Here is a 67,000-nt window from a genome sequence, read left to right on the forward strand (position 1 = left end):
ATATAGATAGATAGATAGATAGATAGATAGATAGATAGATAGATAGATAGATAGATAGATAGATAGATAGATAGATAGATATTAATCAATACCTTAAAGGCGCCATACACCTATAAAGTTGTATTTTTCACTTCTTTAATCAGCAGAGCAACTAGGTTCAACTAGCATATTTTTTTCTCGTTAATAAGTAGCCTTTTAAAAATGTTGAACTTTATGTACCACAATGTGCCACTGCAATTTAAGATTGGTTGCTGTCATTGGGCCTCTCATTAGTATTATCTCTGTTTTATTTTGTGATATTGCATTTAATAGCAAAAGTGTTTTTCTTTTGAAAGCAGGCTGTTTCTCACACAGCCAAAATTTTCAGCTCTAGTATAAGGTGCTGTACTTTTCAGCTGTTGTACATTACATAAAATGAGCTGTGCATGTTAATAATTAACCTCTGAAGGTACCACAGACAGATACTTTTATCACTGGCATTTACAGATAGACTTGTTGGTTTTCAAGTTTCCAGTTATCTACTGAAAATTACTTGAGAAAAATGAGGAGACTGTTTGTTTGTTTGGTTTTTTGCTATATTTATAACTTTAAACTTCTGTTTTGTCATTTGTGTTAATGCAAATTATCTTACCAGCAATAATTTTGTCTCTCTCACTCTAGAGAGGATCACGGGGGTTATTCAATCCTTTTTCTATAAACCTCTCTCACTCAGTATTAAGTCCTCCACACTGCCAAAAATAGCCACGGGTTCTCCTTTGGGAACGACAGCAGAGCTTTGCTGTAATAATCTGTTTGTATATGTCTGTGTACATGCATGCGTGCTTGCATCTGTGTGTGCCTAGTTTCAAAAGCGTTTACAGAGACATCTTCCCCAGCACAGCATCATTTAAGATTGAGGAAGAATAGCTGTCAGCTGTGTTTTATTACATGCAGGGGAACTTTCACAGCTGAAACCAAAACCTATTAGGAAATAAATTCCTTTAGCTTTTCTAAATAAGTTATCTCTGAGCATGGCATTGAACTTGGTTGATGAGACTCCCTGTGTGTTGCTGGTTGTGCATGTGGTTGTGCATGTGCATGTCTGTGAGCATGAATAACTTGCACAGGACATAAATGTTGCTTGATCAGCACAAGCAGACAGAGGCCCTGACAGGAGAAAACAACTGCGACAGCAGAATCAGAGAAAGAAAAATATAGGACAAGAATTCCAAATGGCGGGGTGAAAGAGGCAGAACAGAAAGAGGGGGTCAAAATAACATAGCATTACTTCCCTGCAAACAGTGTGCAGAGATTCCTAAAATGGCTGAAAGTTGTCAGCAGGGGTGAAATGTTTAAAGAGACAGGAGCAAAATAAAGGAAACGAAAAGAAGATCTGAACACATAAAAACAGGTTATCTCTGCAGAAACATTCTTAAATTATGTTCCTGGTCACCTTTTTAGACTGTGAGACCACCAGCGGTTAACATAGAATACATTAAAATTACTTAAATAACATATTTTATGCTTTTATAGCTAACTTTAGCTTTGCTTGCATGCATAGATATAATGTAATAATGACACCACCTACAGGTTACTCATCTGTTTTGAGTTAAAAATTATCAGGAAAACTGGTGAACCTAGCTCTACATTATAAAAGCTGGCATCAGCCAGCAGGTCTCCTGGGTTCAGTCAAACAAATTACACCCATTGTTTTTCTACTTCATCTTCCTTCAAGCTCTACTTGCACTGGGCTTTTTGAAAAGAATTTTGAAACAGGTTTTTCTTTTTTTAACATTCAAGGCTCATATTTTGACCACTACTTAGATGCATTTTACACAATTTCAAATCTTCTCGAGCAAAAAAGACTAAACACCCTTAATTTTGGTCTCGCCCACAGTTAAATCAGTGTGTTTGACATTGGTAGGTTTGTTACATTTAATCTTGAACCCAGTAACCTTGTCGCCTTGTTACTTTCCACTCCCCTGTGTTACAGGCTCACTCTTAGTGTTTTAAACATTGAGCACACCACTGAGGGAGGACAACAACACAACAGCAACTTATTGTTTTCAGTGAGGTCGCTCTGTAGTGAAACAAAGTTACAAATGTGATCTCGAGCGTTACCTTTGAAAAAGTAAAGAGCATTTAAACAGATGTTAAATGGTGCGGCTGGGATACCACATGCAGTGTAGGGACCTAAATACTTACTAAATGCTAGACTGAGAAAAGAAAAGCAGACAGACAGAGAGAGAGAATAGGCGGAGGTCAGTGTGGTCGCCAGCTGTTTGAGAAGAATAGACCGTTATATAGAACAGAGGGCGGCAGATGGCTAGTCAGCACTGACACACACACACACACACACACACACACACACTATTTACACATTCAAATGACAAAATATGAAAACTTGCCCACTGTCTGACTTATCACATATAATAACTTCTATATCATTTTAGATGTTTGAGGTCCCTTTCCTGTATTCCTCACACATTCAGCACAATGGAGGTCAGTTAGAATTATTATATTCTGTGAGAAAGTCCATTTTACTGACTCAACCATTACTATAATTGTGACTGCTTTGCTTGTTTGCATAAAATATCTACATTAAAATTCTAATATAACACAAAAATAGGGTAAACTAGACTCCAGTTTCTCTTATTCTGCTATATCTAAAAAGCAGTGGCACAGATCCACAACAGCTGGTTTTTATTATTCCCAGTATGATTTATGTTTTGCGTCTGGGGCAATCGTGGCTCAAGAGTTGGCAGTTCGTCTTGTAATCGGAAGGTTGCCGGTTCGAGCCCCGGCTCAGGCAGTCTCGATCGTTGTGTCCTTGGGCAAGACACTTACCCGTTACCTACTGGTGGTGGTCGGTAGCGGCAGTGTCCGGCAGCCTCGCCTCTGTCAGTGCGCCCCAGGACAGCTGTGGCTACAATGTAGCTGCCATCACCAGTGTGTGTGTGGATGACTGAACGTGTAAAGCACTGTACAAATTCAGGCCTTTAGATTTTCAGCTTTAATCTGCAGATGTTTCTTTGATGGTTTTATTGGGACTTATCTGTTCTTCCAGAGGCTTTTTGTTTGCCAAAAACTTTTATTTAAGTCACTATTGTTTATTTCACCTTCCAGTTTACTTAGTGTGTCTACATTTAAGTCCTTTTTGTGATCACGACATAAAACATGCAAGCAGCTTACAGTAAAAGTGCAACTCTAATGCATAAATTTGTTTCTGTGACCTGCTTTCTGTGACCTGCAGAAGAGTCTTCTTCAGAGTTATCCAAAGATGTTGCATTCCAAAAGGATATCTGATCATGTGGCCATAAATTATCCACATTTATAAGGAAAGGAATTCCTGTACAAGGTCGGGAATAAACTGACAAAAAGTAACATCGTGGTGTGGTTTACAGCCTATTGGCAGTGAGTGAGAAAATATTTCACAACTTTTTTTGAAGGTCATCAAAGCAATGAAAACTTGAATGAAAAACAAAGTGCAACAGTTTAGTTGACACTTTGCTGACTCCTGCTTGCTGATTTTGTGAGTTTTCAGTGAGTGCAGCTGCGGTTAAGATATCCATTGAGATAAAATCAAATCACATATAAATGTGTTCACAATAAACATCCTTAAATTCTCACACATACGCTCTGGTCAGGTCAGAGAAAAGTTTACAATAGCAGCCTACTAAGAGCACACTGTAAACACATTATGCAACATACTGTATTCAACAAACAAGTTTCACCTAAGCTAAATCATGTATTATACAACGCTTACCCCGATGATTCCTTTTGATGAATGTTTTCGTACTATCATCAATCAAACTTGAAAGGAAATGTGTTTCTTTTCTTTTCATATTGCAAGAAAAGGTGTCAAGGACAGGAGAGGTGTTATGAATGTTTCATTTATGAGTTTATATATCTGTAATATTAACTGTAGCCCATTTATTTAAAAAAAGGTACTGATCTTTAAAGTTTCCTGTGAGAATGACCTAAAAACAATAAAAAGAAAAGGTTTTCAAATCCTTGCCTGAAGATAACCGTATCATCTTGGTGACACAAATTAATCAAACATGGCAAGATGTAAAGTCTTTTCATGCCAGTAGGTCTAATTATATCCAGTTTAACTCCATATTATTACCATATAGTGTTAATAAAAGATCGCTGTCTTTTTGATGAAAGATTGAAGTGTCATTAGCACCAGATACCTCGTGATTAGTGCTAAGTAAAAGACTAATAAGATAAAGAAATGTCAGGATGGCTCACACCTTGCAACAGGCCGAGATAACCATCAGATAATCTCATTAAAAGGCTCCAAAAGAACAAAGACCACAAACACAGTTGAGATGTCCAGGTCAACGACTCACATTAGCGGAGGCGAGGCCTAACAGAGAGATACTGTCTACAGCTGCCTGTGTTTACACACACCAACCACACCATAAACCTAACTTAACCCTTAGCAAAATGTAAAAGTTAAAAAAAAATTGTAAATCAACCATCATAATGTTTTTTTTAAACCTTTTCTTGTTGCTTTTTTGGTGTCAGACTATAAACATGTCCTTCTCGTGACTAAAGTTGGGTGTTTTAACATAGAAGAAACCCTCAGTAGCCATACCAGAAACTACAGTTGTCCACTTTTCACTTGTCACTTTGTCACTATATGAAGTTAATGCTATATTTTTCCCATGCTTTTATTTCAAAGGTCAAGACTTAACTTTTCACACCCTTCAAAAGGGCGTTTGATATCATTTTAGAGATGATTAAACAAAGTATAAACAAGCTGTGAAGCCAATAAGCTTATTATAAGCTTCATCATAGCTGGATTTGTTGCAGAGATGTTATAATGGGAACCAAAAAATAGAACATTTTATAATTGTGTATGGATCTATTTGTACAGTTGGTCCCAAAAGCTGAAACACTTGTTTACCACTTGCTTAGAAATGCTTGCTTAGAAATAAAGCAGGACATAGGGCACATAACAGAATACAAATTAGTTTGGGTCATGACTTGTGAGAATACATTCTTTCAGATGGTTCCCAGAAAAAAAAAATCAAAAATCGGAAACCCAGTGGAACAACAACAACAGGCTCATTCAACAACTGCGAATATGTAGGTCGTCCCCAGTGGAGTGAAAGAGCTTCATTGCAGCTACATGGAAAATCATTATTCAGTGTGTGAGTTACTGGTCATGAGTTTATGCAATAAATCAACAAAGAGACAAAATAAAGGAAAACAATGCAGTTTGCATTTTTGTCGCTAAGATTTTGAGATATTTAATAGCAACTGATAATAGCCCACATGATCAAAAAACAACAACATACGCATATACACCTTACATACACACAAGAAAGCAGCTCAGTGACCACACTGTACTCAACACAAAATTTGTACGGTCACCCAAAGCTTACTTATGTGCCATCCTGGTGATTTTTTTTCTTTAGATCTTTAAATTACAATACAGAAAAGTTTATTTATTCCTTTGACTCTGTCATAGGTCATGGATTCAAAGCTGTGATCCTTTCTCGACCCTTTCTTGTGATTTAAAACCCCAGGTCCTCTTAGAACTTCTTGCCACATTAGAGCCAATTAAATCTGATGTATTACTTATCCAGTGAAGCACGGATTGACCTCGCAGCATATATAGTTCATTCTGAGCTGAGCTTGTGTCAGTTTCTGCTGTTGATGTGACCTGGTTGGATCCACAACACACAACTTGTTTAAAAAGGAAACAAACAGCAACGATTCTGAGATTTAATCTTAAATTATCTGCAGCTATGGATCTTTATATAAGTGTTGAAGTGTGGCAATGAAAATAAAAACAAACATGTTAAGTGAACTATTAACAAGTCATTAGTTGACAGATGAAAAGCCTCTTTGTTTATGATTATGAAACAGGAAAAAGGAAAGGGAAACAAAACTGTTCTAAAACTATCCAGTATAACTGACTCCACGTTAAATGATACTGTAAGTTTAAGAAATGTAAACTTAGTATCTGTGTCCTGTTCAGATTTAAAACATGCTTTAAGTGATAAATTATTCAAGCGTCTTCGCTGCTGTATTTATGCCCAGTAACCATTTCCAGTAGTCTCGGCGTCTTTATTGTTCTCATCCGTTGGCTAAGCAGTGACATCATTCCCCTTTCACCCAGTTCTCCGGCGGCTGCAGTGCGAGGTAACTTGCGGTCAAACCGCGATGCGTTCAAATGCCGTTCTTAACCTCCGAAAACCGTAAGAATAAAGATGGAAAAACAAATAGAAAAAGAAATATGTCTGTGACTTGTTGGGCCTTTAAAAAATATTTAAATGAATAACATACACAATAAATATGATAAATATACATATTGTAACACAAAAGTCAAACACAAAAAATATCACAGGGCACAGACTGCAGTAGAATAAAGTACCATTTTTTAATTTATTATTTTTTTTAAATAACTCCAGCCAGCCTCCTGCTTTAGGCAATGATTAAAGGCAATGACTTCCACACTGATGTTATATTCCATTAATGATGTCCACAGATAAATCGCTAGTACCTTCATCTAGATGTAGATACTAGCACACATCTTTAACGTGGGCTCATTTTTCCAGATAGGCTAAATATGTATGTCCGCTGACATCTGACAAATATGAATTTAAAGACTACGCTGATTGTGTTATGCATGTGTCTTTAGGACATTCTGCATTTTTCACTTCCTGAGAAGAGAGGAAGGTAAACTGCATTCTGTGGAGCACTTAAGGAACAGCGACACTTGCTGCCATAATCATAAATGATACTGCCCTACACGAATGCCAGACAATAAAACACAATAGTCCGGAATTTAGAACAAGTGGGGGAAAGAACCTCATTATTATGTTATGTTACTAATGTTTTTGTCAATCAAATTTCCCACAGCTCCTTAATGTTACATAAGATGTCTACGTTGCATGCAGGGAGTCGGTATAACAGAACTCCTGAATACGGGAGTCATTTTTGTAGCCTGCTGCACAGTTAGGAGAAAGGTGTCCTATTGTATTTAGACCAATTCAATGTTATCTGTGACAATCATTAGATAAATATATGCAAATATAAGAAAACAAATAAATAAACTCCCGTGTCGTGTTTATCTCGCCGCATTGCTTAGTGCAAAAGACCACGGGTGTAATGTGGCACTGACACGGTTTTAAAAACCATGCAGTTTTAGGGCAGTAATTTCTTTAAAGCACAGCAAACAGATGTGACACATTTTTGCGATGCGGAGTTAAATTTAGGTGATATGTACACCACCCCCTCCTACTCTGCTTTTCTCCATCATTCTCTGTGCCGAGGTTACTATCGGACAAACCTCCCTTCCTCCACTGCCGGGGTTACTATCGGACAAAATCATCCTCCTTCTCCTCCTGTTCTTCTTCATTTTCATCCTGACCTGTTTTATTCCTGTTTTTCTGGACCCGCATATTTTTCAAGCATAGGTACTCCTTAAAAATTACGATATGTTTCTCCAAGGACGACAATTTACGAGCTGCACGGCTGAAAGTGAAACATGTTGCATGTTAATTAAATCCTGCAAAAAGAGAGAGACCCGGGTTACTATCGGTCAACCCGAAAACGAGGAAGCTGAGACACATTTGGTCCCTTATTCAAAAACGAAACAAAGAAACTATTCATTAACTGAGACAAAGACACATTAAAATATTTACTCACAAAAATAGGAGATGAAAAAATCAGTAGATATGCTTTCAGTTGCATAAGCGAGAGAATCAACAAGCTGTATTTTAATGGAAACCCACATTCAGAAACCCAGAATAAAAACTGCCTGCAAGAAATTCTTGAGAAGTCCTTATCACTCAGGTCAACCTTGACATGGGAGCCTTGTTCCCCTGTTAAGTCCATGTCCTTCTCTTTGTGTTTTTCACATTTTAGACACAAGTAAGTGTCTCAGATAACAAGCTTTATATGATGATTGTGTTGTGTTTTTTGAAACAGCAAACTACACCAGTGACACTGATATGTTTTGTTTTCAAAGAAGGCTTTAGTCCTGTGTAATAATAACTATGGTCTTTCTCAATGGTTTCAAGGTTTTAACCAGTTAATTAAATTAATCATTTTCAATGCCTTTTTTAAAGAGACTGACTAGATGTGCACCATAACTGTGGACCCTTATTATTATCTCAGAGTTTCCATCACAGTATCTGTGCAAATTGCGCTTTAGCACAAACAAGGCTGCTAACATTGGCTTGATTTCTTAGTCACAATGAGTCACAATAAGAAAAAAGTATTTTCTGGCATATTTCCCTTCCATCACTTTTTCACATTTTCAGTGGGAAGTACAAAAATGCTATGACAATGACATTTAGGAAAAATAAGAAGTCACAGTGTCTGGTTTCAGAGTATTTTAAGACAGCAAGAATAAGAGGAATAAAACTGACTTAAAAATCACACAGCAAAATCTAAACGGTGCACACGAGTACAGCATTTTCAGCTCTGCCCAGTCCAGAGGGATAGTTGGAGATGCCTGTTTTCATTAGAGTGAGGTAGGAGGATCGAGAACTGTGTGATGTAAAGTTAGTTTCATGAAAACTGATCAGAATATCTATCGTTCCTGTGAAGTGTTCTTCACTTCATTTATTGCAATTATATGTAAAGGGTTGGTGTCTTTATTACCACTGACTGGAGAACAATAGTTTGCCATGGCTGGCACAGTGTGAGTTTGCTTACTTGATCACAATACTACAAGCTCTTGGGAAATTAATGTGCTGTTGGAATCTCTTCTAATTCAGACTTGTGACCACATGAAGATATGACCGTTGGCTTGGATCATTCAAATGTTCTTTATTGGTAAAAAAAATAGTTAGTTACCTTTGTACTGGTGATATATATACATTATTGGGTTGCCAGCTCACCAATGTATGCTATTGTACTTTCAAGACACATTCCTCTACAAATGCTGTATCATTAACTCTTACTTTTCTTGACAGTGCATTTATTAAACTGTTTTTGAACATTAGAAATTCATTAGTCTTTATGTGTGAGAATTCTGGTTTATTGATATGGAAAACAAACTTTGCAAGAAAATGGGGGGTGGGGGTTATCATTTTGGCCCCTCGGTGGGCTACAGAGTTCAACAAGGACCAATTTTGTCCCCAATAGTTTTTAATCTGCATGTTTATGAATTATCAAAGGCATTCAGAGCCTATAACACTAAGTGCATAGTTGGTAATATTATGTATGCAGATGATCTTATGGTATTTAGTCCTAGTAGTCTCTAATTCTTCACACGTTCTGCTTATGGTGTGGAAAACAGTATAGAAATACAGAGAAACAGACACAATGCCAGAACACTGCACAATGATTTGTAGAAACAAGGAGGACGAATATCAAAGATTTTCAAGTTTAAATAATCAGATAATAATCTTGCTGTCTGTAATAAGGTTAAATATCTTAGACGTCTTTCTGCAGATCAAATGACCAATAATGATGATATTTAAAAGCAATGTCGGATGATGTTTACACGAACAAACATCCTCTTACATAAATTTAATGCATGTACAGACTGAGTGAAGATCTGTCTAGAGAATATTGCTCTATATGGCTCATCTGTGAATGAATCATAGGAGAATGAGTTTACAGAAACTTCATGTAGCTTATGAAGTATGAAGAACTTTGAATGCTCAGGTAAATTGGAAAAGCACTATATAAGAACCAATCCGCTTACCATTTAGTTCATAATGAGGCTCATATTACTGAGGAAACCAGCTGACTCAGTGCATGTGAGACATTTGTAACTGCTGGAGTCAGTACATTTGAAGCATTATTAAGAATGAGATCAGTGTGGAGGTTAATGGATCTAAGGTTTGGCACCATATCAGTCTTCATTGTGGAAACACTGGTATAATTGTCTCTTTGTAGGAAGGTGATTTGGGTGTCTCAAACATTGTGGTGTATGATTTGTTTTGTTTCAATGGAATAAATAAAGATAGAAGATTATTGTTGGTTTCACTCAAGATTACTTTGGATAGCCAAAGAAAATGGACAATTATTGGAAATATCAGTTTTGAGAAAAACACTTGCTGTGGTTGGACTCTCGTTTTTAATGCAGACACATGTTTTTAAAAACTATGGAAACTTGAGCAAGGTTTTGCTATATTTTTTACATTCTTTTACACAACAGAACTGTGTCACAATGTGTCTCTTTATGGATAAAATAAGCTGTTTTCAATAAAGAGATTACACATCTTACATTTTATTTCAGTTCCCTTTGTTTCAAAGAGAAAAGAAACTACGATTTATCCAGAGAACTTAAAGTGTGCAGCTCAGTCAAAAGCTAACTGAAAGACTAATTACCTTAGTGTTTGTGTACGCTGCCTTCAGTTCAGCACTGACTGAGTTAACAAAATGTAAACACAGACTCTAATGAAACAATGAACTGTCCAGAGATGTTACAGTAAACTGAGAAGGAGACATGCATCTTAGGATCCACTTGGCTTTGTCAGACAAGCGTTTGTTTTGTCTTTAAGTACTCTGAGAGCTTTCATTTAGATCTCTGTAATGCCTGCTGGGTGAGTTCTGTAGCCCAGAAGCAGTTTAAATTGTCCCTAGTTAGTCCAAAGTCTTCAGATAAAATAAACAGCTAAACAGGTTATTGTATAACTCAGTCAATTAATTACTGTTTCTGCATGACCTAGATAACTGTGATCCATCTTCACCGATTCACAAAATTCTGGAGATTCTGTAACTGATTACTGTGACAGACAGGAGATGGTGCTTTAATTTCACCCCATGTTTAGAGAACAGTTATAGTTATATAGTTAGTTAAATAGAGGTGTATAATGTTTCTTTTATTTTTTAAAGCTGAGTAATATGAAGTTTGCAAGATCACAAAGGACGATAAGACTCTGGACAGATTCTGCAGTTCATTTAGTCAGAATTCATTGCAGTATATCAAAGGACATGTCATTGCCAGATGATTGTCATGTTCTTTGTACGTCAGAGAATCTGTGTACATCATGCACCCATCTTGCAGCTTTTCTCAAACATCAACAAAGGCTTACCAGTAAACAAATAGAATCAGTGTTGGAGGGGATTGCTGGTCTTTATCCCTTTGATACAGACCAGAGAGAGAGAGAGAGAGAGAGAGAGAGAGAGAGAGAGAGAGAGAGTCCAAACTTTTATCTTGCAAAAACTTGACAGTAGTGGTGCTTAATTTGTCAAAAGATGTTTTTTTTCTTACAGCAGAAGTTGTTGCAAATTGTCACTAACGTTGTGGACATGCAAAGGTTTTAGAGTTGTTCCTGAATGGAAGTTTGTTGGACAGCAGAGCTATCCAGTTATCCATATTTAACCACACTTAGCAAGTTGACAAAGGTTTTGGGGCTAGTGAGCAGGCAAAGTAATAGAGATAGTGTTCTCTCATTAGAATAGATTGTAACAATTTTTCTTGATTCTTGAAGGCATTGGTTATTAGCATTTCATTAAAGAGCCCGAGTTTACAGATTCTTACAGATTATGTTAAGATTAAACAGAATCTACAAGAATTTCTGTTTTTGCTTCTCTTTACATTCAAAGAAAAAGAACATTTAAAAAGTGATGATGTGAAAGTTGTTGTTTTTTGTAAACTTGGGCACAGTCATTGATCAAAGTGAAAGTGATGGCCAGATAGACGCATATGAATGACCAGCAGCAACTTGTAGCAGCTATAATTAAACTTTTGAGATTAGTCAAGTTACACAAGTTATTAAATATTAACATTGTTCAGTCAGTCAGTAAGTTATGAACAGGCCACATTAAACATATCTGACCACAGTGCAATACAAACCAAAAAATTACAAATAAAAGCTTCCTAGTTTCAGAGTTTGGTGAAAGACATCAAAACTCAAACTCATCTCGAAGGGGATTCTGCTGGATTGCATCCCTTTGAAGTGGATCTATTTACTTAGCCCAGCAATGTTATCCCAGCTGACTGTGATAGCACTGCTGCAGCTCTGAAAGAGGATAATCTCATTTCTTATCCAAATCACTACAGCACATAGTTGCTGTACAGCATCTACTGTTTATTGTGCATTACCACATCACTCCACGTGACCTGGAGTGGTCTTAGCCTGCCGTGATCTGAGTTTAGGTTTGAAGGATGAAAGCAGCAATTAGAAATGAAGCAATGACAAGCTAACATCCATGCGCTTTCTAAGCCGCTTATCCTTTTCAGGGTCACAGAGGGCCGGAGCCTATCTATGCACACATTGGCCAGGAGGCAGAATACACATATACAGATAGAGCCACATTAATACTCACCTATAGTATTGCTTTTCAGGAAGAATACAAGTGTACAGTTTGTTGACTGAACATCCAGTATTTTTGCAACTCCCTTGTTTATCTACAGGACCTTTTGAAATAGAAACTGTTCTGTGTTTGTATAGGCCTTTTAAACATTCATTCTCTAAATTATCAATATATCCATGCCCATTACCCACACAACATATGGATATGGAAATGTTATATTTACAGAATCGAATAGATGCATATATTGTGTTCTACATTTTTACGATTATGTTGTATACCTAATATCATTTTAAATTTCTTGAACTTAATTCACTGTGCATAATTTTACTTAAATTATCAAGAGAAAGAGATAATAACGCATTATTATTATTATTATTATTATTATTATTGTTGTTGTTGTTGTTGTTGTTGTTGTTATTATTATTATTATTGAATGGATATAGAACAATGGTCAGTAATCTGATTAAGTTTAAAAGAAGTGTTGTTGCTAATTGAATTTTTCCATGAATCATCCACTTATTGAAAAGCGGCACAGTGCACAGAGGCGCGCGAGTGTCGCTGGCCCTTTAAGACATGTTTTGCCTCCGCACGTGCTTTCCTTATATGGGAGCAGCAACAAACGGTGACCGTTAGTTACCTCTGCTGCTGCTCTTCTCTGCTCCGCATCGAGCTGCGCTATAAAACCCTGGCGGACAAGAAAAAAACATTTTGTCAGCCAGTGAGAGAGAGAGCAACGGTGCACCGTAACAACTGAGGAGAACATTTTATTCAACCTTTGAACGAAGGATTTCAATTTATGAGAAGGAGTGGATATAAACACCGTGCAGGATACAGGTCGGTGATTTGGAAGCGCAGTTTTGACTTTTGTGAGAAACTGTGCGTTTCTTTGTTTAACAAAGAGTGTGAGAATATCTCTTTTAGAGAAAAAAAAAATCCATATTACTATTTATGAAGACGTTGTCATCTTAATATTCTCAGTCCGCGTGAGTGAAAATGTAATTTTCTTCTTTGATGAAAATTTCTATTGTTTAATTATTGGCTAGTTATTAGTCGACGTTTTTGCATTAACGTCGCGGAGTTAACCAGTGACGTTAATGTGCCTGAATAGACACTTTAAGTTTAAGTCAGTACTGTTGGGGTTTTTTTTAAGTACAAGTGAATGCATTTTTTCTTTCCTTATTTTTTGCTCTTTTGTGGCGCAAGTGTCTTATGTGGTGTTAAAAAAAGCGATGTCAAGGTAGCTATAGTCAAGTACAGGACTTCCGGTGAGGTATACCAAAAATAAAAGGCAGTTTGTTGCAATGTCCTCTTTTGCAAACCCTTAAAGAAAAACTAAAGACGTAAAAACAAACAAACAAAAAATATCTACATTCTTCCTCAATTAACGCAAATCCACGACAGAGCGCTTTGCATGGTAACAGTTGTATGTATAGGTGGTCTTCGTTACATCTATATTTTGTCGTCCCATTTGTTGCCTCTTAATGCTGAAGGTTTGCTCACCCTACTTGTGCCTTCACTTTGGCTTACTTGATGCTGCTGCTGTGGGTCAGCGTCGCAAAGCTGATGACCGCCAGTAACCTCAGCTCAGTAACACAGTGAAACAGAAGCACAAAACTCTCTGTCAGACGATGATTTGAAGTCTGCTATATCGTTGTCATTTGGTTGTAGTGCAAAAGGTGGCCAATTTCAACTATGACTATTAACTATATGCTGCTTATAATTTCTTCCTTTGTTTTAGTTTTTTGTTGTCAGTGAAAAAAGTCTTTTTCTTTTAAATCTATGTGTATGTGCGCAGTGGTGACGAGAATGTAGGGTTTTTTATGTGTAGCTATGTACGCAGTGATGACGAGATGCATTACTGTAGGTTGTTTTTTTTCATTCGTGATTTAGGGAAGCATAAACGCGTCTTTCCAGTAAAGCATCGACGATTTTATATTTCTTTTTTTCTTAATATCGAAAACGCTCTCTTTAAAAACTCTGAGTGATTTGTCAGGTGTTTTACACAAAGCAAGACAATGAAGTCAAGGGGGGAAAATCATGTGTGAGAGTGATATAACACGTGAGCGAGGATTGATGGTAAACAAGTATTAAAAAAATAAAAAGAATTTGTGTGTCTACCACTAGAGGCGCATTGGCTCTGCACTGTACGGGCTTCTCATCACTAAGCAGAACCGCTCGTGTCTCTCCGTATGCGACGCATTTCCACCACGTCGTGTCTCAGAAACATACAAATCCCGGAGGGTGGACTGATCAATAATGATTTATCGGGATGTCATGTTGAGCTGGTTGTATTATTGGAGAAAATATAGATAGAATTAAAGGTAAATGAATGCAAAGGTTTGTAATTGGCAATAAGGACGCAAACGCGGGTTCAGTTGAGGGGAAGGGGGGGGGCAGTTACAGAACAATAAATTTTGCCAGTAAAAAGACAAAACATATGTTTTTCTTTTTAAATCCCATGTATTTAGTAGAAAAGAATAGTGACATCTATTCACTGTGTGTGTTAAATGACGAAATGCATAGAAAGAATGCATTGTATGCATAGTTCACCATCTGCTACAGCACCATTGCTGTCTCTGATATGGTAATAAACATGGTGTTCTCCGCATTCACCATCAGCTGTGATAAAACACAAGATCGTGCTGATGATGTTTTTTTGTCTTCGGGGTTTTCAGAATTCTCCCCCACATCCTCAGTGAATGGTCATCACAAATGGTCAACAGCGTTAAAATAATAACGAAAAATCAGAAAGCTGATGTTTTGCTTTTAGTTTAGTTTTTTGAGTGAAGAGGCTCTCAACATGTCAGTTCCAGGTATCTTACATTGTTTCTCTGAAACTGTTATATATGCCCCCGAGTTCTGTTATTAAAATAAGTGACTCATGGAGAAAACAGATGTAGGAGTACAGCTGAATAAGGACAGGGGTTAGAGTATTGTTTGCTGTTCCCAAAGTTCATGTTAGTTTTTATTGCGACATTTAATGCATTTAAGTGGATTTACTGATTACTTATAAATTCGCTGCAAAACACCTGAGAATGTGGTTAGATTGACTAAAATGTTATTTGCTTGAAATAGCAAAAATGCGGTGTAAAACCATAGAGAAGTGTATGAATGGCTTAATAAGGACAAGGTTTTTCAGCCCACAGGCAGATCAGTTAAGATCGTGTTTCAACATCACCCTGTCCTTGACATTGTTATTTTGTCATCCTGCTCTTTGTGAAATCCAGCCAGCTTTTCTCTGTATAAAGGACTTCTGCGTAATAAACAGCACAGCATTAATTCTCCCACCAAAAATAATCCAACTTCATCACCAATAAAACCATCAAATCTGAAAATACATAAAGTGCATTACTGTTAATAGTTTTTGAGCTCAGTGAAATGTTGAGATGTCAGGAATGAGCCCTTATACTATTTTTGATATGTCATGCTACAACGTCTTCCTCTCTAACTGCAGTTAACATCAAGTAAAATAGATTTCAGTGACCTTAATTAATAATTGTATCAGCCTTGAGCAGCAGTGACTCTTAAGTTCTTTATTAAAGAGTTTTTATGTTAACTTTTGATCACCAGGAGACCAAATTTACTGACTAATTCTTGATAATGCCGTGTTTCAGATTTCCAAGGCTTTCTTGTTTTAATTATTCACATTGATTAATTTTCTATCATCAGTTGTTCCTGGTGTTAAAAAAAAGAAACTGAAATAAAACTATAAGTGACTGTATAGGTAGTCTCATTAGATCGCGTTGCATAAAACACATCTGAGCAAATATCCAAGGACTTTTTGAGCTGCAGATAGAGCAAACAAATAGGCAGGGAAAGGTTTCCACCCACGCAGATTTTCACAAGCATTTGAAAGAAACTCTGATTAATCAGTGGATTATTTTGTTTTAAACAATAGGAATAAATGGGTTTACGGTGATAACTTTAACTTTTAAACGAGACGCAGTATTGTGTGCGATACTGAGTGTTAACAGGATTAATTTTATTTTGTGATTAAAGAAAAGAAGGGATTGGAGGGGCAGGGGGGTGGTAGCTAACAACTCGTACCAGATGACGAATTTGCCCCCCACCCACCCAGTCATTCTCCCAGAAGAAGCGTCACTTAACTTTGGTACAGACGGGGCTACATGAAGTGGACCTGAGTTTGCAGGGTTTAGCACCCTTCCTCAGTCAGTAGAGTTGGCTTCATTTGTCGACTGTAGCGATACTTTCGGCTTGGCTCTGAGTTTCAGATTGAAACAGTTTATTAAATAGGTGAATGTTTTTGCCATCATTATTATTTTTTGATTTCTTGTTTCTATGTTCATGGCCTACTGTCACATGACGAGGCCGAGTTTACAGCCATATTCGGTAGAAATGCGTGATCTTGGTAATCATGGTTTTGCTAATGTAACATGTAACAACTTTCTGTTCTGTTTTTTTTTTTTTTTTTTTTTTGTGCGTCAGTGGGGTATATTTTTTGTCATCCGTGTCTTTATCCACAGGGAATAGAGGTTTAGTTAGTCAGTTAGCTGACTTTGTTTAATTAGTGGACTTTTTACGCGGAGCAGATTGTTATTGATGAGTCCTTTATACAGTGTTTGATCCTCTTTCTTGTCTGTGTGGATTCACAGTGAGGAGCAGGAGCGTGCTCAGTGAGGTTGGGAAGACGGCAACATGGCAGTCTCCACTCAGCTGGGTTTACTGCTTTGGAAGAACTTCACCTACCGACGGAGACAGACTGTAAGTAGCAGTGTAGCTCAATTGACTGATTAATCCTGTATTTGGGTATTTGTTTTATCTGTTTGTCGTGACTCTTAAAATGTTTTCCTATTTATCAGTGTTTCACTAAACCAATTTTTTGGGGGGTTAAATACCTTTTATTCAGTACCCACAAGGAAATTGTGTACCTTTTATTTTTCTTCTTTCAGTTTGGTTTTATCGTTGCTATAATTTCCTACTATTGCCCATGGTATTGTTCGTCACAAAAAAGACAGATCCATCGTTTATGATTTCCCAGCAATGCTTTGTCTCACTTTTTAGTTGGTTTACTTTAAATGTAATCTTTGAATGTGATCTTCCAATGCCACATGCCTAGTCATAAAAGCATTGCAGAAGCTTGTTTATACGGGTTATTGCGTTGCATAGCCCAATGCAATGGCAACAGTGTAATTGTCCTTTGTGCCACTTGGAAAGAAAAGTGCTGCTGTTTACTGTGAATCAGTTGAAGACAGCTTGATGACACAATTATGTGTCAGATCCATTATCCAGTTACTCTTGTGTTGGTTGATGCCTACACACTCAAAGTTATGTAAATTAAATTCAGTTCCCAAGTGTTGAATAGTATTCCATTATAAATGGAGAGGCTTCTCTGTGTACAATTAAGCCATTTGTCCATCAAGTCGAAAATGCTGCTCAAAGTGACGGCTTAGCTGCGTGACTTTCGGTCCAATTATTTGCAACAATGGGATACAGTACATTTTCTGAGACGTTGGCTTTGTTCTTTATCCCTACATTGTATGTCTAGCATGCTGTTAAAGCCTGTGTCAAAAGCAGATGAAGCGAGGAAGCCATATGGAGCAGATGGACAAACCCACAGTCCTTAAATCCAGCAGATCTCTCTGTCTCACTCTGTCTCCTCTTATTAACCCATATACTTTACTTTAGAGTCATGCTGGGATTAATGTTTGAAGAGCAACAGCTGATAGCCCCTTTCCTCACGCACTTGATATTTTTCTGTCTTAAAGCAGTAGAAATACCCTTAGATGAACTGTAAATACACAAACACACAAAAGCAAGGTAAAAAATAGATTACCCATTGTTTTGGGATGATTAACTTATTTTTTCACATGAAGATTTTAAAGCCTGCTTTCTTTTCATTGATTAAGCTTTGTCATCATCCATTGTGTCTTAGATCCAGTTGCTGATTGAGATCGTCTGGCCCCTGTTCATCTTTTTCATCCTGATATCAGTCCGAATATATTATCCGCCCTATGAACAACATGAATGTAAGTGTTGTTAAAAGCATCATCTTAAAAATTTCTGCAAGTTTTTCCTACTTTTAAGTGAACTTGGTATCATCGGTCTGAACTTTCTAACAGTTGTTCTGCATTTTATAAAAAAAATTTCAGGAAAACTATGCCAAATGGGTTAGATCACTACTTTACTCATCCAGGGAATTTTTGTTTTATTCATAGAAGAATCTGTTGGACTTGCCAACATTTACTTGCACTGACTGAACATGTGATAAGACTCGGGGAATTACATTACTGGCTGTCAATACAGCTGATTTCACAACTTTGGCCCCATTTAAGTCAATAAGATTGCAACTCATTGATTGAAAGCACAAAATAATCCTGGTAGTATTCGTAAAGATTTTTTTTTTTCCACTTTTGAAAAGGAAAGTTGTCACCTCCAACAGAATTTCCTCAAATTTTCAATTCAGCTGCATCGCAATTAACCCAATAAACTCATGACAGAAAGTTAATCATGGCTTTCTGACAATGGTTTGCTTTCTCTTCTTATCTTTTGTATTATAATAACTGGTTCTACTCTGTCAGTTGTGGTTAAATCGGTAATGTTAGCTCATGAGAGTTCAAATTATGTTAAAGATAAAATCAGCACTCTTTAATACTGATGTTGCAATCATGTATATGTTCCCAGTTGGTAGTTTAATGCTATCAGGTTTTCTTCTGCAGTGTCTGTCATCTGTTTTATGACTTCATTTAACAAAAGCTGATATTATTACATCAAATTATATCTGAATTTGTATGTATATTTTTCAGGTCACTTCCCAAACAAGGCCATGCCTTCAGCAGGTACTCTGCCCTGGGTACAAGGTATCATCTGTAATGCCAACAACCCCTGCTTCCGTAATCCCACACCTGGAGAGAGTCCTGGGGTGGTGGGAAATTTTAATGATTCTATGTGAGTACTTTGGCTGTCAAATGTATTAATATTTAACAATTCATGCACTGATTCACAGAATTCAAACAACACATTTTTTTTGTTTCATCCAATTCTCATTCTTCTCTAAACACCAGAATCTCCCGTCTGTTCACTGATGCCAAGAAGATCCTGTTGTACACTCAGAATGATAAGAGCTATGAAGGCTACAAGGGACTGCTAAGAGCCCTCAGGAATCTTCAGAAAAACACTGCTCGTAAGTTTGTGCCTTTGATTATTTGGTATCTTTTGTGTTAGTAAGTGTTTGAGGATCAGGTGACTGATCATTGATCACCCTTTAACCCACTCCTCCTCCCTTTTTACTCTGAAAAAGACCCAAGAATATATTTCCAGGTACAAGTAAGAGCTGTAATGTCTTGTGATCTGCAGTGAGATAGACTTCAGTCGTTGCAGATCAATACACTGACAAAAATATGCTAAACGTAGATAAAGTGACTTAAGATCACGTTTGCAGTGTACCAGCTCGTGCAACTAATGGTACCCTGAGTACTCAGAGGCCCCTTATCTCAGTCCACCAGATGTCATGGGCCCGTTTTCTGAGCAGCTAGTGGGTGTTGCACTTCTCCACTTTTATGTGTCGCTGGTGGTAGCAAAGTCTAAACTGCCCTGACAATCACAGCATAATCATAATAAGGATTTTCTACTTTGTCTGGATTGGAGTATTGTTTCTTCCTGTCTGTTACCGATAAAGTTTGCACATTTAGGGGGGAAACATATAATGATGTTATGAAAAAAAACATTATTAAAGGATAAAAAGGAGGACCAGAAGGATGGCATTTCAGGACAGTGTATAACAACATTAAACAGCAGTGATGTAACTACTAACCTCCCTTAATTGGTGATGTGAAACGAGGAAGTCTAATTAATCTGGCTGCTCTTTTGTTTGACTCATTAGTGTTTCCTTGCTTTTATACTCACACAATAATAAGTACATTTATTTTCTGATATACTGAGAAGCTAAAGCAATTATAAATTATGCAATAAAACACGGCAATCAGTTTCTTGTTATTTTGGGTACCTTAGCTGACTTTGCTGTTTTGTTAGCCTGGAGATACAATTCATTATGCAATGATTCCTACAAAGCAAAGCATGGTTTGCAAACAAATCAGCTCACACAAAGAAAATATGGACTGGCAGTTTTCAATTGTAAAGATTTCTCAGTTTCCATGCCTTGTGTGGCGTGTGATATTGTATTCCTTTTTTCTGTCAGAATTTCTTTGGAATGCCTTAAAAACCAGTGATATATCTTATCTATCTGTGCGTTATTACGTTTTATTTTAAATGGAGTGAACAGGGAGCCATGGGGTTTCTTTTTAACACAGTTTCTCTGTATCTGTGCACTTCATCATAATTGCTTTGTGAAAGCGCAGCGGTCTGATAGTCGTCAATCCCATATTCCACTCAGTATCTCTTTTATTCCACAAAAGGAAATGAGCTGATATAGAGCAGAGACAGCGCTGTGTGATGCCAAAGAGGGCAAACAGAGCTGGTGCTGCTTCAGAGTGATGCTATAAGAATAACAGCCTAGATCAAAGAGCTGAGAGTGGAGCCTCTCACATGTTGGTTAATAATTCAGCACTTGTAGGGAGGTCATTTCAATAAGACCTTAACTGATAAAGGTGGATTGTGAAGTGTTGTGGACACGGATAAGCTTTTTGACTTTAGATAACAAGACAAGTGGATGACACTGTATGTTATTTTCATTGATAAGATCTAACAGATATCTGTGGTGTGAGATGACATGGACAATTACATCAAAGTAAACAATTCAGCAGTAATTTGCAATATCCAATATGCTGCATAGTGCCATTGCTATATATGCAATATGTTTTTGAAATGTGTTTAATATCATAAGAGTAGATGAGAGGTAAATATATTTTGATTTTGATTCCTAACCATATTGCTAATCTTCAGAGAAGTAAAGCTTAATTGCAATTGCATAGTGAATCTTCCACCGTCTTCAATCTGCCTGACTGCTTTAAAAGACTTTATTTGAGTGTTGTTTTGTTTTTTGAGCCCGAGCTTTTGAAGTAGAGACTTTAACAACAGTTTGCAAAGACACTGAAAAACTTTCAGAACAGTGATTATAGTTCTTATTATGTAACATCAATAATCAGTGAATGGAGAGTGATCTACAACACAAATAGGCTCACATGCCAACATACTCGTAGACAGTCCAGCAGGTTTTTTCCCCCCTTGAGGTTAATTTCACCTTAAGTCTGTTAGATGAGTTTTTGTGACAGATTTGGTATCACAGAAATGACAGCTTGATTTTGAACTAGTTTGACCAGTGATGCCACGGTCGCTAAGGTGTGTGATGTCAGTACTGTTTAATTACAAACAAGATTGATAGGTAATGCCAGGAACATGTACAGACTTGCAAATGTTAATATGGGACTTGCCCTCATATCAGGCTGGCACCAACGCAGGAAAAACACACATAAACAAATACTTCAAAAACTGTTCCTGTTCCTGATAAGTGATAAGTTGCTGACTGCACAAAGCACTGCTAGATTTTCCATTTCAACAAGGTTGCACCATCCACACTGGTGTGTCCCGAAGGGTCTTTGGATGCGGTGCACCATGGGAGCTTTGACTTCCTACTGGGGCGCTGATTAGACCTTATTAATACTCCCTAGCTGTTACCAGCTGGGACTTGAGGTCACACATAGACAAAAACACACAAAGGCACACAATTAGTTGTACATGCACAGGTCCATAAGGACTGGTAAGGGTATTTAGGACTTTAAAAGGATGTAGATATTAAAACTTTCACCCTTACAAACAATTCACCACTACGGCGCGTAGATATGCAGGCAGTAAAAAAAGTGACACCACACATGTGCCCTCAAACACACAGAAACACACTGTTCCCTTTCATTTCCTCTCGGGGGATGTTCAGTTCAGTCGAGACAAGTGTTTCCTGTCTGCATGAGTTTGTGTGCGTTTGCATCTGTGCTTGTTATAAAAACCAGAGAGCAGAAAAAGATTTACTTAAGATAATGGGAAAGGAATGGAAGATGAGAGGGGTTGTAAGAAGATGTTTTTTAAACAAGCATTCCTGATTTATAGTTGAGAACAGACTAGAGGAGAGCAGATAAAAACAGAATAGACGGCCAGTAATCAGGCAGGGTGGTAAAAGAATGCGTAAACCTTTTTTTAAAGGGAAAAAGTTGATATAAAAGTATGTCGTTCCACCAACAATCTATTCTTGCGAACTGAAGGAGTTCCTGTTCTTGCTACATGATTATTCTAGTTAGTAGTTTCATTCACGGCTAGTAAATAGATGGCTTTCAAATGGTCTAAAATATTAGTTAGAGGGCAGAACGCTGTGTGAAAGGAGAGATGGGAAAATCTGGGGAGATAAATCCTTATAGAGGAGAAGAAGACACAATATTTAGTCCAAAGTTGAATGCCCTGTAGTAACCCCGGCTGAGTTCCAAACCTGGAGCTGAGGAATAGAGAGAAGTCAGTGTGTGTGCGTGCATGTGTTTAACCACACAGCTTACTCAAGCCAGTTTCTGAAATGGTTTGACTTCACTGGAATGCAGTAAAGTACACCGAGTGCAGATGAGACATTGTGTTTCTGGGTAAAGCCATCATTGTTCATTTCCTTTATCTTTTTTTGGAATTAGCCAAAAAAACAAGGATTATCTGTGTGTGGAGGTCATTTATCATCGAATCACTGAATCTTTAATTAAAGCCTTTAAATTTTACAATTGTGAGATTGAATTTTGACAATATAAAAACAGTCTCTTTGCAGATATGTGCTTAGGTAGAGCTTATAACTTTTTGAAAGCAGTTTGTTTAAACCTCTTCTCCTGGGATATCTGCTATTTGTCTTTATGTCAGAATCAACCACTAGAAAGTGGTATTATTATTATTATTATTTTTAATCAGTGTATCTGGATTTTTTTCCTTTAGGTTTCAAGCTGAAAGACTTTTTGCGTGATGATGAAACCCTTTCTCACTTCCTGCATCACAATGCGTCACTTCCTCGTCACGCCCTGAAGCATATAGTGGAGGCTGATGTCAATCTTGAGAAGGTAAATGAAGACAGTTGTCTAGAATCATTATTATTTATTTTAAAATCTTTCTTCAGTAACATTCACCAATGGGTTAAATGTTTTCGTGCAGCTTCTCTTACCACCTGAGAACCACTACCAATACTTGTATCACTGTTTTTTTTTTTCTTTTTTATGAGATAATCATAACCACCCCTGGCCACAGTGTTTGTGAATAAATCCAATGACCTTGGCTTCATAGCGTCTATTGGGCCACTGTATTCTGCTGTGGCACAGCTAAGCCCTTAATACCCGAGAGAAAAATCAGAGTGGGTGAGGGGCAGATGGGTGAAGAGGTTGTCCCCTTATCATTAGTCTTTTTGTTCAGTTTGTTTTTTCTCTAAACCCAGTGTAATGGAAACAATTTAAATGAGGTCATGTATGCTTATATATATTGTTTTTTTCTTTTTTAAGTCAGTAATTTAATTATTTTCCATTATTTTTACATTCAAAACTCCCTTTTCTGTTGCTCCCTCCCTCACTTTTAAACGATTCCTCTCGTCTTGTGTTTAATTTTCCATAATTCAGAACATGCTCATGCGCAGGTCAACACACAGAACACTTCTTCTATGCAAACAAACTCCATAGAACATACATTGACTGATCTGCCTACCCTCAACAACAGCTCCCACCTCAGCACATCACATCATCCTTGCTTAGCAGTTGGAGGGCTGAAGTCACATGGCCGCTCCTCCTTCCCCACATTTCTCCTCACGTGCAGAGACCAAAGCTCAGAGACAAATTCCCACTCTGGGATCATGTTTTACCATCTGTTCATCTCATTCCTCTCTCCCGGACAGCTATTGATCAGATAGGGCGATGTCCTTTTCGTCAGAAATTTCATAAAGAGCATTATTGAAGGAAAGGAGAGAAAATTCAAGGAAGTATGTGTTGCCATATATTGCTGTGTCCTTTGTTGTATAAAGTGAGAGTGATTCCCAGTCCCTCGACCTGTCTGCTGTAAGCACTGATATTTTCCCAGTGAAAAGACTGGAAGTTGTGTCTGTCTGTGCAGTTTGTGAAGTCTAATCGACATGATGGCATAACAGAAAATGTTCAAGGACATTTACAAAACAAGACACTGACACAAATAAACACATTTCTACAGTCTTGAGGAAAAGGGGCCTTAATTGTGGCTGCATCTGCTTAATAAAATTTCTTTCTATCTTTGTGAGTTTTTAAAAGAGAAAAAGAGGGATAATTTTTTAAGGCTAAATGAATTTCTTGGAATTGAGTTTTGCTTGGAGTACTGGAGTACTTTTAACGTTTGTCCAGTTTGTTCTTGGCTTACCCAGCATCGCCATTCAGAACGTTTCTTACCTCATAATTGCTCAATAATATTTTTTCTGGGAACATTATTGTTTTGCTTACATGGTCAGCTTTCAGGAATTTATCAGTTTGTGCGTGTTTTTTGGATATTAGTCATATAAGAGCCAGTAACAGTCACCTAGGAAACTTTGTTATTCACCAAATTTTGATGCAGTTTTACTTGTAAATCCATCGTAGCTTAACTCAATATATAAAACACACACAGACATTAAAATTGTCCTGTAACATTATCTCACCTATCCATTCTTTTTCATTATTCTCTATATTATCTCAATCCTGTTTTGTCTTTTTTCCCTCCTCTCTTTTTAGGTCCTCACAAAAGGTTTCGGCTTCCATCTCAGAGATCTCTGCAACACCACACCACTGGAGGAGTTTGTCCACATTGCTGACCGCAACGTGTCCCGCATGACTCAAGAGATCATCTGTAAGAGTTCCAGTGATTGGCTGAACAAGGCCCAGAGCCACTTCCTGTCTAACTTGGACTTCCTAAAACCTGTTCGGGTAAGTTGAAATCCATGAAATGATAAGTTTAGAATGGATCTTAATTTTGACATCAAATGTAATATTGCTAATAATACCTATATAACGTCTTATTTTAGTATTTCTGGCATAAAATGAAACATAAGAAAACAGATGAAAAAAAGCAACAAATTTGTAACTCAATAGTGTGTCAGAGTACAGCACTCTAAATCTGCCATCTGTGTTTACATATTTGACCGGGATGTGGTATTTTGTGTACCTGCCCGGAACTAGGAAGACATGCCCTTCCTGTTTAAAATGGAAAATATGCATTATTGTCACGGAACTGTGACGCTTCGTGGTTATAGTAAAACTATTACTAGTGCTCATGTATTTATTCAGATATCCCCAAAGTGTTTTTCAGTCAAACAAAGTACTTTTTTTAGAAGTCCCTAGCTTTCTTTTGCAAGGAGAATCACAAATGTTCTTTATAAAAACACCTTTTGACCAGTCAGTGGTCAAAAGGAATTATAGTTATAACCACAATCTCTTATATTTTGTGCTCCCATGTCTATTTTTTGTTTGCTTTGGGTTTTTTTTTTTTCTTTTCAGCTTAACCTCCCTTCTCCCTGCATGTTTCCAAAATGCCTGCCCTTTCCCTCCAAACCCATGATAGAAATGTGAGTCATGATTGGAAGGATGGGAAGAGGTCAGCCAACATTATGCAGCACAGAATGTTCAAACAAGAAACAAACACAGGAGGAGAGAAATGGAGAATATCTCTGAATGTCATCATTGTCAGTAAAGTTAATAACCATTGCTGGTGTTGTCTTGCTCACTCGCGTGTAAATAAGGAACATTTCTGGCTCAGAGAAGCGTGATTTTATCAAGCCAAAAAATCATGTGTATGTCTTTTTAATTGAGTCTTTAAAACAATGATGCAAGACTGGGAAATTTTTCCAACAGGAAAAAATTTGAATTGCATAATATGAAGACCGGAACTTGCATAAGTCAGTTTCTCCCCATTTGTGCATGTGCATGTGCATGTGTATGTGCATGCGTGTGTGTGTAAAACAGAGGGACAGTGGAGAAATTGTTAAGGCAAGAGAAAGTCAGGCAGACGAGCGAGCAACTTAGAGAGAAAGAACTCACTAGAAAGTTAAATTGTCTTTCTCTCTTCTTAGAAAGCCATTCTGTCTTCAGAAGCACCTGTGCTTTATCGAATTTCAGACATTCCAGCAGCTGACAACTAAATGTGATATATGAGAACACTCTCACGCACTTGTATACTCACAGCAGTCTGACAAATGGAAACCTAGGTCAAACTAACATTGACCTGTTGTTCTTTCTTGGGTCCCTCTTCATTCACCTTTGACCCAAATGTTATTCCTCCTCTTTACCCCACAACTTTCTCACCTTTCTCTGCCTGTGTGATAAATCTTTTCCTGTGGTCATTAGTAGTATATTATGCAAGAACAAAAGCAATTAGAAAATAGCCAATCAATTTTTATTTGTGCAGGCTACCTTAAAAATCTCTACAGCACAGTAACTGTCCTCTTTGTATCTCACAGAGGGATGTGAGGTCTGATCCAAAAGACATTCAGGAAGTCTCAGCTGCAACCGACAATCTTCTGGAAAGCCTGGGATCACTGGCCGTTGAGGTAAACACACCGCCGATGTATACAGATAACGCAACCCCCCCCATGTTAACATAACACGAACAAACAAGGTTACTGAGGTATTTGTGTCCAAAGTTCAGTCCCCTATAAAATCAATGCTTACCAAGAACCAAATCTCACTAAAGATATTTAAAGTTAGGGTCGAGGTAGTAATAAGTAATAGAAAGCACACTGTGCACTTTGATTCGAAAAGGTTGTTCTTATATGAGTCTTTTATAACACCTCATATAAAATCAGATCTCCTCTACTGACACAGTGTGCTCTGATTTACTAGGGTCCCTCTGTTTTTAAGCGATTTTGCACCACAGATCACGTTTTTGTACAAACAGCAGAAAATAAATTATAGTCTAAAGCATAAAAAACTGCAGTAATGCATCTTGTTGAAGCTTAGATAAAAGTAAGCAGGCTGTGAAATATTCCTGTAAAAGCTTTGCTCAGCAGGCAACCAGGTGCACTGTCTTCGCTTGTCTCACATCATTGCAGACAAGCAGTATTGAATCACGTGCATGCACGCTCACTTCCACGTCTGAGCTAATGTATCTTAGCGTTGCTGGAGTGTAGTTAGAAACGAGAGAAGCTACAACAGAACCTTCTTTCTCTCAGGCCCCTGCTTGGTGAGTTGGCAAAACATAAAGATCCAGTCGTGAATGCAAGTGTGTGTATGTGTTGGTGTATGTTCCTCCTAAGCAGCTGCAAGAACACCAATGTACTTCTGTCTTCTCCTCTTCTTGGCAGCTGATGTTGCATTATTCCACTCTCTGTTCTGTGTAAATGATTGATAAGCATAATCTCATGAAAAACGTTTTTAAAAAAAAGAATTTCAACTGAAATCATTCTTGCACAACTTCCTCTGTGCTTTACCATGATTATATTCATTTTGGCCACAGCTGCTTGGAAACTTTTACACGTCACTAGAGACTTGGTTATGTTTTAGGTTGCTGAAATTGGGAATGAATTGCTATCATGCAGTGGCGTAATGACCAAAAAAAGACTATAATTCTTTTCAGTCTGTTACTTTGTTAGAAGCAAGATTATATGACATTGCTTAGCTGGCTGATAGATGAGGTATGCAGCTGCCAGAATGGAGACGTGCAATCATGTACCCTCTTGTTCCCAACCAAAAATCATTCACAGCCTATGTTTCAAGCCAAGGCATATCACTATTGAATGGCATAAAGAGCTTAATGCATTTTCAGAATTTTTCTTTAGGAGCAAAGAAAAAGCCCTTTTCCACATTACCAGCCCTGTGACAAACCTCATGAAAAAAAGTACAGATTATAATGTTTTTAATGTGTCAGGTTTATATTGTTGATTGTCATTTATGCTTAGAAATATCTACTCATATATGCTTAGAAGTATATAATCATTTGTAGATTGAAAGAATGTCTCATCCTAGGAGGTCTGTAACAACTCTGTGTAGCATGAAGAGGGGGGTGCGTTCACTCCTCTCCAGAGTGTTCTGGCATAGATCACACACCTCCTTGGAGAGGTCGTATCTTTTCTTGCTGATATATGGTATAGCAAACACATCTATATCTGTTTTACTCTAAGTGCCTTTTGTTTAGATGAACTGCTGGACTTCCAGACCAGCAGGTTTATACTTACACAACGCACATGCAAGGTACTCTTTGTGTGTATGTAGACGTCGTCAAAGGAGCTTGCAAAGAAAAGCGTCTGGACTTCTTTAAGTTGCTTGAAGACGTTTCACCTCTCATCCGAGAAGCTTCTTCAGTTCTAAGGTCAAACATCAACTCTCTGCCATCTATAATCCAGTTTTGAGATCCCTTCCCAGACGCCTTAACGCCCACTCACATCCTGGGCCATCTGACCTCAGGAATTCGCATGATAAGGTGGGGCCAGGTTTCACAATGAACTCACCCGAAACTCTGGCTGATTGGGACCCACACCCAGTTTCACACCTTGGCTCAGGCGATTAGAGGATCATCAGGGGGTCCTTTTGTCCCTCTGTGGGGGGAAACTCCCACTAGGTTTATATCTGGGACTCTCCACCATTTGACCTTAGAACTGAAGAAGCTTCTTGGATGAGAGGTGAAACGTCTTCAAGCAACTTAAAGAAGTCCAGACGCTTTTCTTTGCAAGCTCCTTTGACTACGATAACCTGGATGACTGAGAACCTTCACAGACATATGTAGACGTCATATGTTAATGAACCTATATATATTCATGTAACCTCAAAAAAAGAGCAGTGTTACGGTTTAGTGGACGAGAGCAACTGGGGTCAAGCGAAGGAACGGCGTTTGTCCAGTTCTCTCCCGTGCACGAGAAACATAAAGAACTTTGCCTACTCGTGTCTTGCTTTGCTGTGTAGTTAAAATGTCTTGAACATTCCAGTGAATAGGTTTAAGCTACAAACCTATCAAATGTTTGTTTGGTTTGTTTTTTTTTTCAAAAATTTCTACTTTTTAAAGTACACACAGCGTGCAAAATGCATGTGGTATGAATTGAATTGAATTGCATTGAAAACATAAATATTCACATAACTGGGCAAGGTGGGCAGGGTTTTAGCTACCTCGTGGCTTTTCATTAAACACTGGATAAGTAGTATGAGCGAGCCTGGCATTATGGAGCAATGAGATGTAACTATTCTTATCAACCAGCATCTCATAACTACATGGAAAATTATGCAAAAAGAAATGGTCCATGTCAGACTTACATAATGGTCGTTGTCTGAATCAGACATCGCTGCCTTTTTATTTCTCTGCTAGCCATGATGAGTTTAAATTTTTAATGTATTGTTAAACTAATTACTTAAGTACTTTATGTGAAGCCTTTTCTCAGTTTGTAAGTAGATTATTTTGGTTTTGCTGAGGAGGCAGGCATTTGTGCACTAATAATCTGGAATCCCCCCTTAGAATTTATACTAAAACCTTCATTATGATTGGTGGCAATTATTGAAAAGGGGGTCATGAATTGTCTTCTCTGGCAAGACTGGCAAATGCAGACTATTTGTGAAAAATTGATTTAAAACTCTTTTTAGAGTTTTTAAAGTCAGCTGAATCTCTTAACATGACCAGATGAACAAGAGAAAAGCTTATAACTTAACTTTTTTGACTCGTATAGTGTTCATTAGAATTTTTCACAAAGAAGCCCAGTTTACAGTGCATACAGCAACATTCTTAGCTTATTTACTCTTTCCTGCTTTATAATGATCAGTGTATTGTTATGTGTTTTTCTAATAGGTTTACGTTGTTAGAAAGAACAACTGTGTGCACCTGCAACTCCCATTCTATTGTTTTGTCTGAGAATTTGGATCTCTTTGGAAGTTATCTAAATGTATTTTATACTTGTGACTTGATGTTCACAATTATTTTAGGATTGCCCTCCGAGGGTCTGTTCTCGTCTAAATAGCTGTGTGCTTGAGCGGAAACTTGAACTTTAGTAACCTCGTGTAGACTCAGCTGTGGGGTTACTCTAGGATGATCTTTCTCTGCTGCCTCCATGTCTGTGTCGATGTGCGTGTGTGTATTTTTGTGCAAGTTCCTGCATGGATGTGTGTATTAGTCACCTAGTCACCCAAGATAACATGGGCAGTAACCCACTAGGGAAATGACACATTAATTTAGTCACACAAAAGCGTTTTCAGCACAAGGCAAGTACGCACTCATGCAGACCTATATATAAATTTTGCCTGGTGGCTACATGCAGTGTTAAATACAAACACACACATACACATATGCACAGCCTGATATTTTTTTAATGTACTTTGACAGCCACAAAACAAAACTTCCTAAAAGACTCTGATATGCACCCAGTCAGCACTACAGACAGACACATACTGGCAGAAATCATCACCCACAGTTCTTTGTACATGACAGAGCAGGAAAGCATGTGACCATTTGATGTGGCTGCAGGATCAGCTGCAAAGCGACCGCATACAAAACGAGCTCAGCGAGTGCAAATGTAGGACGCAACAGGTCTTTAAATTACGGCTCAGTTTCTCTTTGTTTGAAACTTACATTGAATATTTGTTTGCCTGGCAAATAGCGAATAAATAAATGAATGAAAATGACATGGAGCAGCTGATATTAAGTGACAAAGATGACAGAGAAAATTGCAGTTTTCAGTCTAAAGCAGGAATGCGTGGCATTTCAGAAAGGCATGTGCGTTTCTACTTCTCTGGCTTGAATGTGTTTATATGCGTTTGTGTGTGTGCATGTGTGTTTCTGTGTCAATGAGCATGTACTCAGTAACAGTTGTCAGAATAATAGGGCTGTACTTGTGGAGCCTGCGGATGTTTGCCAGTTACGAGAACGCCCGATAGTAACCTTTCTTTGTTCTTGTACCTTCCTCTGCTTTCTGTGCTCATTTCTACCTCCTGCTGCAGCCTCTCACACACTGTCTTGTTTGTTTGTTTGTTTGTCTTCAGTTTCTTTCTTGCTTTTTTTCTTTCACATTTTTATCTCATTTTTTCATGAAAGGGTCTGATTTCTTCATCCTCCATGCTTAAAGCACAAAGCTCAAAATTACCGTATGCCCTAGTACCCCCCTTCCTTTCACAAAAGTCCCCCTTTGAGTGGACTTGAAATGCTTGATTTTTTTTGTGCGTGTGTGACGCTGGAATTGCTGAAGTTATCGTCTGTTTTCTTTCTTTTTTACTTTAACAAAAGACATCCTTCTCTGTCACGAGTCGGTGACATAATTGCGTGTGTAGGTAGCTGATGACCAGTTTGGAAACTTAACAGTGAACTAGTGTGGACTTGTCTGATGACCTATAGTAACCTCAGTGTGAACCAGAATGAACTCCCTGCTTCCTTCACTTTGATGAAACAATGCAAATGTATGTTGACATCACAATAATTCCAGTTTTTCTGGAGATTAAAACTGGAAGGATATGCAAAAGAAGATAATCTTGGTCATTTTATATTTGTTACATTTTGTGCCAATGCCAGACAAATGTTTAACAGAATGATGAGTGAATGTCACAAAGTTTATCTAACTTAAAAGTCAATTTCCCTTTATCTGTGTGCACATTAAAAACACATGCATAAGCAGCAGAAAACTAGCAGAGATAACTGCTGTTGAAATGCAATGCAAGTTCTGTGTTATTTGTTACAAAACGTACACATGTGAGATGTACACTATGATAAATATCATCATCACAGCTGCTTTTTATGTAAGATGCTCAGCAGTAGCATGCAAGTCACGTGCAGAAATACGTGTTACATTTTATCTGACCTCTCCTCATGCACACACATACACAGACCAGGAACACCAGTTAAATTTATCTGAGGCAGGCAGACAGCTAAGTGTCTCCACCCCTCAGTGCAGCACTTGACTTCCACGTCCAGAATACCAACCATAGAGGAGATGATAACCTTCAATATCTTCACACCTCCTGCGTCACACACAGGCACTCAAACATTTTATATTACTGTTGTCACAAACGATCCCTTTTCAAATAAGGATGTGGGCATATTATTTTCATTTTGCTCGTTATCTGTTTAATCATTCAGGACATTTGAGAATACCTGAAGAAGAAATGTGTGCAGAGCAACTTTGAACACATATGGGATGACACTTGAAGTGATCAGTGGTGCATTAAACACACTCATGTTGTCATTCAGGATGAATTTCAACCATGTGGATCTGCATAATTAAAAAAAAATAAAAGTGACAGTCTTAAATATATGCAGTTACTTTACTGTAAAAAGGCAATATGGTAAAAAAAAAAAAAAAGCCTCCTGCCTGAAACATAAAAATTGTTCTAATATATTAAGATGATATTTTGTGTCTAAAATAGGTCTTTTCAGGAGCATTATCTCTATTTGTGTAGACAAACCAAAGATTGTCAACCGATTTTTTGAGGACATGAGAAGTAGATCTCTAATTTGACCTACTGCCACCTAGCAATCATCAATATGTTGACATTTCTATCTCCCTCTCTCTACTACAGCTTTCCAGCATGAAGAGTTGGAAGGATATGCGAAAGGAGATCCTGTATCTTACCGCAAATGCTACAGGGTCTCCAAATCAGATGTACCAGGCCGTGTCACGTATCGTCTGTGGACATCCTGAGGGAGGGGGCCTCAAAATCAAGTCTCTCAACTGGTATGAAGACAACAACTACAAGGCCCTTTTTGGAAACCACGGCAACGATAATGACAGTGAACCCGTTTCCACTTACGATAACTCCTCCAGTAAGTGTCCAGAGCTCACCTATCAATTTAGTTTCACAATAGTACAGTTTGTTAGTCAAATATTTTGTTGTTACTAATACAAGGTTCACCATTTAAATGTCTCTATTTTTATTTTTCAGCTCCTTATTGTAACAATTTGATGAAGAACCTGGAGTCCAGTCCCATTTCCAGAATGATCTGGCGAGCTCTGAAGCCCCTTCTCATGGGGAAGATCCTTTATACACCAGACACTCCAGCAACACAGAGGATCATCCACGAGGTATAGCTATCGCTTAACATATAAAATCCCCATTAGAGGTGTGTATGAACCATTAAATGAAATTATCTTTGGTGGGTCTTTCAGGTTAATAAGACCTTCCAGGAGCTGGGTGTGCTGAGGGACCTTGGAGGGATGTGGGAGGAGATGAAGCCCAAGATTTGGAACTTCATGGAGAATAGCGAGGAAATGGACATGGTCAGGGTGAGTGCGTGCAGGGGCATTTTCCTTTGGCACACATCAGCACTGTCTGCTTTGTGTGCTTCCTGTTTACATGAAAGGATCGCCTTTACTGAAATGTAATTATGTATAATTATATATCTGATGTGACCTCAATAGCAAAGAGTGTTTATGTTTTGGGATTTTTTTGATGAATTTATTTGAAGCTATCGAAATGAGAATTTGGCAGCTGAGGAAAAAAAGCTCGTAAACCAAAAATAAGAACTGATCTCATTTAGGCTACACTTGTTCTCGTTCAAATAAGAAAAGAGCCGGACCAACCACACATGTGCTTGGTTGACTACTTGTTCTGCCGAGATTAGTGAGCATCGTTCTGGATTCATCCTATTGGAGTCAGTTTACTTGTTATTATGTTCTCAAAAATACATCAGTGCATGGCTGTGCCTGAGAAATCTGTTCAGCATTTTCATGTGGGAATTACATAAAGCACCACCTGGTGGTGAAGGGTTGTAAAAATACTTTGATGTTACTGACTGATAATGAGCTGCATTTTGAGTTTAATGATAAGTTGCTGTCAGGGATAAACTGCCTGAACAAGCAAGAATGCATGCAGGAGTTTTTCACAGTTTGGCATTTTGCATCACAAAAAGAAGAAGGTTAAAAGACAATTTAAATGAAAAAAAAAAAAAAAGAACTTTCAGCTTTTCCAGCATCTTAAATATTTTTTTTTATCAAAATCAGCATTGTTACTTTGATTTTATTTGTTATTAAATGTTATTTTTTCTTTTTGCAGACCCTGCTCCAGAATAATGCCAGCGCTATGTTCCTTAACACCCAGCTTAGTGGGACTGAGTTGCGCGTGTCAGATATAGCAGCATTCCTCTCTAAGACCTCAGTTAACAAAAAACACGCAGGATCGGTCTACACCTGGAGAGACGTCTTCAATGAAACCAACCACGCCATACAGACCATTTCTCGTTTCATGGAGGTTAGTGTTAATAAAAGCATGTATTAGCAAAAAGTGCATAACAAACTGTCATGTGCTGCCATGTTTTTTGAGATTTTGGGATTAAAGCCATAATAACGTGAGTCTGAAGTTGTGTCTGTAGAATAGGTCTTCATGCATGCAGAAAAATAACCGCTAATTTCACATTTTTTTGGCATCACAGTACAAATCTGCCATCATCTTCCACTGTTCAGTGCATTTGAACTGCTTTCAGATCCTCACAGCTATTTACTTCCCATATATAGATAATTTTATTACTGTAATTGATCATTTTAGTGTGAATCTCATTGTGAATCTGACCTGGTTTTGTCTGACCTGTTGTCTCTAGCCACTGCGGATAATGTTATTAAATGCACAATTGCAATACAAATCACTTATATCAATTACATGTTCAGCAAAATCACAAACAACTCACTGACCTACTGACTGTTTCACCCTTTAAGATCATATGATGTGTGAAGCTTCTTGCACTGTGAACTGTGTCGAGGACAACCGTACACAGTCAAAAATGACATGCATATGTAGCATATGGTGTATTTTAATTGTTATCGTCCACCCAGATTTCATTATGCTTTCTAGCTTTCTGTTGGCATAGTAGAGACTTGCTGTGGGAGGATCTGGTACAAGTCTGCTTCTGTCAACTAAAAAAGTCTGAAGCTAATCTGTAGGAGCTCTCAACAAATCAGCTAAACAATCCTGGTGTGGTTACAAAAGCACCTGAGTTTATGCAATCAGGTGTAAAGTTCATTGCTGTTTTCCAGTTTAAATAAATGTAATTCTGAGAAACTGTGTGACTACTTGAGCTGAAACTTCTTTAGCATTCGTAAGAGCTGAGTAGTTTGTTTTGGAGCTGTTAAGGACTTAACACTTGAACTGGATGTCTGCAGGCTGATGGCGTCTTCAGTATGAACACTTTTCAGATAAAAGTTATTGCAAAAGTGCCTTTTTTCTAGTTAAACTGTAATTAAAACCATTCTTTATCAAAATCCTTCAGTGTGTGAACCTGGACAAGCTGGAGCCGGTGGCTAATGAGGAGCGATTGGTCAACAAGTCCATGGGTCTTCTTGATAACCAGAGGTTTTGGGCTGGAATCGTGTTTCCTGACATTGCCCACAACAACAGCACTGACCTGCCACCCAATGTCAATTACAAAATCCGTATGGACATCGATAATGTGGAGAGAACAAACAAGATTAAAGACGGGTAAGTGGCCGTGTTGACCAGACGGTTTTTATTTATTTTCCCTTTTCCTTTGACCCTCTTGATTTTCATCTTGTTTTGCAGATATTGGGACCCTGGTCCCAGGGCAGACCCCTTTGAGGACCTGCGGTATGTCTGGGGTGGGTTTTCCTACCTGCAGGATGTAATCGAACAAGGAATTATCAGAGCTGTCACCGGCACCAAGCAGAAGACAGGAATCTACATTCAGCAGATGCCCTACCCCTGCTACGTTGATGATATGTAAGTGAATGCTGTGGTTAAAAAAAGAATGTGTTTCAGTTCTACAGAGGATATGTGTGTAACATTCAATGCGCTTTTTCAGATTCCTGCGTGTGATGAGTCGGTCAATGCCTCTTTTCATGACCTTGGCATGGATGTACTCAGTAGCTATCATCATCAAGGGAGTGGTATACGAGAAAGAGGCACGTCTCAAAGAGACTATGAGAATCATGGGACTGAACAACGGCACCCTTTGGCTCAGCTGGTTCATCAGCAGTTTAATCCCCCTGCTGATCAGCGCTGGGTTGTTGGTGATGTTATTGAAGGTTGGTGCAGCCACAGGCACACACACGTATGCCCAATATGTCACCATGAAGGAATGTCAGCAAATTATAGAAAACAAGTGAACATGCTCGCACTGATCATTGCAGATATTCATACTCAGCACAATTAAGTCACTCTTTTTCCATGATGTCTCCAAATTTAATTAAAAGGTGGAAAACAACTGACATCATTCTTTTCTCTCCCTGTCTCTTTTGTCTGACGTCCTTCTCAGATGGGTAACCTGCTGCCTTACAGTGACTCCGGCGTTGTGTTTCTCTTCCTGGGATCGTTTGGCGTAGTTACCATCATGCAGTGCTTTCTCATCAGCACGCTGTTTTCTCGTGCCAACTTGGCAGCCGCCTGCGGTGGCATTATATACTTCACTCTCTACCTGCCCTACGTGCTTTGTGTTGCCTGGCAGGACTACGTGGGCTTTGGAGCAAAAATTGTTGTGGTGTGTTGAATAGATTTAATTACACACTTATGAATACAAACATGATTCTTTTGCATTTTGTACTCTTTCCTCGTGCCGTTGTCTTAAAATATTACTTCTATGTTTGAATATAGTGATTAAAAACAAGCTTGCTGTATGCAGGCATAATTTTCTGTCCTAAAATTTGAATGCTCTTTCATTTTCACAGAGTCTCCTTTCTCCTGTGGCTTTCGGTTTTGGATGTGAGTACTTTGCCCTCTTTGAGGAGCAAGGAGTGGGAATACAGTGGTCAAACCTACTTGCCAGCCCTCTAGAGGAAGACAGCTACAACCTGACCACCTCCATCTGCCTCATGCTGTTTGACGCTGTGTTGTACGGAATAATGACCTGGTACATTGAAGCTGTGTTCCCTGGTGAGTTGTGCAAAAACTTTGCAGTTTGGGTATTTTTCCCTTTAGCGGACAAATTGCACATGAGCAATATGAATTATTTGACAAGCAATACATTCTGTTACAGGTCAGTATGGGATCCCTAGGCCCTGGTATTTTCCCTTCACTAGGACATATTGGTGTGGAGAAAAAGAGAACAAGAACATCTCCACCCCTCTGTCAAAGAAGGGTAACGCTGATGGTACATATCATAATCATTATTATCATAATTTTTAGATATACAACACATCTTCACTTTAAACTACTTAAAGTTTGGATGGCATACCAGGATAAATTATGCTGTTTTTTTGTGTCTGATTTGCAGCTGTCTGCATTGAGGAAGAGCCAAGCCACATAGAGCCAGGTGTTTACATTGAGAATCTCGTGAAGATCTACAGCCATGGAAACAAACTGGCCGTGGACGGCCTGTCCCTGAGATTCTATGAGGGACAGATCACCTCCTTCCTCGGACACAATGGAGCTGGCAAAACCACAACTATGTAAGATAGTGCACATGTTGTCTACAGTACTCCCAAGTTTTGCTGAGCTGAGAGTTTGACACTTGATAAAGGATTTAAAAGTTTGCTCAGCTGAAGTGCTGACTGTATTTTTGTGTTTCCTTCTTGTTTCTGATCAAGGTCAATCCTGACAGGGCTGTTTCCACCCACCTCTGGCACAGCCTACATTCTCGGCAAAGACATTCGTTCTGAACTCAGCACAATCCGGCAGAATCTGGGTGTATGCCCTCAACACAACGTACTTTTCAGCATGTACGTATGCGTTACTGGGGGACAGACTTTTGTGGAAACTTTCAGTCTTTTGTGCTTTGGCTGTTAAGTGAACTGTTGCTTGCTGTAATGCAGGTTGACAGTCGAGGAACACATCTGGTTCTACGCCCGCCTGAAGGGTCTTTCAGAGGAGAAGGTGAAGGCGGAAATGGAACAAATTGTGAATGATGTTGGACTGCCTCACAAACGAAAGTCTCGCACAAGCACCCTGTCCGGTCAGTTTAAATTTGATTTATTTCAGTGGGCAGGTTGTGCAAAGGGATTTTCTGTTTAACGCTTCTACAGAAAGTCTTTCTCTGACTTTTATTTCTTGATGTCTTTTTAGGTGGGATGCAGAGGAAGCTGTCAGTGGCCTTGGCTTTTGTTGGTGGTTCAAAGGTTGTGATTCTGGATGAACCCACAGCTGGTGTTGATCCCTACGCACGCAGGGGCATCTGGGATCTCTTGCTCAAATACAGACAAGGTAACTAGATCTGATATTGTCTTAGCTTGTTATTTTTGTAGTTTTACATAGAATTTGAGTCAAGAAATCCACCCCCAAAAATGAAATGACAAATTCATTTTTTTCTATTCTTAGGCCGCACTATCATCCTGTCCACTCATCACATGGACGAGGCTGACATCCTGGGTGACCGCATTGCCATCATTTCGCACGGGAAGCTGTGTTGCGTAGGCTCCTCTCTTTTCCTGAAGACCCACTTGGGGACAGGCTACTACCTGACCCTGGTCAAGAGAGACTATGACTTGACACTACAGTCATGCAGGAATTCTGCCAGCACAGTCTCCTATAGCAAGAAAACAGAAAAGGTACAAGAAATGTAAAAAGCAATATTATGCTTTTTCAAATGAAGAAAAAAAAACTTTCTGTATCATTAATACAGAAATATACTCTACTATAGTAAAATAGAAAATATACATGCTGATTGCTAATGAAGGACAACTGATTTAGTCTTTTTCTTCCCTTTTAACATTGTCTTGTCTTTTAAACAGGAGGACAATGTATCAGAAAGCAGTTCAGATGCTGGTCTTGGCAGTGAACCAGAAAGTGAAACCACTACTATTGGTAAGAATCAATAACAAAGTGGCTGTCTTTCTTATAAAATTAAGCCCACGTTATCAGTTTGAGCTCCAAAAAGGAAAGCTGTAATGTAAAATGACCTCTGTCCGTTTACTAACTTCTCACTCTCTCTGCTTTTTCTTCCCCACAGATGTCTCCCTCATTTCCAATGTGATTTTCAAGCATGTCCCTGAGGCTCGCCTGGTGGAGGATCTCGGCCATGAACTCGCCTATGTCTTGCCCTACCAGGCTGCAAAAGATGGCGCCTTTGTGGAGCTCTTTCATGAGCTTGATGACCGACTGACTGACTTGGGAATCTCAAGTTATGGAATATCTGATACCACCCTAGAAGAAGTAAGATACTACATTTTCATTTGGTTGGAGTTAACTTTTTTACATATTTATATGTCATTTGCATTATTTTTTGCAGTCTGTTTTCACCTTAGTCAGTATTTTAATTTATTTCCCTCTAACTCTTCAGATTTTCTTGAAAGTGGCTGAGGACAGTGGAGTGGATTCAGTTGAGCTCTCAGGTAAATCTGGGATATTTATTCCAACATTTCCACACCTAACGTCTCCTATGCAATCTACATTATAACACCATTTGTTGGTAAACATTAGATGAAATAATTAGAAATTAAATGCTGTGTACACTGAGTCTTAAATAAGAAGCATCAGGGAACATAGAGAAGACAAAACAATGGAATTTAAATAGTTTAGCTCAGCTCACTGATTCTCATGTGGCTGCAGATGGAGTCGTGCCCACCAGAACCCGTCGTCGTCATGCGTTCGGAGATCACCAGAGCTGCCTGAAACCCTTCACTGAGGATGACTTTGATTTCAATGACTCTGAAGGTGACCCAGGTAGAAATGGATTACCCAGCATGAAGTGCAGTGATAGCAAAGATCTTTTTCGCTATCATTCATCAAATCTTTCAGCCTATGCTTGTACCTAAAGTTTCATTTTACCAGATATATAAATATAAACAAAATTACAAATTTGCAGACATTAAGTTATTACAATCCATGTGTCACAAGTTATGTTTCCATGTTGTCACACTGCAGTTTTGCTGATGGGTATCATGTTGTCTGTGTTCAGAATCCCGTGAGACCGACTGGCTTAGTGGAACAGATGGCAAAGGGTCATACCAAGTGAAAGGCTGGAGTCTGAAGAGACAGCAGTTTGTAGCACTACTGTGGAAACGATTCCTCTATGCTCGACGCTCTAGGAAGGGCTTCTTTGCCCAGGTATCCTGGGATTAAACCCACATATATGGGCTCTACACACAGTGCTAGCCATTATATGAATGTTTATGCCTCGCTCAATCATGAGGCTCTTCCTAACTACTAACTTAATTGCCCCTTGGGGATAAATAAAAGTCTTTCTGATGCTGATTCTGATTCTATAAAATAATAGCTGTATTTTTCTCTTTTAACATCAGTGCTGTTATCTTTCAGATTGTGCTTCCGGCAGTGTTTGTGTGTATTGCCTTGGTCTTCAGCCTGATCGTTCCTCCATTTGGAAAGTACCCCAGCCTGGCTCTGGATCCTGGCATGTATGGAGAACAGTTTACCTTCATCAGGTAAGATAAAATCTGTCTGCAAAGAACTTTAATCCATTGTTTTGCAAAATAGCCCATTTTCCTCAGCCCAGAGATAGTTTAAAATGGCATGTGTTATTAAAAGGAATGCGTTTTGTTTGTGCCTTTGCAGTAATGACATGCCTGAAGACCCTCATACCAACAATCTGCTTGGAGCTCTGACAGCAGAACCTGGCTTTGGAACACGCTGCATGGAAGGACAGCCAATACCGTGAGTTAATTTGTATTTAGGAAAAATATTTAGATCTATATTATAGATCGTGTAAAAATCAGTCAGAATTTCAGGAAGAATGCTCAATGCATATGGACAAATTGGAGATTTTAATATGAGCGCCCCCTTTATACTCCAGGGACATTCCCTGCACTGCAGTTCAAGATGAGTGGTCGGTCCCTCAAGTCTCTCAAAGTGTGAAGGACATGTTTGACAAAGGAAATTGGACCATGCAGAATCCATCTCCATTGTGTGAGTGCAGCTGCCAAGGGCGCAAGAGGATGCTGCCCGAGTGTCCATCTGGAGCTGGGGGGCTTCCACCACCACAGGTTAGAGATCTTTCCTTCTCATTGTTACCAAAGCACTTGCTCATAGGGGGTCATATGATTATATTTTCTCAGTTTTCTTTGTATTATTCTAGGGTCTTTACTTTACAACATAAATTACCTTGAGACGACTGTTGTTGTGATTTGGCTCTGTATAAATAAATAATTGAAATTGAGATGGCAAATATAATCTAAAACCAGTTAAAACAAAAGTCATATAATAAGTGTGAGCAACCAACTAGATGAATAATGAACACGAAATAACTGATTTGTCTGTTTTTGTATCCAGATGAAGCTCAGTGAGACAGACACTCTGCAGAATTTGACAGGCAGAAACGTTTCAGACTATCTGGTTAAGACCTACGCTCAGATCATTGGCAAGAGGTAACACTCCTCTGACATGTTATTATTATTTACCTTGATTTTTTTTAATGCAAATTGTTCTCATTCAAGCAACTATCAAGTACTGAGTAATTTCTTTTCCTTTCTTACAGCCTGAAGAACAAGATCTGGGTCAACGAGTTCAGGTACAGTAACAGACATGATGCATCTTTAGTTCCTTCACAAATCAATAATACTGAGTGAGTGCTTCTCTGCTGTGTCCTTTCAAAGTATTAAAATGGCTGTAATCTATTGCAGATATGGCGGATTCTCATTAGGTGCAAGGAGTTCACAATTTCTGGCCCACGCAGATGAAACTGATCGGGCAATTGCTCAGCTGAGGAGACGTTTCCATCTTGAAAGAGTAAGATTTTATTACATTATGTACTACATAATCCATAAACCGTTCCATAATGGCCTGCTTTGATTTTGTCGGGATAAGACTCTTACAGGGGGTCTGTCTGTGCTGTTATAATTACAGCTGTACTGATGATAAACATGGTATCTTATTACAAGTCTGAGCAGTGTCAGTTTACACATGTGCTAAAAAAGACTTGGCTCACTTCTTCTGTCTGCTGCCTCGCCCATTCTCCAGGGAGCTGCAGCAGATCGTTTCTTTCACAGTCTTTCCAGTTTCATCCAAGGATTGGACACCAAGAATAACGTCAAGGTTAGCACACACACGCACACATGCACACACGAGACAGCAGTTATACAACAGCACGTGGCTCTGGACATTACAGTTAAGCCTCCTTGATCAATTCCTTCAACAATGCCATTGTTAAACCTGCAGCTTGCACACAAAATGTGTAGTACTCAACCTACATGCTATTTATGTTGAGTATGTCATAGATAATGAACATTACATAGATTCCCCTCCACATTGGTGAGATTTATTGCCCTATGTTTTCATTCTTACAGAGTACCAAGTAATGTGTATTTTTCTTGTACTTTCACATTTTAAATGCAAATGGTGTCTGGCACTATTTGGTGTCCAAAATAACAGCAAATGCAGTATAACATTAGAACCTAAGTGGGTTTTTTTAAGTGCTACTTTGACTGTGGAAAGATAATAAGTGCTCAAGAGGGGGTAAAATAAATGAATGCTGTAGACTTTCTTTACTCTTACAGACTTGTAACACTTAGCTGATCTCCAAGCTGCTGTTTTATGTCTAAGCTCCTTTTATTTAGTCTCTAATGTTACATCAAGTGAAACTCTCACAATTGCCTCTCTTAATGCAGATTTGGTTTAACAACAAAGGCTGGCACAGCATTGGTTCCTTCCTCAATGTGATGAACAACGCCATTCTACGGGTCAGTCTGCCAGGTGGAAAAGACCCCACAAAGTTTGGCATCACTGCCTACAATCATCCACTCAACCTCACCAAGGAGCAGCTCTCACAAGTCGCGTTGTGAGTATTACAGTGACTACAGTGCTGAATTCAAAGGTTTAACTATCTCTTTGGCCTCTCCTTACTCCCGTTGTGTCTTTTGCTATTTCTTTTCCAGGATGACAACATCGGTGGACGTGCTCGTGTCCATTTGCGTCATCTTCGCCATGTCCTTTGTGCCCGCCAGTTTTGTGGTCTTTCTCATCCAAGAGAGAGTGAACAAGGCTAAACACATGCAGTTCATTAGTGGAGTACAACCCTTCCTCTACTGGCTGGCCAACTTTGTCTGGGATATGGTAAGTCATTTTAGTTTTTCTAAACTTAAAGTTCATTTGGCTCAAGACTTGAAAAAGACTTGAAAACCACAGTCGTGATACAACATCTAGCTTATTGAAAGTACATTTTTTTATCCCATTTGCAGTGTAACTACATCGTTCCCGCCACACTGGTGATCATCATCTTTGTGTGTTTCCAACAAGACGCCTACGTCTCCTCCACCAATCTGCCTGTGCTGGCTCTGCTGCTGCTACTATATGGGTAAATTAGGCACAAACACAATTTCTTTGTCTCTTTCCGTTTTTGTTTATCTTTAACCTGTTTTCATATAAAATTCTGTTTGTGTCTTTTTTCAGATGGTCAATCACCCCTCTGATGTACCCAGCTTCATTTTTCTTTAAAATACCCAGCACAGCCTACGTGGTTCTTACTAGCGTCAACATACTGATAGGAATCAACGGCAGCGTGTCCACATTTGTTCTCGAGCTGTTTGGAAGCAATGTAAGCAGTTATTAGTAGCAGGAGACTTGTAAATTTGTAAGGAATTACTCAAAAATATCTAGAGTTGCAGGTTTTTGAATGACTGACATTGAATTTTCAACCTTTTTGGCTAAATGCTGCCTTCATTCCTCCTTCAGGAAATCGGTGGCATTAATGATATCCTGAAGAATGTGTTCCTCATCTTCCCTCACTTCTGCTTGGGAAGAGGACTTATTGACATGGTGAAGAATCAAGCAATGGCTGATGCTCTGGAGAGATTCGGTAAACACAGCAGGCAGTTGTTAACTACAGCAATAAATGTGTCCTTATTAGTTTTTGACAAGGTACGAAAAATAAGTGTTTGTTCCTAAAATGTATGTCCTGTTGTAGGTGAAAACCGGTTCCGCTCTCCTCTGGCCTGGGACATGGTTGGAAAGAACTTGTTTGCAATGGCCATTGAGGGTGTTGTCTTCTTCTGTATAACCGTCCTCATTCAGTATCACTTCTGCTTCAAGGCCAGGTGGGGGAAACTTATTACATACATGTGATTATTCTGTTTTAAATGCATTAAACTTTGTTCTCCATATCACAACACTCAGACTTAACTCCTTTCCTCCGTAACTTTCAGGTCATCCACTAGTCATCTGAAGCCCATCGGAGAGGAAGACGAGGATGTGGCAAGAGAGCGACAGCGGATCCTCAGCGGTGGAGGACAGTCAGACATCCTGGAGCTCAGACAGCTCACCAAGATTTACAAGCGTAAACAGAAGCCAGCAGTGGACCGGCTGTGTGTTGGCATCCCTCCTGGAGAGGTATTGCTGTCTTTTAGCTTTTATACATACGAGGATGAGTAATTTCTTTTTCAGTTAAGGATTAGCAGATGGCGTTTTGAATGTGAAATATTAAGTAGAATATATTCTTCCTCCTTCCTGCAGTGTTTTGGTTTGCTGGGGGTGAATGGAGCAGGAAAAACCAGCACCTTCAAAATGCTGACAGGAGATTCTGTGGTAACAAGTGGCGAGGCCTACCTGGCTGGCAAGAGGTGAGAGACAAGAAAAGACGTCATATCATACGACACTATGTAGATTACAACACTACTTAATTCATGAAAAGGTGTTACATTTCAGGTTTCTTTTTCTTTCTTCATATCACTTAAAAAAACACTTTAATCTATTTTCTCTTACTGCAGTGTAACCACAGAGATAGATGAAGTCCATCAGAACATGGGCTACTGTCCTCAGTTTGATGCTATCAATGACCTACTGACTGGCAGAGAGCATCTCGAGTTTTATGCTATCCTGAGAGGAGTGCCCGAGAAGGAAGTCTGTGAGGTCAGCAACAAGCATACACACGTGATACATATTTGCCTTTTACACGTAAACTACACCTATAATTCTACTTGTGCAGTGTTGTTGTTTGTTTGGGTTTTTTCCCCCTATTTTATATTTCAACTAGACACTTTACCTGATAATGATAACACTTTCAGCCATGATGTGTCATGTTTAAGCCAGAAGACAGTTTAACACACGCAAAACTCTAACCCTCCACTAGGTGGCAGACTGGGGCATCCGTAAACTGGGTTTGATGAAGTATGTGGACAAGGCAGCTGGCAGCTACAGTGGAGGAAATATGAGGAAACTGTCTACTGCTATTGCTCTAATAGGAGGACCACCTGTTGTGTTTCTGGTCAGTGAAACTAATAATAACAATAATAATAAAGCATTGCTGAATGTTAAAGCTCCTAAAGTCAGTGAACTGTCTCGTAAATATGATTGTGTAGCAGCAGCTGAGTACCTGCTCTTACATGTTCGCAGGATGAACCAACTACAGGCATGGACCCCAAGGCACGTCGTGCTCTCTGGAACGCCATCCTGAGCATCATCAAAGAGGGGCGATCTGTAGTCCTGACCTCTCACAGGTTCGACAGGCCCTTCCGGTCCATGTGTTTGTTTACCTGGGCATTCTTTCTTTTTCTTTCTTTTTTTTTTTCTAATTCCCCCCTTATGAATATCTTTCTTATGTGTCTTGTAATAGTATGGAGGAGTGTGAAGCTCTTTGCACCAGGATGGCCATCATGGTCAACGGCAGGTTCCGCTGTCTGGGCAGCGTGCAGCATCTCAAAAACAGGTCAGACCACAAAAAAAATCACCTCTCACAACATTGTAGCTCACAAAAAGTCGTTTTACACTTTTAGCAAGATTAATGGTATTATTTTATGTTTATGACTATATATGGCAGCAATCCTGATTCTGTATTTCTGTCAGCTGCAGTAATGATTCATATAAAGGAAAGACTGGTCTTCAGCCCCATAGCAGGGGAAAAAAACTGAATGTATATATATTTAATATACTTGTTAGATTTGGAGATGGCTACACAATCATCCTACGGGTGGCGGGACCAGACCCAGACCTTAGGCCAGTAATGGACTTCATAGAAAGGGAGCTACCAGGGAGCACGTTGAAGGAGAAGCACCGCAACATGCTCCAGTACCAGCTTCCCTCATCCCTCACCTCTCTCGCCCGAATCTTCTCCCTGCTCTCAAAGAACAAAGAGGCTCTCAGCATAGAGGACTACTCTGTTTCTCAGACCACTTTAGACCAAGTAAGCAAACTTACAAACAATCATTATGAACATCCAACTTCAATTTAAGCATGCTCATTTGTTTTTCCTCTTCTTCGCCCTCCTTTTCCAGGTGTTCGTAAATTTTGCCAAGGACCAAAGTGACGAGGACCACTTGAAAGATGTCCATCTGAGCAAGCGGGACGCTGTTGTAGTGGACATTTCCCAGCTGAACTCTTTTCTCACAGACAACAAGACCAGGGAGAGCTGTGTCTGATTCCACAACATACCATCTGTGGGAGTTGCAATGCTTCGCCCACCCTCCCCACGACCGAGAAAAGATGGACCACTAAACTCTGGGGAGACAGACTGCGTTCATTTTTTTTTCTACTTTTTAGTCTTTTTCAATTGTCATCATTTCTCAGTGGACCTGCATTTCAATGCACAGCCTCTTGAAAAGGCAGAGACTGCAGGTATTGTGACAGACACTGAAACAATGAAAGCTCAATGCAAATCAATGCAAGAAAAATATATATAATTATGTTTAAGATGACGAGATATTTCTGTGAGGGTAGGAGACAGGTGCTTCTCCTTCACCAGATTGACAGAAAGAAAGGAAAGACTCAGAACACTTGAACTGACAGCAGAATTTTAATGCTGTATTAGACTGGAAAGCATGTGTAGCCTAGCTACCCACTCAATGGGCAAGACCCAGGGGACGGCAGAAGATCTCTCAGTTTTAAACCCCTTTCCTAAAGTAGTTAGCTGTGGTCAGTGAGGGTGTTTATATATTTGCCTGTATGGAGAAATCAGGATGATATAAAAAAACAAATTTGGATCAGTCACTGCCAGCTGTTAAATCTGTTCAACCTTTTTAACCTGGTTAAAAACAGACTGACTGCTTTTTTATTCAGGGTCAAACCTTTCTAGATTTCTTTTCATTACCAAGCGCAGTTTGGGGGATTTTTTTCTATATCAAATGATGGTTAAAAAAAAGCTTTTACAATCCACTTTCAGTCACAAATGTGCAATCATCAGCATAGTAATTTTTACTAATTACATTTTTAAAGGTAATTTAATTCCTCCAGGCAAACATAACCTTGACAGAGTTACTTTTCTTCAAATAACAATTAAGAACTGCTAACCAAGTTGTTTTGTTTTTATTTGTCGTACTTGGTGTCCTTGACATTGTCCAGCATAGTGCCTAAACTGGTGGAGACAGAAATTTGAGCACTCCATTAAAACAACAATGTATGTAGGCTGCCAAGGAATGTATAAGACAGATACCAACATGCATCAAAGCACAAAAAAAGCCCAATTTCTTTGTGTGTATAGAGAAACTTGACTGTTTTGTTTTAAAGTGTGTCCTTCATCGTGAAAAAACAACAACAACAACAAAAAAAATCTTGTGGTTCTTTGTTATATGCACAAGATGTACAGTCTGCTATGCTGGCTTGTTGTTACTCACTCTGTCCTGTTCGGACAAAGGAGGGCTAAGGATTACTGAAGAATTTTTGAAAGTCAAATGGAAATATATAGTGCATGCTTTCCAATGGGCCACACACCTGGACTGTCTGGCCTTTTTTCTGTGTACCAAAGCATGCCGCCAGATCTGAGTGTGACCAGGATGTGCTTTTATAAACATCAGTGCGAGGGTACCACGGAAGCTTTTCAGACCTGAGCCAGTGCCGATGTGGATATTATGTACAGTAGCAATTTTGTGACGTCAAGTCGAAAAAAAAAGATGTTACCAGTGGAGTGAACAAACAGTATCTGTGCCAAATGAAGATGAATATGTATCCTTAATCAACCAGCATAATCTGGAGGAGGCAAATGTTTTTTAAAGTTTGTGTTGTGCTTTTATCCATCAGCTCAGTCAAAATCCTCCTATTCTCATTGTCAACAGCGTGAAACAAACTTGTGCTCTCATTCAGTCTTATTTAGACTGCAAGTTCTTTCTATCCTCTGGTCATGTTGCCAAATTCTACTCTGTCCACGTCCATAAACTGCCACACTGAAGGTATCTGTGCTGTCAGTAGCTCTGATATAGGACAAGCTGTTGAGATATTTTGTTTATAAGAGCTAGTCAGTAAGCCAGGCTAAAATCGAGGACCATGTCAATTAATACTTTTGCTTGTAATGCTTTATAGTTCAGAAGTCCAATCCAGGCTTTAAGGTGAAAACAGGTGCTCTGTTTCACGCGGAATCTCGGAAGGGGGTTCCAATATCTCGGGGATAACTGCTCTGGGGCTGACTCTGTTACCAACACCAAGGGTCTGATCCCCATCCCACCAAACCCCTGTTTTAAATTTGAGCACTTTATAGGTTTAGTATAGTCTTTTATTTCAACTATTTTAAAGTGGAAATCATGGCAAAAGAGACATGTAAAAACAAATCTCTGCACTGGAATACAGACAAAACAAAGTTAATCCACTGCATAAAACGATTTGTTTGAAACTTGAAATAGAGAACAAAGGCTTACATGTGATCGTGAGAAATGAGTGAAATAGTCAAAAGCAGAGATAGTAGCAAGTTAACGAGAGAGCGAGACAGTACTAAGGTAGGGATTTTTCTCTTCTCATGCTCAATATTATTATTTGTTTACATTTTTAAGTATTATGGCCGTTTGTGGTTGTTACCCATTATGTATAGTTATTCTTTACATTAATAAATTCATACATTTTCAAAAAAAAAAAGGTTCACGATGTGATTACTTTGACTTTGCTTTCACAGTACCTGTGTGCTAGATTAAAAAAAGAAAAAAAGGGTGGGCTTGTCACATGGAAGTTTGTAGCTACTGGATGAACAAAAGATCAGTTTATGTTTGGGTGTGTGGGTTAATGTGTGCTGGTGACTAAGTTTCTAGAGATTTCATGCGTCTGTGTGTCCATTTTCATCTGCTGTGTTCCCACACACGTATACACACCCACCACACACACATTTTATTTGCCTTTAAAAAGAGAAGCATACTCACGGGTTCCTGTCACTCCGAGTTATTCACCCACCAACATCATGACTGGGAGAGTTGTTTTTCTGGGACTTCTGCTCATCTGTATGACTGCAGGTAACAAAGAAAAGCCCTCTATTCTAAACAAACAATCATTCTTCTGTATGTGGGGTACTTTTAAGTGAAATTATATTTGTGTTAGATCGGGGTTAGTTAGTTTGGGGAGCAGCTGCAGTTGTAGAAGCACACTGACATAATGAAGTTTTATTGTTTTACAACACTGAGTTGAAGGGTTTATGCTTCAACATTGATCACCAAAAACAACAGTCAAATGTCACAGACAAAATATCTCTGTAAAGTATAGTTAAGTTGACTTCATTATAAATAGGAAATACAGAATACTTGGGTACATATGCATACGCACTTTGCAATATGGGGCTGTTATGTCAGGTGTGTCAGTTTTACTTTAGTTATTAAATTCTATGCACTCATACACTTAGTGAACATTTTACATATTAACAATACAGCAGTAGTAGTTTCTCATTCTAGTGCACAGTTTGAATCAGTGTACTTACTTCTTTGAAGGCCAAATTATTTTTTTGGCCTTTCTTTATTTCTTGACTATTATATGAACTATTTTTAATATATATATATATTTAAAGTTTTCTTTGGGTTTTTTTAAGGTGCAGAAGAGAGGTCTGGACTCATGAGAAAGGTGACATATTTTTAAATAGAAACTTTATATTTGAGTACTTTCAGGGATTGGATTTGTTTTAACTGAAGCTACAGCTTTGTTGCCGAAATGTTGTTAGTATTATTGTATCTATTATAGAATATAAATGACAAATGTTTACCTTTCTGCCAGCCTACTTGTCCTGACACGGGAGAGATTGTGGCGTGTCCTTTGAACCTCTCTCCTGTATGTGGCAGCGATGGAAACACTTATGCAAATGAGTGTCAGCTGTGTGCCCAGAGACAGTGAGTACACACAGCTGCTCTACACTCCCAGTATTCACACATTACTTCAACATCACCCAAGCCTGCATTAAGGAGGATATAATACTTGCACATCCATCTGTTTGTAAAAAATAAATTAGACAAATAATTGCTTCATGATTCAAATAATGAAGCTTTCCAGTTCATTCTTGATTCATTTTTATGAGTAATAAGCATGTAGATGTTAGTGATTTTTTAGGAAAGTAATAGTTATATCATGGGAAATGATAAAGTTCTACATTTGAACAGGTCATTTAGCAGCAATGCTCTTATTCAATATTGCCAAAAATACTGACAAAACTATAGAAGATAGGATTAAGATAAGATAAAATCCTTACATAGGAAATATTGTGAGTCTGAGTAAAATAAATAAAGTCAATGCTGTGGTAATGTGAGTTTTTTTTTTTTTTATCAGATAATGATTAAAATAAAACATTATCTTATATAGGCTTGAATCTTCCTCAAATGACAGACAGATTTAGCTACAGGACAGTAATGCTATTTTAGGATGATGTCATTCTTTTAAAAAACAAGATCTCTGTCTCTGTTTCTCCCTCTTTCTGTTTGTTCATGACCCGGTAACTCCTGACACATTTTATCTCTGTTCACAGATGAAATGTGACCTGTAGTTAACATGACCTCATTTTCACTCTTTATCATATGTTAAACTAAAAGTCATTTGACAGAAATCATCCCAGTCATGTCGTTATTATTTTCTTATCAGATCAACGAAGGTGGACATTATGATTGTCAAAGAGCAGAGCTGCTGACCTCCACACCTGGTGAAGTCACTGTCAAGGGCCCAATCAGAATCAAGTGAAATGATTCCAACTGTTTTAAATACTTACCGCAATCAATAAATATCATTCAACAGTGTGCTTGGGGTATTTTCTTTTGTTATCCACCAAATTCACATTTCACCAAAGCAGACAATAATAAGGAGGGTGAAACAGACGAAAGATTGAACAAATGTTTCAGTGAAGACAATGCTGAATAGAAGAAAGAAAGAAGAGATTTGTTATTTAGAGACAGGAATCAGTGTAACATTCCTTTGTAAAGTGAAGACACAAGGTGAATGAACACTTGGTTATCTAACTGGGTGAGCTAACTGTTTACACTCCTTTCACTGAGTAACACAGTGGTCGATAGTGTATGTGTGTGGCAGAAAGAGTGACAGAAAGAGGAAGGACTGGACAGACAAAGAGCGAGACCAAACGAAAAAAGAAAAAACACAGAGGACAGTAAAACAGCAGAGTTATAAAAGTGTTGAGTCCTGAGGCCAAAGGTCAACTTCATATTAGTCACATGACTAAAACCAGGAAAAGGAGAAGTGGGATCACTCCACAGCCTGCTTTATCTTTACAGCACAGCAGAAACAAAGTTTTCTGGACAGTAATGAACCAACTTATCGAAAGATGATTAGAAACTTGCTGGAACATGAGTGAGTACAAACTTTAAACACTAAATGTTAAATGTGTTACATTACAGATCTTTACTTACTGTTGTAATCAGCTGTATATTGTTGTCGCCGATCGAGTTTACAAACTGATTCTAGGAGTTTGAAACAAAGACACAGGGACAGAACTTGAACTGACTTTATCAGTGCACTATGAACCCTTTTTATTAAATGCTCTTTTATCTCTATCTGATTTAGTAAGTAAAGCTTTGGTAAGGTTTTGCAAGGCTTATTCCACTCAGATCAGCACTTTAGTTTAAATAGGCTCTGTCCTGTTGGTGTCTTTTTAGTCTATCAAATTAATTTGTACTCAGCAGAACAAAAGGGAACAAACTAGGTGTTCCTTAATTTGTCATGTGTTACAGTGCATTATGTTACATTGTGTTCATAGTATCGTTGTGTCTCCAGGGTCTCCCCGGATGAGGATTGTCACCAAAGAGTGTCTGTGGAGCTAATCTTGCATCTTTCACTCATACCAGCAGTAAGCTATTCATTCATTAAAACTGCATCTTAGACATGGTCAACTACAACACTGCCTATAATAAGACCATATTAATAATGCAGAGTTTCAGAAACTCCCTTAATAATTGAAATTTGTTTTGTATTTGAACAACTCAAGTATGTAGTGTCCCAACTTAATTTCAGCCTATTTTATTCAAAAGATGTCTATTATCCATGGTGGGGTGTTTTTTTTTATTACTAACGTTTTTTGTAGAGAATTGAAAAATATTTGTAATGCAAGTAATGTGTTAAATTACTACGTTATCAAAAAAAATATTATATTTACTATACCACCCAACAGTGGCCAGAAATACAAGCCAGAAACTGTCACCTAACTCAAGAAATGAATAAGTGTTGTGTGTGCTCACAACAGAAAACTTAGCACTCTAACTTTGAATGGTAACTTTAGTCACTTTTACTGAAGACAACATTGAAAAAAAAATAAAAGAAAGTCTGGGGTGACTCTAAACTTTTGCATAGTATTGTGTAACCAAGGATTACGAGTAGCACTAGCGCAGTGCTACTGGGAATGCAGGGTAACAGCATAGCAACATACAAAAAAACTGCTGCCACAATAAGTGAGCAGCACTGACTGGTGCAGCAATATATAAGGATCAAATAAAGCCTTTATAAGAGACCCATATGCTCACCCTATTTCCTTGTTCACACAGTTGATGTGAACGTGACATTATTATTTATTATAGTATTTATGATGTGATATCTTTTCATCCAGGTGTTGATTGCAGGGGTGCTGTCATTCCTTCAGAAACGAGCCCAGAGGCTGGCCATTGACGACAGACTGCCATTCCTAGATCGACGTTTTGCTATAGTTGTGTAAGTCAACAGGAGTAGTAACAACAGATGGGTCCTCAAGTCAGTGTCTTATCTTTTATTATACAATAAAACGAGACGTAAATATCAGTCATAAGTTTGTAGTTTTAAACTAATGTATTAGTGTTAAAATTAATTAATTATGCAATCATCTAGGTAAGGAATTCTCAGAAAGTTGATTTTGTTCTTCGTTTTCAGTGGGAGAAAGTTTTCGTCACTCTTCCTCTCATGACTGAAACCAGCACCACTGATGAACAATGGGAACAATTACTTGTCAGCCCGTTGTTTGTCAGTAGTGCTAGTTTCAGTCATTATGCAAAACCACTGTTTATAACGTTGGGGAAACCTGCATTCAGCTGAGACCGAAGAAGTCACTTGGATGGGTGACGAAACCGTTGTCCTACTGAAAACGCTACGTCCAGATGACCAGAATCAACTTTTTGGGATATCCCCTACTAAGTTTCACTGACATCCTTTAAGAATCATTTACTTGTGTCTGTATGACTACAGCATCACTATGGCTTTTTCTGTACTTATGGTTGTTTTTCTATTAATCATTGTGCCTCAGCCCTTTGGATACTGTAGGCAGCCTCAGTAATCGTTGGTCTTATGGCTTTGCCTTTGGGGCCGTATCAAGCAGCGTCTTGCTCCTGTTCTCTGAAAACTATGTCCCGTTCACTGTTCCATCCTGGGCCAGAGGTACATTGTTATCCTCTTACTTTTTTACTGTAGAGTTTCCAAGAATTGTGTTGACAGATACACTGTTCTGACTGTTATCCTCAGCTTTTCTGTACCTGATTGGAGCTTTAGAAGTGGGCTTGGTTTATTTCCCTTTCTTTGCCTGTCTGTCCACACCATTCAGAATGACAGGGGCAGTGCTGGGAATACTCTACTCTCTATTTTGGTAAATATTCAGACATAGTCTATGTATGCATGTTTTACAACATCATTTAAAGCTTCTCATAAACAAAAACAAAAATAAACTAATGGTTAATTTAAAAAAGGAACTAAAAACACAAAATATAATAAAAAAAAGTTGGAGATTAAATAGATAGATTAACTGGTTGATGTGTGGGTGATTTAATTTTATTAACAACCGTATTACACATTTGTGTTTTTATGTTGTAGGATAGGAATTACAGCCTGGGAAACAGTCACTTGTCCCAGTGGTAAGGTAGGAAACCCAGCAATGTACCGTCCATCAAGCTTTCACAATATTCGACCCATGTTAATTAAAGGCATTCAAACTCTGCTGAACATTTAGCTATGAAGTTGCCTAGTGCATTAAGCTTTGAAGAACACATTTATGATTGTCTGTGTTTATGGTTTTAAAGATACTGGGTAAATACCAAAAGGTGATTTCCCAGTGGCCCCGTATGCTCTCCCTCATCTTCCTCTTCGGGCGATTTATTTACATCCTGGTCAAAGCTATTCGAATACGCCTGCACATGGAACAAGAGGTCAGAAATACCAATACATGGATTGTGATGATTCCTACTAAATACGTGTACAACATAACGTCATTACTGCCATCAAGAATATTATGTTGTTGGTAGCAAATGTGTGTGCATGTGCCCCATTCTGCCTGTAAACACAATAGATCACATGTTTTTTAAATTCTGATAAAACTTTGTAAGGGTGTAGAGTGGGGATGTGTTAACATTACATTAAAATTTGACTTACATTCACCAAGGTCTTCAAGTTGAACTTAATGATTTATTGGTTAAAAATGGACAAAAAGTCTCATTACCTCATCACACAAACTATTATTCTTACCAGTGTAGTTTGTATTTTCAACACACATACACATTTTACTAAAAATAATTACAATAAAAATTATGTCAGGTATTCTCTATTGAAATGGGCTTCAGCAGGGCAAACAACAATAGCCTGCAGTACAAACTTCCATACATTTTAAAAAAAAGAACAAAGAAAACAAAATTCATACATTAAAAATACAAAGATAATAAAATGAATACTACCCAGATAGTAGCTGCCTTGGTTGAAGTCGATGTCAGTTGCTATCTTAATAACGTTTTTTTTTTCATAATAGATTAGAAAGTTACAATTTTTTATGAATATAGTGAATTTTGTCCGAGTATGAATGTCTGAATCTGTTGCCAGGACTCTGCAGAGCTAACTGAGCGACACCAGGTTCAGCATGTTAAGAGACTGCTGCAAAAGACACCCGGACATAGGTAAATACACCCACTCGTATACACGAATGAAATTGGTTTAAGGCTGCCGGCAACCAGCGCCATCTTACCTTTCCTCCCGTACAGACATTACACAGACATCACATGGGGAAGACAGGTCAGGAACAATGGAGGAGAAAAAGGAACTCCACCCATACTGATACTGAGCCGCTAAAGTGAGATCAGTTTGAGAACAAAATAGAGAACAGAATAGACATCCCCCCTCATTGCATAGACAGCATGCATCTGTTGTCATGGTTCCGAATAGGTAGATGTTGTTCAATCTCCTCCATCAAGAGTGTCACCAGGCACACAACGCAACCGACCATCAAGTATCCATCAGCAAACTTCTGCAGGACAAGCTTCTCAATGGGGTGTCAATTTCATTAAGGGACCAGTTGATGAAATTCATAATTCTTTAAGTTTTAGAGAACAAGACTGAGAGACTCTCAGAGGGTTAGAGTTAGACTAGACAAAGACAAGAGAAGCCAAGCAGGGAAAGATATTTGAGATTTCCTGAATTTTTATGTATTTTTACAAATCTTCAGGGTATCCTAGTTTCATTCTAATATAAAATGTGACTCAACATTGGATGTTAAGTTTTAATGACTGCATTTGATAGAAACTGAGTTTCAGACTGATTTAAAGCCCAGTCTGCTGTGTTCAAGCCATTTCAAAAGGTTTTAGTATCAAAAATGTGAGAGTTAACAATCCAGCTAATTGAAAATCACACGTGTCACAGTTCTGTAGAGAATTTTCAGTGCTGTTAAAAAAATGCTGCAGCTGCTATTGAACCTAAGAACAGGACAAATTGAAACTTTTCATCCATGTTTGTGTTGCAGTATGCCACTTACCTGGTTCCAAAGGAGGGTTTATGAGTGGGACCCCCACTTCAAGTATCCCAGCAGAATCATTGGCACTGTTGTAATATCCCTAATAGGCCTATATACGGTACGGAAAAATATATTTTATGATTTTCTTGAATCGTCTAATTGATTCCCTTTGTTTGGTGTTATTTAAATGATTTATGCTTCTTCTGCGGGGACTCCTATATTCATTTATCTTTTCCATTCCTTTAGATGACACTAGCAGACTACAGTGTCAGTAGTTCTACTTTTGACAAAATTGAAACTTGGAAAAATACACTGAAAGATGTGGTTACTGCATGTAACGAGACAGAATCCCTGGGATACATGGTACCACAGCTGGAAGAATTTATCGTTGTGGCCAGGAGTAAGTAGTCCCTTCAGACTTTTAAAGGGGGAGCATTTATGAACCCTGTGATTAATATCACATATTATGTGTAAAGTGGATATCAGACACATTTTATTTCCTGCTGTTTCGAGAGTTAATATTGCCAGTAGGAATTACCAAATAAACCTCTATTAGAAAATTGAATAATATTTTTGTTAAATATTAGGAACACAATGGTCATCGCCATTTATAAGAATACAAAGTTATACAGTAATATAAAGTTATGTATGTTTGAATTTATGTTTGTTTGTTTATTTAAGAATCCTGGCTAGCCACCACCATCTTTGCCAGTCTTAACTCTGTTGCCTACACCTTCCATGTTTTGGCATGTTACAGGTAAGAAATTTAAGAAACGGGTATAATGACTGTTAGCTATATTTAGTTTACAGCAAGACTACCATTTCTACTACCAGCAAGCAGACAAACAGATCTGAATTTGTCTGTAATTTAATGAGCTTACTGTTGCTTTAGGAAACACTTAAGGAGGCTCTGGAAAGGACAGAAAGTATTTCTTCCTGAGAAGTTTCATAAGCCTAGATCTGCTACGAGTGTGGTAAGCAAAACACTTGGATGCAAACACGCATACTGTAGAGCTGAAGTGATTTTAAATTATTGCATTCTTAACAAAGTACACAAAAATGTTTGTGCCATGAATTTTACCAGGCTTCCATTGCAAGATACTCGGGCTGGCAAATCGCTTTCACACTGTGGGGTAAGCTTTTCTTACCGTAAACTTTCAAAACAAGGACAACTGGCCTGATCTAAATAGGACATCCTGTATTAGGACTTGAGAACCAAATCTTAAGAATCATTTTCATACAGTAGCTTTCATCAAAATGCAAATCTATGTAGATGTAATCTATGCCAATAGATGAAATTAATCACAGAAAAGCTGTCTGATTTATTATACAGGCAGCTATTATAAGGAAAATATTTTTACAGTTGTTAATTATTTCTGCTTTTTTTTTAGGCTACCTGATTGTCCATTTTGTCCACTTCCTGTTTGCTTTGCTGATTGCTTACGTGGTGGTTCTTCCTATACTGAATGGGAAAGTGCTTAGCATGCTCTCCACACTGGGAACTATATTGTAAGGCTGTTTTTCTTTCTATAAGTGTGTTGCTATGATTACATATATAAATTAATGTGCACTCTGGCTGACCTTTAATGTTTTTCTGTGTCTCTTTTAGTCTGACCATCTGCATTGTAATTAGCCTGGTGATTCTTCAAATAATTTTGGTTCAGATCTTCTTCCTTCAGAACAAAATAGATGCCACAGACAAAGAGAAACCTCTAGCCCTCAACAACAGGTAGGTGTATCTCATATAAAGTGTGTTCTTGAGTCACACCAACACTCAGATCTTTCATTTGCCAGCAATTCGTCGTGGTAGAAAAATGCCAAAAGGCTGATGTAATTTCACTAACCCACATTTTAAAAATCCAAAAATCTCTCGTAAATCTCACATACTCAGTAAGTGGCTCATTAGTTAGCAGATACAAAATATTTAAAGTAGTATGAAAGCATTATTGGCACTTTTTCAAGGAGATTTGCATATTCACAAGCAACCAGATGACCACCAGAGTCATAAAGAATTATAGTTAATATTTAATAGTTAATAGATATATATTGATTTCCAATACTAACATCACTTAACAATTATTTTTCAAATATTAATAAGACAAAAGAATTTAACTCAAAGCACATTAACTTGAAATCACAATTTCCCCCTTTTTAGGAAGGCATTTCACTGCTTCAACTACTTCTTCTTTTTCTACAACGTGGTTATGGGGATGACCACCTGCATACTGAGGCTTCTTTTAAGCATTGTGGTGGGAACATGGTTGGTGTCTCGCATAGACCGAACTATTATGCAGCGGGGGTATGAGAACATGGATGCTGGTAAGCTTAGATTCAACTAAAAACATATAGTTAAGAAAAAAAGATCACATCCAAACCTAAACTCTTTGGTATTTTAATATACTGCAGTAATAATGAAAAATAATTTTATCATTCATATTATTTGATGTCCAGAAGACCACATTCAGATGCATCCACGAGATGGCAGCATTTCAATGAGAATTACAAGTTACTTTGTCTCAAGGCAAATATTGGTATCAGTCAAATATTGATTAAAGCTAGTAAAAAACAACAACAACAAAAAGATGTTATTTCACAAAAAACATGTAAAAAACATGTAAAATGACAGCTTTGTGCTCATTTATGTTACTGCAATACCCTGTCTGATGGTGTGTGAATTTGTATCTCTGAATATTGATAATTGTATTTCCCCTTTTATCCAGGCTACACTACATGGATTGGGATGATCTTTGCTGACCATTATCACAACAACCCAGTCATGGTATCTTTCTGTCAGATGCTGGTGTCAAGTATGCTGCAGAGACACAATTCATCTGCTTACTCCACATTCGACAATAATGTGTCAGGTCAGTGGTGTGTCTGCGTGTCTCTTCCATTTATAGACACCTTTATACTGCTTTGACCTTTCTGTCATCTGATCTTTCTCAAACTTCTGTTTTATTATCACTTTCTGTTTGTTCAGAACCCCCTGTGAACAGTCGGGCCAGGAGGCGTTGGGCTTTGCTTTACACATTACTAAGGAACCCTCCCCTGATCATGCTAAGAAAGCACCACCTCTCCTCCTCATCTCCCCCAGCAGACACAGTGCTGCAGGCTTGGATTTTGGCATCTCAAACACAGAGGCAACAGGCATTGTCAGAGCTGCCACCAGAGATCAAATTGCCACCAGAAGAAGACTGTTAATAACACATTTGATTCTGGTTCTTTAAAAAAAAAAAGCTGGAATCCAATGAATGACGAAGACCTTTAATGGAGACTTGTTATAAAGCAGAAGGAAGTTTTTCAGCACTGCCATAATCTCACTACCTGTTATGTCACCAGCTGAGAGTGCCATAAATAAGTTTAGAACAACTTCACTAATTTGCTAGTTAGTGAATGTACTTCTTTTTAATGGAGTTCTGTGGCCTAGGGTCTGTGGGTTTTATGTGTGTATTGTTTTTTACAAATACATAGTTTTTACTCAGACTTGGCATAAGAATTCAAACATGAGTTCATGCCATCTCTTTCCCTGACTCAGAATGAAAGCATCTGCTGTGAAGGCAAATTAAAAAAAACATATAAATGTATAAATGCAGGGATAAACAAACCTTTGTATATTGTCACAACCTCTATAACATCTCGAGTTGGAGCTGGCCACACAGTTACTTGACCTACACCACACAGCTATTGTGCTTGTTATTTTTATTTTGTCTTGGCAGCATAAAATCTAACTGCTAATAAACACTACTTTTCCTTAAATGTCTGGTTGTGTTTAATAGTGAGCATTCATACAATTTTTTATAGTAGTACATATATAGAAAGGCCAGTGTAGGTTGTAGGTTGCTGAAAATAAAATCAAAATACAAATTAATAAAATGATACCAGAAATCCTAGAGTTGATGTTATTTGGATTAATACTTTGAACAATTAATCAAGGATAATGTATACCAGATGCAAAATTACTGGTATATTGTATGAATGATGCAAAACAGCATACTAATAATAAATTTACAACAAACATTTGCTTTGAGAATAGTGAAGTCTTTTTCTGCGATAAAAGTTTAAATTTTCCACAACACTTAAAAGCAGCTTTTCAAAAAAATTGATTAAACCTTTTTTGTGTGATGTAAGAAAATATGTGTTAGCTAGTTAAATGTTTACGAGACAAATAAAAAAAAAAAGCGACGTAATGTTTAAACGTATATGAGGCGGTTCAAAATTGCGCTGTTCAGGATAATTAACTACTGGGAGTTGTGGGCGTGCGCGAGATTTTGAGTTCGCGAGAGAAGAGTTTCCAGGCGTTTGGTTAACAGGTGCAGGTACTATTAACTTTTAACCGTCTCCCTGTCGATAAAATTACTAAATTTAAGTTGATGTTAATTGCGCAACATAGATGTTTTTCGCTGGTTTATGGTTTATGTCAACTGTGGGCCGAAATGAAGGACTATTTCCGACCTCTGAACGAGCTACTTTGTACTAACAGTTAGCCGTTAGCCAACTCCCGCTGTTTGCGCCATTTTTCTCCATGAGGATTAAAAAGGAGTCCAGTAATGAGGCACTGAGATTTTGCTCTTTGCATCAATGATACAAACGTGGTATACCAAAATCTCACACACCAAACTTATTGGTGAGGTTTTCGACACCTGAAACTCCTACCTAATCGTTAGTCACTCCCGTGACTCCCTTTACAGGCTAAATTCATGAACCTGAGTGGAAAGAAAAAAAAAAGATTTCGGACATAATGAGTGTGCCCCAAACGTGTTGGTATGTTAACTTAGGGACCAAAGATTTGTAGAGTTTTAAAGTATCCAAACTGTAAAATATATCAGAGGTCTTTGAAAATAAGAAATGTGCTGTTGAAGCTCACATTTTTGTTACAATGTTATGTTTTTGTTTTTAAAAAAAACCATGTTTTGCTTTCCGTTTTTTCTCAGTTCTGTGTAAGTCTCAGTTTGCCAAGATGGCAGATGCCGAGTTCGTCGAGAGGATATTGCGGGCTGTCCTCCAGTCCAGCAAAGACGGCGTGTCAATTGACAACCTTCAGTCGGAGTACCGGTCACTGTGTGGAGAGAACATCCCACTGGAGAAGCTGGGCTTCTCAAAGCTCGAGGACTACCTCAGAAGCATTCCCTCCGTTGTGAAACTTGAGTACGGCATGGGTCAGGTGAGTGTATTGTTTAAAAAATGTTTTCCCTCTACACTACTGCCTCATCAAAGAACTGGGAGACGTATAACTGCTAGAAATTTTTATTAAACAATTTTTTATTAATCCTTACCTTAGTTACAGTGCTTAGCTGCAGTGTATGAGGAGACTGCCAACATTGCTCAATTGGTTGCCAGGCAGAAAACCTCGAAGAAATCTGGTCGCTCCCAGATTGTGAACTGCAAGATGAGATTCAAGCCTCCCAACTCGTACATGCTCAATGGTAGGTGTTTCTTAGTTGGAACAACTAATTAATCATGGTCTCGTCTTAGACAGAGAAAAAAAAAAAGATTAATGTCATAATGATTGGGCAGGATTTCATACACTGTATCTGTGGGGAAACATTGGTCATTATTTATATGGTTTGTTTTTCTTTCCTTGGTTTTAGTGAGGCCAAGGACTTCACTCCGCCAACCTTCTGCTCATAGTAAATGTTATTCATCAAAAAACCGTTCTTGGCCCTATGGTGGCTATAGAGGTTTCAGTGCCTCAGGGGACTACAGGTTAACAATATCTTCTTTACTTATTTATTCAAGGAATTATAAGCAATATTTAGACAATAAATTCAGCTTTGCAGAAATTCTTTGTCACACTCTGTCATAATCTTCTCAAATGCTAGGAAGTTGGACCAAGGTTTCAGCTCCATCACACCAGTTGAACACCGACAACCAGCTCCTCAACCAGCTTTAAAACCAGCATGTGTTACACTTAACAGGTGAAGATACACTTGTGGGCAAATTAAGCTTAAGCTCTCCTCAAAAAAATGTACTGTGTAATTTTAGTATGTATAGCCTTTAAGAATCATAGCTACATGAATGCAAAATTCTGTGTCCTGTTGAGTGACAGCTTATTGTTATGAAATCACATTGTGCTTTAAGATATCTATGTTGCTAACAGGAAAGAGAAGAACTTGATGAACTCCAAAGGTATTTGAGATTTTTCCTTTTTTTTTTTTTTTTTCTGATAGCACAACTTTCTAAGTTGAATCCAAGTATAACAAGAGTTACACAAATATAGTGCTTTTGCATATATCTGCTTTTAAACTGCTCTTTGGGCATATTTTTTTAGATCTTTTCAAGTCAGGCTTAGAAATGTATTACTAAAGAAAAGTGCAAACAGTACCAAGCTTGTTAGCAAAGTGAATTTGGCTGTGCAGCATCACAATATATAACTCTTGTAATCAGCTGCACAGATGACAGTTTAACCAGCACCATATTGAAGTGTTTGACTTTTTATCAGCTATAGTGCTCAGAACAATGTATGGTCACAATAATCATAGGATCTGAAATGAAACAAAGTTTTGCTCTAGTGCTAATGATTGATTTAAGAAGTTAATACAGCATATGTATAAAGATTAACAACAAACAGCAGTGCTCTGCTTTTGAGACTGGCTTGTATCAAAGTGTATTTACTTAATTTCTATCTTTTCAAACATTTTTCAGAAGTGAACCTACAGCGAGTATCTATGCCCAGCCAATCCCAGGTACGGTCTGTTGCTGTTAATTTTGTCAATATTAGAATACAAAGTGCTCTTTAGATGGTCAGGACAATCTTAATACTTCTGAGTAAAAAAAACACTTAGAATCCATATTTATACTATTTCAGTTAAACTATTTGATCACTGAAGTCACATCAGATGCTTTCTGTTTAAGAAAATAACTTTTGCATAGTTTTGATAATATGGTATAGTAGAAAGTTTTAACCCATAGGTGGCAATGCAACACATGATCGTTCAAATCCCTCCATGCAGGATAGTGAGTATGACGTGGAGCTGGTGCAGAGTCAAATAAGTCAGCTCCTGGAGAAGTACTACAGTGGACTGTGGATGTCAAAACTCTCAGAACTCTATTGTGATACGTTCAGTCGGAACCTCCATCCTCAGGTGCTCAGGGACATGGCAAAGTGGACACACGTGTGTACCGTAAGTTGAGTATTTTGGGTTTTTTTTTTTTTTGTTCTTTTTAATGTCTTGTTTTATGTTAGGTTGTAAACCCAGTGACAGTTTTCAATTTCACACTCAGTTCTGCAGTCTCAGAATCAATTATTTTGAAAACTTGTAGTTTAAAATGCCAAAAAAGGGTTAGTAAGGGTGGTTGTGGACGTATCGTGATGCCTTTTAAAAAAAGTACTTTTAGTCAAGTTTTTTTCTTTAACAAACTCTTAGGAAGTGATAGTATTTTCAGTTGAAATCGTTACCAGTACTAGTTTTCAGACCTATAGCAAAGGAAAAAGTAATGCTAGGCCTCAGAGTTGTTGAAGCTAGCTTAAGAGAGGTGGCAGTCAATGAGCAGTAGTATGGCTTCATGCCAGAAGAGTGCACTAGAAGGAGCTTCACTGTGGCCTTTTCTCAATTCTAAGTACGCGAGTATGCACTCGCGTTCTCGGGGAGACCGGACTTGCCGAGAACGTGAGCACAGACTCGCGATTTCTACATTTGGAACACCAGCGTACTTGATGATGTCACAGTTTTTACTGCTGTCCCCTCTTAATTTAACTGAGTAATATGTTATGAAGCTTAACTTTAATCACAGCCAAACCGATTTACTCAGGAACAAATAAAACACTGAAATAAACCAAACGTTAACTTTTAGAAGTGATCTAAGTGACTTATATATCATGTTTAACCTCAGTAGCGAAATAAAATAAAAATAGTGTACATGTATGTTTTAATAAAAACAAGCAGGTGAGATGTTAGAACGCTTTTATTTATATTTTAGTGGACACTCAATACAATAGACAGCTGCTGGGTTTTGGGGTTTGTTTAACCTGAGTAGGGCTGCCACGATTAGTCGACTAGTCACGATTATGTCTACTATTAAAATCGTCGACGACTAATTTAATTGTCGACGCATCGTTTGAAGCTTTGTAAGATCACAAAGGACGCAGGAATGAGTAGTAGGATTTAAGAGTGTAATAACGGACTGAAACAGAAGATGGCAGCACTGCATGTACAAGGATGCCAGCTGCCGTTAAACCCCGAAGAAGAAGAAGAAGAAGCTGTGTCCCAGAATTCATAGCGCAGCCCAGCGCAGTTGTCAACAATGGCGGCAGCTAGTTAGTTTTAACTTTACTCTTATTATTCTTTCTGGTTCACAAAATAAACGTTTAACATATTTTCAGGCGAGAATGTAGCTGTGTAAACCTCAAATATCTGCTCAGTTTATCAAGACACCACATATTTTCAAAAGCGCTCCGACGTTTTCGGAGACGTCTGTTACCCACTAGCTCGTTAGCTAGGCGGGGGCAAGGCTAACTAGAGCCGTGAGAACACCGGACTCCCGGCAAATCGTTTTCAAACCCACCGCCGTCCTTCGCTAGTCAGGTTAAACATATATATAAGTCACTTAGACAACTTAAAAATGTTATTGTTTGGCTTTCTTTAGTATTTTATTTGTTCCTGAGTAAATCGGTTTGGCTGAGATTAAAGTTATAGTTTTTGCACAGCTAAAACTGTCAAGCAGACAGCTGATTATCAGAAGTGTGAGACGCTGGAGAATATACTCCGGTGTCCTGTTATATTTTAGAAAGCAAGGAGTTTATTAAACTTCACCGAAACAATCTGCAAATTTCATTAAAAATTAATAAACTACCATCTTGTCTTTATTTTTAGTTAGCGCAAACACTTCAAGCTGTAAGCTAATGATAGTTATATAAGACCAGATGCTGCTGGTGCAATAAGCTGTACGCTGTACGTCCAATGGATGATGATCTGATTAGTCGACTAATCGCAAAAATAATCGGTGACTAGTCGACTATCAAAATAATCGTTTGTGACAGCCCTAAACCTGAGTAGCGAAAAGACGTAGGGGGTGTTGAAAATGTTGCGCCGGGAGTCCGCTGCTCTCGCCGGCTCTAGTGATCCTCAACCTCGCTATCTGCTATAGAGCTGGCGGGTCACAGACGTCTCCAAAAACATCAGAGCACATTTTGAAATATATGATATCTTGATAAATCGAGCAGATATTTGAAGCTTACACAGCTACATTCTCGCTTGAAAATAACTTAAAAGTTTATTTTGTGACTCAGAAAGAGTAATATTTAAAAGTTTTTAGCCCCGCACGTCCACCATTACTGCATTTGAGTTTTGGACGAAATGCATTCTGGGATATTTAGCTGTACCAAGTCCACACAAGTCACCACCGATGCATGCTCGATAAAACGGGCGGAGCGAGAACACATCCGGGACTTTTTCGCGTTCTCGGCTTGATGCGTACTTTGAATTGGAACAGTACTTGGTCTCCGACTGATGACGTATCACGAGAACGCAAGTATGCACAAGTACGCATATTGAGACAGGCCCTGTGTCTCTGTGGATGAAGAGAAAGCATATGATAAGGTGCCAGCTAACTATTGTACTGCACGAGGAAGTCAGGAGTGGCAAGGAGAAGCATGTGAGGTGGTATAGGATATGTATGCGGACACTGAAATGGTGGTGAGGTGTGTAATGGGAGTGACAGATGGGTTCAAGATGGGGATGGGATTACATCAGGGATCAGCTCTGAGCCCCTTCTTGCTTGCAGTGTTGATGGGCAGGTTGACAGATGAGGTCAAGTAGGAGTTTCCCTGGATGTCATCTGTGAGCACCAATCTGTAGTAAAAGTAGCGAGCAGGTGAAGGAGAGTCTGTAAAGATGGAGGTATGCACTGGAGTGAAGAAGAAAGTTGGATGCAAGACAGAATACACACGTATAAAATGAGAGGGAGGTAGCAGAGTTTAAGATGCTCAGAATTTCACTGGGAATGACCAGGATAGACAAGATTAAAAATGCCAGCTGCCAGGCAGGAGTACATGTAAGATTCCTGGATTTAGTGAAGGTGGTCATGGAGAGGGTTAGAATGACAGAAGGGTGTTAGAGATGGGGTAAGTTGGAGGTGTGTTGCGGTCTTTGATTGTATGCTTAACAGCTTTATTTAAGATGTTCACTTTTTTGTGTGTCTCATTTATCTTCTTCCAAAGGTAGAGGAACTTTCCACCAACCGAGCCGACCGGCTGGTCTACCCTCCTCTGCCTACCAAGAAATCTCCTGTTCCTTTAAAGAGCACCACCAGCACTTCACAAGCATCGCTCAACAATTTAAGCACTACCAGCACACATTTTTCTTCATGTCCCTCAACACCTGAAAGCCCTTGTACACAAGTCCCATTCAATCCCACTTCTGATTCTACACCATGTCCTCCATCAAAACCGTGTGCTGTTGTCTCAGCTGATGTTCGTCAGAAAATAAAGGAGCTCCTTTCCAAATACAGCCAGGGTCTGTGGGCCCATGCTATGCCCAAACTTTTTATGGAGGCATACAAGGTGCCATTCCCTGAGCATGTGCTGGACAACTTGTCTCTTTTGCTTGATATATGCAATGTGGAGTACCCCTCGCCACATGACAAGAAGAAGGTAAGAGATTGATGCAGTGTAGGTGACGTATAAGTTGAGTAAACTGCAGTAGGTGTTCTGATGGGTAACACAGAAACTGTAGGGGTGAAAATGGTGATTGTTTGCAGCTAAAACAACAATGATTTTAACAATGGTTATGTTTTCGTTCTTTCCTGTGATCAGGCCATCCTCTACAAATCAAGCAGAGCAGACATAAAACCCACAGACGGTCGAGAAAACCAGCAGGGTATAAGGCATCCTCTTCCTTCTGGTCTGAAGGTCCTGAGTCCTGTGGTTCCTCCCTCTTTAGTTCTTCCCTCAGTGCAATACCCATCAGTGCTGGTTACTGAAGTCAAGACCACCAATGCCGTTACTGTAAGGTGAGACAGACTTTATTAATGCAGACATTTTTGTACTTCTTAATGCATTATTAAATCTAAAAAATAATTTAAACCCAGTCAACAAAATGGAAGAGAAAAATCCAAAACCTTTTGTTATCAACATACCGTGGTTCAGGGGGTTGGGAAGTTCATCTTGTAACCGGAAGGTTGCCGGTTCGATCCCCAGCTCTGTCTGTCTTGGTAAATGGCCTGTATTTATATAGCGCTTTACTAATCCCTAAGGACCCCAAAGCGCTTTACATATCCAGTCATCCACCCATTCACACACACACACTGGTGATGG

The 67,000-nt window shown here is 38.5% G+C and overlaps 3 protein-coding genes across 7 annotated transcripts in view; all 3 read left to right on the top strand.

Moving 5' to 3' along the window:
* The first annotated feature begins 12,862 nt into the window (after window positions 1-12,862).
* Window positions 12,863-48,686, top strand: LOC102302105 (phospholipid-transporting ATPase ABCA1). Of its 3 annotated transcripts, none has more exons than XM_005944474.2 (49): window positions 12,863-13,053; window positions 16,833-16,941; window positions 18,113-18,206; window positions 18,984-19,125; window positions 19,242-19,360; window positions 23,089-23,210; window positions 24,867-25,058; window positions 26,588-26,677; window positions 32,610-32,853; window positions 32,973-33,112; window positions 33,197-33,313; window positions 34,083-34,277; window positions 35,290-35,498; window positions 35,580-35,756; window positions 35,839-36,061; window positions 36,292-36,513; window positions 36,701-36,905; window positions 37,009-37,122; window positions 37,246-37,420; window positions 37,559-37,690; window positions 37,784-37,923; window positions 38,034-38,171; window positions 38,286-38,515; window positions 38,699-38,771; window positions 38,917-39,119; window positions 39,247-39,298; window positions 39,516-39,629; window positions 39,865-40,013; window positions 40,224-40,348; window positions 40,479-40,577; window positions 40,717-40,906; window positions 41,193-41,287; window positions 41,398-41,430; window positions 41,543-41,648; window positions 41,880-41,954; window positions 42,527-42,696; window positions 42,794-42,971; window positions 43,097-43,212; window positions 43,308-43,452; window positions 43,590-43,713; window positions 43,822-43,951; window positions 44,060-44,243; window positions 44,367-44,473; window positions 44,621-44,762; window positions 44,983-45,117; window positions 45,246-45,349; window positions 45,466-45,558; window positions 45,789-46,032; window positions 46,124-48,686. In XM_005944474.2, exons 2-49 carry the CDS (start codon window positions 16,876-16,878, stop codon window positions 46,265-46,267), a joined length of 6,816 nt encoding a protein of 2,271 aa, XP_005944536.1. In that variant the 5' UTR covers window positions 12,863-13,053; window positions 16,833-16,875; the 3' UTR covers window positions 46,268-48,686. The 3 variants fall into 3 exon arrangements, with proteins under 3 accessions (XP_005944536.1, XP_005944538.1, XP_005944537.1); XM_005944476.2 differs by having other exon boundaries at window positions 39,516-39,620; XM_005944475.3 differs by lacking the exon at window positions 12,863-13,053 and adding an exon at window positions 14,694-16,473.
* Window positions 48,687-50,708: 2,022 nt separating this feature from the next.
* On the top strand, window positions 50,709-59,505 carry stra6l (STRA6-like). Its single transcript, XM_005944477.2, has 18 exons — window positions 50,709-51,374; window positions 51,798-51,870; window positions 52,624-52,724; window positions 53,290-53,420; window positions 53,505-53,625; window positions 53,850-53,895; window positions 54,056-54,181; window positions 54,846-54,919; window positions 55,759-55,867; window positions 55,996-56,149; window positions 56,431-56,506; window positions 56,642-56,723; window positions 56,834-56,882; window positions 57,141-57,258; window positions 57,359-57,478; window positions 57,905-58,068; window positions 58,470-58,613; window positions 58,730-59,505. The coding sequence occupies exons 1-18, from the start codon at window positions 51,349-51,351 to the stop codon at window positions 58,948-58,950; spliced, it is 1,935 nt and encodes a 644-aa protein (XP_005944539.1). The 5' UTR covers window positions 50,709-51,348; the 3' UTR covers window positions 58,951-59,505.
* Window positions 59,506-59,883: 378 nt separating this feature from the next.
* The window catches only part of tdrd7a (tudor domain containing 7 a), a 17,875-nt gene continuing 10,758 nt past the window's right edge, over window positions 59,884-67,000 (top strand). Inside the window, exons 1-10 of one of the 3 annotated variants that reach the window (XM_005944479.3) lie at window positions 59,884-60,065; window positions 60,681-60,910; window positions 61,028-61,172; window positions 61,338-61,452; window positions 61,569-61,664; window positions 61,847-61,875; window positions 62,392-62,432; window positions 62,700-62,870; window positions 65,906-66,337; window positions 66,500-66,696. In XM_005944479.3, the coding sequence (XP_005944541.1) occupies window positions 60,707-60,910; window positions 61,028-61,172; window positions 61,338-61,452; window positions 61,569-61,664; window positions 61,847-61,875; window positions 62,392-62,432; window positions 62,700-62,870; window positions 65,906-66,337; window positions 66,500-66,696 (1,430 nt within the window). In that variant the 5' untranslated portion in view covers window positions 59,884-60,065; window positions 60,681-60,706. The other 2 variants (XM_005944480.3, XM_005944481.3) reach the window with 2 other exon arrangements.

Source organism: Haplochromis burtoni, unplaced genomic scaffold (assembly GCF_018398535.1).
Source record: "Haplochromis burtoni strain Fernald_Lab_line unplaced genomic scaffold, NCSU_Asbu1 Contig_409, whole genome shotgun sequence".
Taxonomy (NCBI): domain Eukaryota; kingdom Metazoa; phylum Chordata; class Actinopteri; order Cichliformes; family Cichlidae; genus Haplochromis; species Haplochromis burtoni.

What these genes read in the sequence shown, in the direction of transcription:
- stra6l (XM_005944477.2), top strand. Translation starts at nt 51,349, where the DNA reads ATGATTAGAAACTTGCTGGAACATGA. An exon ending in ATCTTTCACTCATACCAGCA is followed by an intron (nt 51,871 to 52,623) that starts GTAAGCTATTCA and finishes CTTTTCATCCAG; the next exon opens with GTGTTGATTGCAGGGGTGCT. An exon ending in CCCTAATAGGCCTATATACG is followed by an intron (nt 55,868 to 55,995) that starts GTACGGAAAAAT and finishes CCATTCCTTTAG; the next exon opens with ATGACACTAGCAGACTACAG.
- LOC102302105 (XM_005944474.2), top strand. Translation starts at nt 16,876, where the DNA reads ATGGCAGTCTCCACTCAGCTGGGTTTACTGCTTTGGAAGAACTTCACC. An exon ending in TTGGCATCCCTCCTGGAGAG is followed by an intron (nt 44,244 to 44,366) that starts GTATTGCTGTCT and finishes TCCTTCCTGCAG; the next exon opens with TGTTTTGGTTTGCTGGGGGT. An exon ending in GACCACCTGTTGTGTTTCTG is followed by an intron (nt 45,118 to 45,245) that starts GTCAGTGAAACT and finishes ACATGTTCGCAG; the next exon opens with GATGAACCAACTACAGGCAT.